This window comes from Gymnodraco acuticeps, unplaced genomic scaffold, assembly GCF_902827175.1.
Source record: "Gymnodraco acuticeps unplaced genomic scaffold, fGymAcu1.1, whole genome shotgun sequence".
NCBI classification, from domain to species: Eukaryota; Metazoa; Chordata; class Actinopteri; order Perciformes; family Bathydraconidae; genus Gymnodraco; species Gymnodraco acuticeps.
In genome coordinates, this window is record NW_022989742.1 from 643,068 (window position 1) to 704,015 (window position 60,948).

General features: G+C 41.4%; 2 protein-coding genes across 4 annotated transcripts; both read left to right on the plus strand.

The window, feature by feature from the left end:
* The first annotated feature begins 33,212 nt into the window (after positions 1–33,212).
* Positions 33,213–42,630, plus strand: lbh (LBH regulator of WNT signaling pathway). Its single transcript, XM_034222642.1, has 3 exons — positions 33,213–33,482; positions 38,037–38,139; positions 40,797–42,630. Exons 1-3 carry the CDS (start codon positions 33,454–33,456, stop codon positions 41,019–41,021), a joined length of 357 nt encoding a protein of 118 aa, XP_034078533.1. The 5' UTR covers positions 33,213–33,453; the 3' UTR covers positions 41,022–42,630.
* A 6,242-nt stretch (positions 42,631–48,872) lies between these two features.
* Positions 48,873–60,400, plus strand: lclat1 (lysocardiolipin acyltransferase 1). 3 transcript variants are annotated; one of them, XM_034223658.1, is made up of 6 exons: positions 48,873–49,229; positions 54,201–54,368; positions 54,782–54,980; positions 55,663–55,809; positions 57,112–57,228; positions 58,084–60,400. In XM_034223658.1, exons 2-6 carry the CDS (start codon positions 54,201–54,203, stop codon positions 58,608–58,610), a joined length of 1,158 nt encoding a protein of 385 aa, XP_034079549.1. In that variant the 5' UTR covers positions 48,873–49,229; the 3' UTR covers positions 58,611–60,400. The 3 variants fall into 3 exon arrangements, with proteins under 3 accessions (XP_034079549.1, XP_034080317.1, XP_034081026.1); XM_034224426.1 differs by having other exon boundaries at positions 48,882–48,941; XM_034225135.1 differs by lacking the exon at positions 48,873–49,229 and having other exon boundaries at positions 54,633–54,980.
* The last annotated feature ends 548 nt before the right edge of the window (positions 60,401–60,948 follow it).

The window sequence follows — 60,948 nt, forward strand, 5'->3', positions numbered from 1 at the left end:
AAGATATTACTGATTTTCTTTGAATGTAAGAATGTAAATACTGAGTCTGAAATAGTATAGCAATATGCTGTAAAATTATGTGAAAGCATGCATAAAACTACACATCTTCAGATGTTGTACGAAAACACAAGTGTCCTACACTAATAATACAAAGTTATTATGGCTGTGTGTACCTTGTGTGCACCTCCTAGTGGTTAAAGCACGTTATTGAATTATTGTGTTTTATTTGATTAAAAAAATATTAAGAGTACATACTTTCATAGGAGGAAAGTATAAATATAGAATATAAAAAATCAAGAAGATACTATAAGTGATCTCTACAATAAAACAGTTTAGTGCAGAATGTACAAAGATATTAATAGGAGGAGGTGCAAAACAGAAAAACGAATTAACCTTTATTTAAACATTAAATAACAGATTAAGGTCTTCTTTTAAATAAGAAAAAAACTTTGGGGGTATCTATCTACAGATAAATATTAAGCCTGACAAAGTACTTAACGTCTAATATATTGCTTTCCTGCAATGTTAACTATGTTGAAGCACTTATTTTAACTGATATTATACATATGAATTATACTCTTATGTATGTAGATAGAATAAGAAATGTGCAGAATATGACAGTTTAATGGTGGAGGTACACACATATTGATAGATGTCTTGTAATGCACTGTTGAGGAACCTGTGACCCAAGTGTTTCATTCATTGCATAACTACACCGTAGTTGTGTACAGGGCCGCCCCTCCCTACAGGCCAATCACGCAGGCTGCATGGGGCCCCGCCTTGCGCAGGGGGCCCCGCCCAGAGGGCCTCAGCTGCTGTGCGCAGTTCTCCGCTCAGTTCTCCGCGCACCCCCCGCGAGAGTCAGAGTGCGGCACACGCCGCTGTGTGGACGAGCCGTGAGAGGTGACAGGAGGAGCACGTTTGTAACCCGACACCGTTGCAATGAATCGACATCTGACCAATCACGGCTTTGATACGGCCACACAGTTTCAGTCCGGCGCAAAAAACAAAACATGAAGAAACTAGCGCATCACTCGAAGGTGGTTTATTGTATGAGTCAAATGTACAACTTACGAATGTTGTATAAGTCAAATTGCCAATTGCCATCTTAAAACATCAGCTGCAATTCACGACATGAAGAAGGCAGTCTCTGCATAGCATATAGGCTAATGGAGATGCAGTTATTTCCAGCATTCTTTATTTACCATTCATTCATTATGTTATGCCTTTTATCTGCTAATGTACAGGAGGAAGAGTGATACACTGTCTGTCTAGTTGGCTTACATAACAGTTAAAGTTTACAGCCTAAAAAACATGGAGCATTTTTTCCCCTTTTATTCATTTTTATGTCAATTTGCACATTTCATGGTGATGCTCAGCCTCTCCCCTTAACTCCTAACAGTCATCATCATGTCAACCACAACAGAGAGAAATACTGATAGAAATGTGTGTGTAGTTGTTGATACATTGCTGACAGAGGGAACTAGAATACAGATTTAAGAAATATCAGTTTTTGAGCATGTCATAAGCATGTTTTGTCTTGACTATACAACTATATTATAATAAAACAATATAGTATTTTTATTATTGAATTGATTATGATTATCATTATTAGTAGAAGTAGTTTATTTGCATTAATTATGTTTTTATCTTTTTGAGGCTAGTATTTGGCAGGAAATGCAAAATTCACCTGTAAACCCATACTGAACGACATACATGCACATTTACCATTTACCTCACTGTATAAAAAAGTAACCGTTGATAATAATAATAATAAACAGGAATTATATTTGCAAAGTAGCCTACTTTGTTTCCAAAAAAAAAAGTTCACTCCTGTCGGTTGGGGGGGGGGGGGGGGGGGGGGGGGGCCTCATCTCACAATGTCGCTTGGGGCCCCAAGTTGGCCAGGAGCGGCCCTGGTTGTGTATATGATATGTCAATAAACCTTTGAAAATCTTGAAAGGGATGTGCAAAATAGCCATAATATACAGTCTTTAATTAACTATTAGTAGAGAATAACGAGTAATGAATATACTTTATTACTCGTTTCCATTCATGTCAATTGCAGATACATGTTTAGTCTTCTCAAGCACCAACTATCAAATATATCTCCTGATTGTTGGCACTTGACAATCACCTTACCTAAATTTTACTCAGGTGTAACTAAAGTCTGATTTAAGGGTTGTTTATATTTCACATAATTAATCAGAATCTGCAAAGTAACTCAAATAAATGCAGTGGAGTAAAAATACCAGGTTAACCTCTGAATTGTAGTGGAGTAGAATTACAACAATGAGCTGTCATGTGGGTATTAATGCTGCGCATTATGGACACAAGCGATTTTCACCCATTTATTAATTATATGTTTTACATTTGATAACACCAATGTGTTTAATACTTGCAACTTCTAATTGTGGGAAAAACGAAAACGTTCAGTAGAGACGTCGCATAGAACATTTTGCGAAACACAATAGCCAGCATGTGTAGTTCTGAGGGGCGTTCGATTCCAGTTTTGGATAGTCTGGCGTGGTTTCGTTCCATTTCACACAGCTGTTTGACGCTCTGCGTAACCTTACGGGGACTGTAGTCCTAAACGATAGCTGGGGATTATGGGTAGTGTAGTGTCTTCGGCCATCCTAAACTCAGAAATGTTGACAATCGCAATGATGCTCGAAATGTCCCTTATAGGCCCCCGTCTGTTTCCGGTTATTTTTATTTTGAAATTCAGTTCCGGACGGACGCCAAAAAAGCCCGATATTATGGAATTAAACCAATAAATAAAAGCAAGGATAATTGTGTGTTATTGGTGAGTAAATAACAGTGTGTTATTTTGAAAAGAATAACGAATTAGAAGGAACAAAATATTTAAAAATACAGATTTCCGTATTCTGAGGCTCTGAGCCCCATTTATTTTCCTCACAGACGGCAACAAAAGTCCGAAATTATACGATTTAAAATAAAAGCAATAATTGTGGCTTGATATTGAGTAAGAACATGTTTTTATGAACCACACAGCTTCCGGTCTCCCACGACCCGACCGGAGAAAAAGACGTGCTGCAGGCTGTAGAAATACATTGCTTTTAAAATCGTGCTGTGCAACACGAAAAAAAGGGGCAAATTGTGTTGGTGAACACGAATCAATAGATTAAAAATTGTGTTGGTGAACACGAAATGCCGTGAGACTGGGTTGTCACATCATGGGGGGACTGTCATTCTACTTTTTCCACCATTTTTACTGATGTATTATATAAAGTCTGTTGTTACTGCTGGTTTTCTTTATTGCTTAAATGTTTAAGATAAGAAACTCGTTTTTTTTCATGCAGTGGTCAATATAAAAAAAAAGAAGTATCTGATCTTGTTCCACTTTATGTTCAGTTTGTAAGCCAGGTCAGTTTAGTTCAGTTAATTTCAATTAAGTTAAGTAAGCATAACTATTGTCTTGGCTCAGTACTTCATTTCTAATTTTATAAATGTTTTGTTTGTAAAAATGTTTGGGTAAACAAAACCCTCCTTTCAGTCTGTAGTACACCTATAATTGTGGATATTGTATCTGTTTTTATCCAACAAATGCCTCATGGTTCTGGTATGATATTTACAGAAATGTGTTCCTTTAAAAACACCTTAGTACCCAGAGAGTAACTACAATGACATGTAGTGATGGCTTCCCTCACAGGGTCACACAGAGTTCCTCAGATGTTGAGTCAATTACACTTGTGAGTGAGTCAATTAGTGTTTGTGACTCACTTTGTGGGTCCATTTTCTCTGTGAGTCACCTATACGAGCCACCGCGTTTCCCGCAACACAAAGAGACTTTCTCGTTTTTTCTTTTTCTTTTACATACCCACTGTTTGGACAGAATAGCTCCCTTAATTGACCTCGCTTTGAAGTTCCCAGTTAAAGGTTTTGTCTGTGTAGTGTCACTCAGCAGGAAACACCAACTAATGACAATCTCTCCCTCTCACTCCTGAATGGTTTTGAGTGGGCCTTTTAGGATGGTATGCTTCCAATGAAGTGCTACCTTCCTCTTTTTTTTGTCTTGCGAAATCCTCAAGCCACAGCCACAAAATAAAAACATTAATTGGGTGAGTACTCCAGCGGCTGTAAGTTAGTAAGAAGAGTGAGTAAGTAAACAGTCACTGAAGCCAAATACCAACCGAGGTGAATACATCTGTGCAGCTCGTTAACAAGAGAAAATGACTTCCAACCAAAAAGGCATTTCAAAGTTGTTTTTTTAAAGTTAACTGCACAGATCTTAAATAACAAAACAACAGTTAAACAGCTAATTATCTTGTTTATTTTCTGCAGGGAGAAAACAAGTGAATGGAAATCATTAAGATACTTTCAGATAACTAGTGAGTGACCTTGCATGGGGACACTGTTGTTCTGTATGTTGACAGGAAGCATCTCCATCGAACCATATGTTGCTAATATGTGCATAATGTTAGCTTTTGCTTGTATGAGTCAGCTTAAAACGTTATAAAGGCAAAAAAGCCATGACGATAGCCTCTCGTCAGGTTAACTAGCTAGCTAACATTCTTCAGCTTCCTTGGAATCTAGAGGGTAAATGTCAATGAAATATGCAAGTTGTACACTCAACCGACAACCACGGTTTTGTGACACAAATGGGAAAGCTGATGTTGCACTTTATGTATATTTTAGGGTACTATGATCATAGGCGGATTTTGCGGGGGGGCAGGGGGGGCATTTCCCCCCCCCTGGTGGCTGAAATATGTTACTGCATTACTAAGTCTAAAACTGTTCCAATACAAATATTTCGTATATCAATATTTTAATAGATGTAATAAAATGATTGTTACAATACAAATCTGAATAATATCATGTTTAGTTTTTGAGCAGTCGCATGTTGTGACGTTTGTGTCTACGTAACGTGTGAGGTTAAGGACACAAGTTCCCTCGCTTTTTTTGTATACAAGTGATTCAGCTATTGTATTACAAGAATGAGCAGTAATGGATATTCAGCGATTTTTAAAACGTCCAATTTCGTCTTGTAAAAGCTTCAACAACAGAAGAGCCACCGACTGAGCCTAACCTTACCAACCAGCAGCCGTCAGAATGTGAAGTGGCAGACACACAAACAAGCAGCTCTGGATTAGCTAAACCAGATAACGTTAGCCCCACAGCGGAGAGCTCTGGATTAGCAGGACCAGCTAACGTCATTAACCCCACAGCAGGGAGACCACCGGTGCCGAGGCCGTCAATGGGTCATGATGATCTTGGGGGAAAACACAGCTGTCCCAAGCAGCCTACTTTATCCGAATTCCCCTCAAAAATGATTGGGAAAACAAAACGATAATTTTCCACGTACAATTACAAGAACTATCCCTGGCTGGAATATTCAGTACGAATGGATGCAGTCTTCTGTTTTTCATGCCGCAACTTCCAGACTGACAGCGGTGTGGAGGATTCCTTTAGAAAGGGTCTGAGTGACTGGAAAAAAACTAAGCAGCAAACTGGAGAAACATGCACACTCCCAGGCTCATCTGAACTGCATGGTTAAATGGGATAACTATAAAGTGACTGCGTCTTCTGGATCTATTGCAGCTAAACTTTCCCGAAGCCACGAAGATTCTGTTGAGAAGAACAGATCTTATTTGTGCAAAATTGTTGATATTGTGAGGCTGTTGTCCAAACTCGGATTGCCTTTTCGTGGGCATCGGGAGGGAAGCGAGTCAGAGTCGCGTGGGAATTTTCTTGAGGTTTGTGGCTTCTTCTCCAAGTATGATTCTGCTTTTAAAAACATGCAGTCCAACTATTTCAATGCGACTAGCCCATATTTCCAGAACGAAGTCATTGACATATGCGCTAACTTAGTTTGTGCAGAAATTGTAGAGAAAGTGCAGGATACTGGATTTGTTTCTATAATTGCAGATGAGGCCAGGTCTTGCAAAATGGAACAATTATCAGTGTGTTTAAGATATGCAGAGCAGCTTGAAATCAAGGAGCGTTTTTTGTGTTTTATTGATTCATCCAAATGTATACAAGATGCTCCAGTTGGCACTGACTCTGCCTATCGGATCTGCCACCTCAGAGTAAAGTTTTTCTGCAATGAGGAGAATTCGGAACTGGCTGCGGTCAACGATGGGAGGAACAATATTTTCCTCACTTGCTGTTCTTCACATTGAGGACGACGTAACTGCACAGCTGTCACCTGAGGGGATAGTGGATATATATGCGGAACGTAAAAAAATGCGTCTACTTCTGCACTAAGGTAGGACACTGGTTAATAATATTGTAGCGTGTTCAAGTAACCAAGGGATATAGTAGTTATCAAATAAGTATAAGATGTGCACAGTTATGATACGTTTTACAGTTATGTAATTCAGCGACGTGCAGTCAGGGGAGGCAGGGGAGGCAGAGCCTCACCTGTCATACTCATAGACTGGCCATACTACAATGTAACGGAAAAACAACTAAAGAAAAACGAAATAGTAATAATAATAAAATGTCTCCACTGATCTGTGTTGTAAGTGTGATTTATGTTTGATTCCAATCGCTTTTTATAGTCAAAATCAGAAAATTTGCCGAGCTCCGCTACAACTACGGGTAGCGATGAGAAGTGAGGCAGGGACGAGCTCTGCCTCACGTAAGCCCACAGTAACTGGCTGGAGCGCGGGCACTAATTTAGCGCGGGCACTTATTTTGTGAGCGCGCTCAAGCCAGACTGTGGGGTGAGGTGAGGCACAGATGAGCTCTGCCTCACCTCAGAATGCGTCACCCCACAGAAACTGGCTAGAAAGCGGGCACTAAGCGCATGCCTGCACCATCTCACTGTATGTCACCAATGTAATGTTTGTAGATCCCTTTATTACATTTATCCTCGCCATCCATAGTCTCTAAATAACTTATTTCACGTATATATGATATTTAGGCTCGCCGTACAACGGCAATGAAAAAAGCACCAGGGGAGGAAGCCATAACCTCTGCCGCACTGAAGGGGGCGCAAGTGAGCCCACATGTTCTTGTTGCTACTGTTATTCTACGCAGAGACGGTAGACCAGACGCAAACAACAAACTAGACTTTTGAAACTCGAGGAAGATAAGGAGGACTTTTATAAAAAAGTAATAGAGATTGTTGTCCAGAAGGATAGCATGGACTTCATCTTCAAGTCAAGGTAAGACCACATTGGTAATGAAAATTGGATCTTACTAAGAAAGAACAATCCAATATTTAGATTGTCGGTATCCTTTTGTTGAACGGTCTGTTTAAAATGAATCGAAACATCAGACCAAAAAAGCTTTTGAAAATAACAGAATATTTCGATTAAGGTCAAAATATAATATTTGTAAATCTGACTCTGAAAGAGTCAGTGCCTCACCAGCCATGAACCTCACCGCACGTCACTGATGTAATGTAATAATAATGTAATGTTGGGGGGAGAGACCGCCCCTTCCATATGAGTGTGTGTACGGCAGGCATGAGGCGTGCATAACGGGACGAGTTGCGTTCGTATGTGGAAAAGTCATACTCAATGCAGTGAGCGCTGGCTTTATTGCTACTGTATCCGTAGCACCCCACGCAATAGTTGGGACTGTGTACTGACGTCAGTAAAAAAGGTTTGCCCCCCCCAAGCGCAAATGTCAAACTCCGCCTATGACTATGATATCAGTACAATTAGGTCTTGGTTTGGACACATTGTGAGTCGCAGTGGCAAGTTAAATGTCCCATGGTTCCCGTCCCCTTGTGTGTTATGAAGGTTTTTATGCATGTAAACGGTGTGCAGAATAAAAACCCTCAAAGTACACCCTGTAGCGAGTAAAACTCTAACACAGATATACCTCCCCAAATGCCTCGTTGAAGATACGTCATTGTCCATTGTTTACTTCCTGGATATTGGGACGTAGGAATGGCCAGTAGCCGCGCCCAGAGCTATGACGCGATACGGTCATGCGTTACTGCGGAGCCGTTACGTTAAGCCCCCGCTGATTGGTCCAAATTGACCAATCCACGGACTTCCTCACACACACACTCAGTGCAGGCAGCTCTGCTGATTTCTCCTCCCTGGCTGCAGGCTGATAACAGACAATTGGGATCGCGGCGAAATTCTCTCTGCAGACCCATTCTCACAGCGTTTGTCAACCTTTTTATTACTCAATATCAAGCCACACTTATTGTTTTTACTTCGGCTGTGACTTTGTGTGTCTCAGTATGAGTTTGGCTGTGTTTCGATGTGTATCGCTAAACAAGGAAACCACACCACCACGGAGCTCAGCGCGATTCACAACGTCCCGACCAATCAGAGCACACTGTGCTCACAGGGAGGGTGGGGGCTGGAGCTATTGGAGCTCCAACGAGCCATTAAAGGCAGAGAGTGAAATTCAGTGAATACACGTAGTTTACAGAGATGCTGTATGAGAAACCAATGTGAGTTTGGAAAATTGCACAATATAAATCTATTCTAGTAGACCTCAACAATGGAATTATGATCAGTGGAAATGGCCTTGACATGGGACCTTTGAAATGTAAGTAAGTTCAATGATCGTCATCACCTCAGAAGGCAGACGTCATGTTTACTCTCTGTCAGCAACCACTCACAGACTGAAACACTATCTGGACAGAAGCAAACTGACACAGACCAGGTACGCTGCTGAGTGTCTGCAGATTAGAAATCACATGAACATTTTTTTGTTTTGTTTTAATATTGCCTAACACACTGTTCTTACTGACAGATTAGTCGAACAACCAAATAAAAGTTGCAAACGATATTGTTTATCCATAAATCATTGAATATTGAGATGTCCTGCCGTTTTATATTGTATTACTATCTTTGAGTTTTGGACTGACATAACAAGACTTTGAGAATCTGGGATCAACATTTTTTACTGTTTTCTCATATTTTATAGACAAACAATTTGGAAAAAATTATAATTCTAGTGTGTTTCAGCCCTAACAGACATATGATTTAACCAAAATAGCACATCTCCAAAATGTTTGTAGCAATTTAGAAAAACGTACTTTATTTGATGTGAAACAAGGATGAGAAAAAAAACATGAGATGGTAATTTTAGTCAGTTTTGGGAAGGCCTAAGTCATCCATATGTTGTACTCTCACACACTTCACTCTGCCCCTGTTATGCACCTCTATCTCTGGGGTGCTGAGAGCAGAGCTTTGGTTCCATCATCACAGGCCCAGTGGCTGCAGACAGGAAGAACCGGCGCATCTGCTCAAGTAGTTTTGCCGTTGCAGCTGAATGTGGAGGATGTGAGTGTTCTCGAGTGCCCTTTTTGTTATTTAACATTCATAACAGCCTGTTTTTCATTTTAGTTCAGATGAGTTCACTGTGTGTTTTATTGACAAGATAAAATTGACAGTATGCATACACACACACATACGCTCAGGGGGGTATCATGACCACCTGTACATTAATACAAAAACAACCACGCTCCCTTCACTGGCTTCCAGTAACTGCTAGAATCCACTTCAAGACACTGGTACTTGCGTACCATGCTGCGAATGGATCTGGCCCTTCCTACATTCAGGACATGGTTAAACCGTACACCCCAGCACATGCACTACGCTCTGCATCAGCCAAACGGCTCACTGCACCCGCACTGTGAGGGGGACCCAAGTTCCCATCAGCAAAAACACGTGGGTTTGCTATCCTGGCTCCAAAATGGTGGAATGAGCTCCCCATTGACATCAGGACAGCAGAAAGCTTACACATCTTCCGGCGCAGACTGAAAACTCATCTCTTTCGACTCCACTTCGAGCGATAGAATTACTAACAAAGCACTTATATACTAATAAAGGACTGGTTTATCTAAAGCCAGTTGAGTAGCACTTGACATTTTTTGGCTCTATGAAACCTGATGTACTTATATGATTCTGTTTTCTTCAAGGTTGTATCTTCTTGGTCGAATGCACTTATTGTAAGTTGCTTTGGATAAAAGCGTCAGCTAAATGCAATGTAATGTAATGTCACCATAAAAGCCCCTTTGTGAAGCATATGATGTTGAAACTCTGTCTCTATGGTAACTTTGGAGGACACAATCTGCTTTGTGCAGGATTTGATCATATATGAACTCTTCAGCCTCAGCCTAAATTGAAAGTGGTGAAACATTACTAATATCTTAAGTTAAGTTGGTATAACTTAACACCATTTTCACAATAAAAGCTTTAAGTATATTTTTGCAGAATGACTTTAACGTAAGTACCTTTAGAGCAGCCAGCCAACACCACAATGGACACACAAACACTCAACACACACATACATTGACTTCAAAGGCAGCAGAAATTATAGCCTGCATACTAACCAGGGCCTGGCATACTCTCTTTGGCTCTCTCCTTCATCTGAAATAAATACACCCACAAATACAAAACAGGCAAATATAAAACCAATGAAACACATGATTTCCTCTCAGTCCAAAGCTATTGTTTTATCTTTCATTTCAATTTCAAAATGCAGGTGAACTCTTCTGTGATTACATACACACCTTTTGTGTTTTTATTTAAGAATTCAGGTAAGGGCAACCTCTTTTTGCACATGAACTGAGTCATAAACATTAATGTATGGGCTTGGATAAAAGTTAAGGTACCAATATGTGTCGATGACAAGATATTCCTTTAAAGTTGTTCTGACACTTCACGTGTACCTTTAGAGATTAGAAACATGCACAGTGCCAGTCATGCATGTTGCAGAACAGATAACAGTCTATGAGGGTTCAAAATGTTAACAACTACTGCTATTCCCATCACTCTGCTACAAACTGTGACTATCTCGTCTCGGTTCTTAACATTTGATGAAGTGATGGGTCTTCTCTGATAGGAGGTATGATATTTCCGAGGATCGTCACAATATATTTCTCCCTGGAGACAACGTTAAACAAAGCCATTCCAGGGATTCCTTTGCTCTGAGTACTATCTGCTGTTTGGACCACCGTCTTCGAAAGGAGGCAACCTGCAAGCTTTTAAAGACGGGCTCTAAACATCTAAGCATTTGGAGCTGCAAAAAATGTTTGACGTGTCAAGCGAAAACCCTTAACAACTGAGGACAGTATGCTTTTTAGTGCAGCAGGTTTATAAACTACATCTGCTTTCTTTGTTTAGAGAGAAATGTTCTCTCTCATCTTTCTCTTCCGCTATAAATCAGAAACCACAATGATACAGCGAGTAAAAGTCAGGGACAGCAAAGCTCTGTTGTACGTCTCACCAGCAAAAGTAAAGTCTGTGTTTATGCTTTCATACATGTGTTTGTGCTGACTCCGTGTCTGTCTGTCTGTCTTTCTGTCAGTCTGGGCTTTACATCATTTAAAATGTCTTTATTTTAGAAAGTTCTTGGCTCGCTTGTTTCAGGAAATACTCACTGAGGAGTGATCAAGGGGATATTCATGGCCTTTTTAGTATAAATGATTAAATTCATTCCCCTTGTTAACTAAATGTTTTGGGGAAATTGTGGTGGATGTCATCAATTTACCCTCCATCATTCTTCCTCTGTGACTTTGAAGAGTTTGCCCAGTGCCTGATTGGTATTGAAACTGTGGAAAGATTGTGTAAGCTGTTATTTTTGTAATCTCTTTCTTCCCCCACTCTCTCTCACACACAATGCTGTTTTCAGTATAGTTCCTCTTACAACTATTTTCAATAACCAAGTCTGTTCCAAACACACACAAAAAGCCAGCTGGATGAGGCCCACCCTGCAGCCTGATCTTGTTAGTGGTGTGCTGGAGAGCGCAGCCACACCTCAGAAGAATTGAAAGACAAGATGGGACAGAAAGAGAGCAGTGCTCCTGGTTCGACCCCTGGTCTCTCTCACGTTATCCCGAGGCGTGGACCAGGGCTCTGTGGTGGCGTCGCCTGCCTGATGCCTAGCAATGGTGCTCTGAAGATCTCCTGCCGTGTGTGTGGGCCAAACGTGCTATAATACATCCACGCAGAGTTGCTGTCTCATTAAATGATGTCTTATCAGTAGACATTATATATGCCATCATCTTGTGAGACAATGAGACGTGCTTTTTATACTACCCGTCACTTCTTGTATCTATAGGCCACTGTCCAGATTCAAAGACACCTAATCGTTCCAGTATTAAATAATTTCTCCCAGAATTACTCTTAAAGGTCACCTATTATCCAACATCTACTTTTCATGTCTTTCATACATAAATGTGTCCTCTCTTTGTAAAGAGATTCGACAAGTTTCAAGATAGAAGATTATCTCTCTTTTTGTCCTGATCCATTTATATTTAAACCTGTCTGAAAATGAGCTGATCAGATTTTGGCCACTTTGTGATGTCACAATGTTTTTTTGTGTTGTGTAACCATTAGCCAATAACCAACCAAGCGAACACCCACCGACCTTATCACCTGAATCTCCTCCTAGAGCGCGATTGTTTCTTTTCAAACCATTCATCTTGCAGAGGGGCGTGGCAAGCAGCAGCTCATTAGCATTTAAAGCTACAGACACAGAATCAGGACTTTTGAAACAGGGCTGAAACAGAGGGGTATATAGCATGCTACATGCACACTTCAGAGATATGTTTTGTATATATGAGACCTATAATATATTGTTGGAAAAGAGTATTACAGGGGACCTTTAAGATTCTTACCTTTGTAGCAAAGTCCTGTGATACAGGTGTTCACTCTCGCACACAATTAACATAACTTCACACGTATGTGGCTCTCTCAGAGGAGTATCATTGAAAACCAATAGCACTACAGGAAATGTTGGCTAAACAAAGTGTGTTATAAGATTGCTGTAATCACAGAACACAGCATTTTTTAAAGATTTATCCATCGGTTAACAAGCATAAGATGATCATTGTGGTTTAAGTCTAGCCAAACAAAGTCAAACTGAGTGCATGCACACCGGTAGTGTTGATTCCTCATTGCACATGGACGTGTTTAATACTAGGTTTAGCCAGAAAGTTGTTGTGGAAACTATTGTGAAAAAAAGAATGCGTAACATTTTTAAGAATACGCTTAAATCAGGACAAAGATCCAAGTGGCACCGAAGCATGTAAACGTTTGTGCTAGTGTCCTGGAGTTACCTTTTTCTTATGGACCCCGTTTATTATGATAGCCTTGCACTCAGTGATGTACGTATAATTACTCTACTATTGTTAGCTCGTTTACCACGTGTATCACTGCAGCTCTTCTTTGCTTTGGGAACCATTTTTATTGATGTTGCTCCAAAGTTGCAACAAACCATAATTTTACTTCGACAGGTTTTACAGCGCCGTAACAACTTCTTTATGAAGGCATTCTGAGAAAGAAGTAAAAAGTTATTCCAACACCGCAAGAGGATGCTAGTCAGGAAAGTTTAAACATAGGACCTTTTATATGTTTGAAAAAAAACAACCGATTATTTTCTTCTTGCGAGGACAGTCTCAAAGCACACGTGTAACTTCAATTTTAGAGAAATCTGATTTAGATTAGGCTGCACTAATGCATGCAGGTTACAGTGGAACGGAGCAGAGCAACATATTGGCTGGGAGGGGGGTAGAAAGTGATGGAGGTAGAGTGTGTAAATGTGTGTGTGTAAATGTGTAGAGGGGTGGGTTGGGGCTGAGCTCACAGCTGGGAGAATGGTGTGCTAACCCTGCCAAAGCCTCAGCACATGACTCCCACCACTTGTCAAAATCACCATGTGTGCAATAATGTGATTACAGTCTGGTTACTATTATGATTTAAAACAACAGCTTGTGCGGAATGGAAGAAACGCACTGCCCTGTACAATGTGTGTGTGTGTGTATGTGTGTGTGTGTGTGTGTGTGTGTGTGTGTGTGTGTGTGGTGTGTGTGTGTGTGTGTGTGTGTGTGTGTGTGTGTGTGTGTGTGTGTGTGTGTGTGTGTGTGTGTGTTTGGTTGTGTATGTGTGTGTGTTGGAGGGTAAGAGAGGACTGGAAGGGGGGGATATGGGTAACAGGAGTAGGGAGGGAGTATGTTGGATTTGCGCCCCGGCACCCTCCCTTCGCTCGCCCATCTATGCCCTGCAGGGGGACACTGGGTGGGGGTTTCAGGGTGACTGTCTGGGTCTTGTCATGGATTTAAAAGTTGGGGGAATGCTTTATGTCATTTTGTCTCCCCCTCTGTAGCCCTTTACACCATCCGCAGCCTCCCCCTCATTTCATTCCAGGTTACACAATCACTGCACTGCACACAAGGGGTTGTCATCACAGGTGCAGCCGAGATTGGCCAGGATAAAGGAACGCTTCCAGCTCAAGATGTTTTTCCCCTCTCCTTTCTTTTTTCCTCCACCAGCTCCTTCCCTCTCCTTTCTTGTTTTCCCTTTTCTTCTCATGTTCTCTCATTCTTTCTGTTTCTTATATTTGTTGCACATTCCCTTCTGTTTCCTCCATACTGGCCCATTTCCTTCTCTATTTATCTCGTTCTCTGTCAAAGCAAGCTGTTTTAAAGGAAAAAACAAGTCACTATCACCGCCATAAGTGGTTTGTCCTTTGCCTTGATTAAAACAGGATTGGTTCCCCTCAAACTTCCCCGTCAGGCCAGAAACTCAGTCTAAACTCTCGCTCATCATATACGCCTCCTGATGGTGCTTGCCCCTTGGCTCACTCCTGAGGAACAGTCAAGCTGCCAACAGGGTAAAGGTGTGAGATCACCAATTTGCCAAAATAGTGAATATGTGTCTGTTTGTAATTACGCAGGAAGGTCTTCCAGCCTCTCAGCCACAGAGTATGGTGAGCCTCCTTTTCGGTGGTACAGCCTTGGCCGCAGGGCCAGATGGAAAAGGGAGAGGGAGGGATGGAGGAAGGGAGGGAGCGAGGGAGGAATGTAAACTGTAACCAGGCAGCCCAGCATGTTAGGAGCTGGACCCCATCCACACGATGCCAGCCGGGCATGAAGGCAACTCTAACGATTCCCTCCTGGGCATCTGGAAGTGGGAGAGACAGAATGAGTGAGGCCCAGGCCCACAATGCCACCCATCTCGGAGCTCAGCTAAGGAAAACAAACGCCAGCGGTCACAGAGAGGGGATTTCCGGTTAGAGTCACCTAATACCTCCCTGGAATCTCAGAGGTTTGGAATCCAGAGTAGTGGAAGAGCCTGCACTGCCATAAGCCACACAGCAGCGATGTAATTCCACTTTTAAGTTTCACCTCTTCATATTAAACTCTGTCGGCTTAGCATCTTGTTCCATAGCCCTGTGTCTGTCGGCTTAGCTCAGATAAAGGAAATAACAGTGGATTTCTCTGACAAGAATAGAAAGATTAAGTGGGTTATCCAGTTTTACAAATCAGCAAAATTCCTAAGCATATGACTTCCTAACTTCTTATTTGAATTCATACTTTTCCCATGATTGAACCTAATTGGTAACAAGTTTGGGCATTCTTTCTGTAAACTCCAGGCCAGACAAAGGGATTTAAAGCAGGCACTTGGCACAGCCGGCCCTCCTGAGACTGGGACATGGTGTGAAGGAAGTCAGGTGCAGGATCTCCGCCCTAACCCGCAGTGACAGGATGTGTTTGATGTGTGTGAGACTTGAGGTGACCAGGTGGCGAAGTCCCCGCTCATAAGCAGAATCGTTCAGTAACCCCGGTAGCGAGGCCCCTTATCCGAGCCTTGCCCTAATTCTTTCACCAACTCCTTTTTCACAACAGATGTTGTTAGACAGACAAAACCCAGACTCCTAATAGAAATAGTTTCAAAAACTCCCTGTTGGCATTTTAGGGAGAGGACCAATTGCAAGGCATGTTTAAGGTCGTGTGTGCTATGGGTTTTGGTCCAAATGGTTTTATGGCCTCTTTTGTGTCCTGTGATGAAACATCTGTGCGCATTTGTGGACAGACTACGGTTGAGAGCTCTGGGTGCATACATGTCTCGTGTGTACTAGGTGCGGCCCAGGCTGTTTACGTCTTGGACCGAGTCTGTGATGTGCTTTCAGCAGAGTGGTACAAGTCCTGTGAGTACTTCGACCCTCTCTAGTTTCTCTAAGCACTTTAGGCAGGAGTTTCTGTGCTCCTGGGACCCTGCGATGAGACAGCTGTGCAACAGAATGTGTGCACATGGAAAAAATGATGTATGTGTGAGCAGGCCGCCTCTGTACTGCTCTCGTAGCCGATCTGACCCCTCACCCCGGCGCCGCAGGACGGTGTGAACGAGCGAGGTCGCCATGCGCTGCGGCCTGATGGGAGTTGAGGCATCTGTCTCGGCCGTGATGAATAGCAAGCACCTGCGCTACTCACGGAAACCAGTTAGATTGAGAGATGGAGAGGAGGGGAGGAAAGAGAGTAAGTGTCCAGCGCTGGAATTGGCAACAAGAGACCTCACCTGCTACAAGGCATGGAGCAATAAAAAAATACTCCCTTCCTGCCTCCCGGAGATCTCAAGCCCCCCTCCCCTCATTGCGACTACCATACACACAGATACATGCAAACCCCACACTCACACACGCTGGCTCAACCCACCTTATTTGTGCTGTTTGTTTTGCTAATGTGCAGAACCTCAGGGAGAATCAGACTTAATGCAAGGAGACCGCAAACTCCACGCTCTGTGGTCTTAATAAGGACTAACCACTCGCCAGGCTTGGCCAAAGCTGGTGTCCAAGGGGAGAGAACCAGAGAGAGAGAGAGATCCAGAATGAGTGATGATAGAGAGAGAGACTGCAGGATTGAGGAAAGAAAGAGTACGAGATGGCAGCAGAGAGAGAGAGGTCGGGGATTGTTTTACAAACAGAATTCCTTTAATTAATCACCCTGTTTGAACAGCTGGCCTACTCAAGACAGGTCGTAACGGGATCCCTACATGGAAGTGCGGATTACAGACGCGGATTCGTCAGAAAAATATTAGCTGTCAAATACTGCAGCCGAGAGACGCAGGAGAAGGCCCCTGTTTCCTGGTGGTGAGAGAGCCAGAGACAGGGGGGTGGTTGCCTAACATGGCTCCCCGAGGACTGAGGCTGCACAAGGCAACACAGGGGCCTGCATTCAGGGGTGGGGGGGGTTAGACCTCTGGCCAGGGGGCAGCCCTCAAGGCCAGCGGTGGTCCCCCAGGGCCAGGCCCCATGCAGCAGTCTGGAAAGGGGGTTCAGATTTAGGGGTCAGGCTCTGATATAGGACTGGAAACTCTGAGACCCCTGTGTTAGCATTTATGTACAGGCCGCACATAAACAACAGAGAACAGCTGTCAAGAGAGTATGCAGTGTCCTAGTGGTACATGTTTATTATCGATGTCCCTGCAGAGGGATTGACATCATGGTTAAGAATGCGGCTGTGAAATAGTTGGCTACCTTCTCTTTGTAAATAAATATGTTTTGTAGGTCAGTTTGTGGACAGGTCATTGGCATTGTGAAGCAACACTGGGAATTTAATCACAGATATTCATCACTGAAGGTTTTCAATGATATGAGTTTTCTTTGGGATCCCTACTTTGCTTTTTATACCCAAGCAGTAAAGCATTTATGAGTGCAGCAAGTCAGACTAAAATCTATTCATTCTAATTGAGTATCCTAAATCAGGCTTTTGCATAAGCTTATACGTTGATCAAATCTGACATGCAAATGTGCATTTTCTTTGCGTCTTTGAGGAAATAGTGAGAAACTACAAAATGGAAAAATACATCATGTTGCACCATCCAATTTTATTTTGACCCAACACTGATGAGTGGCAAAGCTTTTCTTTTCCTGTGAAACAATTTTGCTGTGTCACACCAATGATATGATGTGATTGTCAGCCAATTTTTAAGCAAACATCTTCCATGTCTGCTTTTTTCCCCCGCCACTTTCTAACTCTCTTGTCATTTCAGATCCTACCTCTTCTACCTCCTCATCACCTGACCCCCACCCCCCGCCTGCACACCTGTTCCCACTGCCTCATTAGCCCAGTAGCATAAATATATAGAAGACAGTTAATTCCCTGCCAGATCGTTATTCTACCTTACCTACCTGATCTACTACTGGATACGTTTTCCTCATCTCCCAGAGTAACTGTGCCTGGTTTCAACATTGGGTAAACCAATATGTTATTTTACCGGTCTCAGAGTCCTGGAAAGGTCTCAGCTTCTAATGGACCTTCAGGTAAGACTGTCTTGTCAACTGCTGTTTCCATTGTCAAGAAGGAACTAAATCTCAACTTGTAAACCATCATGGGCAAGAGGTCCTTATAGTTTGAACATGTACTTTTCCGAGTCAGCTTCACAAGAATTCAGAGGAAGATCTCAAACAACAATTGTAATTTTATGACCATTCTAAGGAACTAAATGGACAACATTTTTCTGTCTTTATGTCCCATACAACCTTAAACGACGAAGAGAGAAGGTCATTATTTGTTTAACAGTGCATTGAAATATAAAAGAGCATGGTGATGTTCTACATGAAAGCATATAATTCAAGCTGCTAGCACCAAGGAGAATCTGAAAGATCTTTTTTTTGTTCATATATTAGGCATTATGTGCTCTATAATAAAAAGGATACAGTCTCCACATCTTCTGTTTCTGTTTTCACTTTCTCTGTTCCTCTTTCTCTCCCTTTGTCTCAATATCTCATTCTGTCCAGTCAGCGCAGGAGGAGAAAGGGGAGTAATGTTGGCTCAGGTGCTTGATTGTCAGAACACTCACTTACTGTGTATTTACATGTTGGGGAGGGAGGAAACAAATGTTCACCGACCACACACACACTCACAACAGCATGCACACATAACCAAGATGTATCACTCTAATTGTGTAAACAGCAATATTACACTCAGACCTTCCACCCCGCCTCCACTCCCCTTTCTCTCATGGCCATGATGTAATTACCAAGGCACTTAATAAGTCATTGAGGGACTTGGAGTGGACAAAGTGAGATGTACCACTTAATGAATAGAATCTGTTCTGCTCTTATTTAATAAATGTCAAAGATAAGGCTGTTAGTAATGTAACATCTGACTGTAAGGCCATTCCATTCACTAAGATATACACCAAAGGAGAGACCTGTCTGGACAATGGTGTAAAATATTTTTCGAACATCTGTTAAGCTTTCCTTTGAGAGCCTCATAAAGTTTCACCGCAGAGTTTTGTGGTGGTTTTCTGGATTTTTCAATATATCCCAATAGGGAGGCAGCAGCTTGCTCAGTGAACCGTGGTCAGTTCAAAGCGCTGAGAGGAGTTTGAATAGTGTTGAGGACGATGATGTATAGCAGACTGGACCACCGGGGTCATGGCTTTGGTGTACCTCTTTTGTGTGTTCGTTTGGGTATGCGTGTGTGAAAAGATTTCCTAGATCACACTCACACGCACAAATACATACACCAAACAACAATTAATAATATTGCGTAGTGGATGAATTAACCTTTGTATCAACCTGGTCATTACTTCGATACTGTAAATATTCTTTAATGCTCCTAAAACTATTAGAAACATGTAGATAATCCTACAATAATTATAATTAGTAGACAACATAAAAGGCCACAATTTTGACCACACTATTACCAACAACTAGATTTTCCAACATAAGCACTTAACAACACAAGGGCAGAAAGAACCAAGGCCACTACAACAGTTTACTTTCAAAACTGTTTTTTATTATTTACCTGGCACTTCAGCTGGATTTTTCACTATACTACCAGATTATAAATCACACATTGTTGTCAATAAATTAGCTTTTTCTCAGAACCACAGTGGTACAGACTAATCTCCATCCTTTGAGGAGCTACTGGCGGCTACGGTTGTGTGGGATGTTTACGCTCTTCTCACTACTTTTGATTTTCTAGTTTTCCAAACTGATTGCAATGACAGATTCTAAAACGTATCTGTGTTCATTTGAAATGCCTTCTACTTTTAAATTCCACACCCCTCGTTTGTAACCCATGCTTTCTGTTAAAAATTGTAAATCGTAAGTGCCATAACCCAGCCATAACCCAGATGACATCATCAGGGTTTGTTTTCGACTTTGGAAAACCCCATTCACATACAGTTTTTGAACTCATATATTACACTGAAATTCATGTTTAAAATTGGTGGAGAGTCCCTTTCAGTAGAGTGCACTCCAACCCGACCAAAACAGAAACTTGGTGTCATGTGAAACTTTGTGTATACTCAGAGTGGCTTTGTTTTCTCCATGTATTTACACTATAGCCTACACCAACAGGGACGCATTAAGATTAAAGAAGTTAGAGCAATGTAGTGGAAAAAACAGTTACCAAACGTCAGAGCGGAACAACAACATTGGGTAAAAAATATCAGATTCAGGATGTGAGGGTCTGCCTATTAAAGTTAAACCAGAATACAAGACTGAAAATATATCACAAGTGTGTTGTGCACATATGGTGGCAATAAACAAGAAGAGGTAACAAGATGCTTTCCGGAGAGTGCTTAGTGCCTTTCCCCAAATGTTTCACCAAATGTGCCAAAGTTGGCTTTGCAGAAAGTAAACAACACATTTTAGGGCAACCTTATCATTTAATGTAACATCATACCAGAGTCCCAGGATGCTTTAATGAGACTTTTGTTGTCTCCTCCTCAGTGTGTGTGTCTTGTGTATGCGTGCTCTTGTATTACGTGACCATGCATGTTATTGATTTATTTGCATGCTAACTTGCAGCAGGACCTATTTTCCCATAGGAGACAGATCATGTATCCACATCTGTGAGCGTCCACTGTGTGCTCATCACTTGGATGTTACTGTACGCTTTTGTGTTTATGTTTGTATTACGTTAGCTGGATTAGTGCAGTTTTGTGGGTGTGTTTGCATCCATCACTCAGAGAATATGCGTGCGTTGAATGTATTTGTGCGTCTGTGAATACTCCACCCTTTTTCTTTCTTTCTTTCTCCCTCGTAAGCGGTTGTTTGTGTGTGTCTGTTCTTAATGATTACAGCCACAGGATAAACAACAACACGATAAAACAATTACAATTAAGCACATGTGTCAAGCCAGAGACTGAGAAAGTACAGAAAAAACAAAATAAGAGGTGCAAAAGACAAGAGAGTACAAGGTGTGAGAAAAAATGGAAAATGTGATGAAGATCACTTCAGTGGCTGGTCTCGAAGACTCGAGGCGCTCCCACGTCCCTCTGCTCTCTCCCTTGGACGACCCTGCTCCCCTCTGTCTGCATTGGGAGAAAGGAAACGGACGAAGGATTTACTGTTGGGTCCTGACTTGTACACATTCCTGGTGTTGTTTTTCTCCCCTCGGCCCCTCGGCCATACCAAAGGCCTCTAAAACAACAGGCTGTCAGGTTGTGACAGCTGGCTTCAAACAGCTCCTACAGCAGCCCTGCACCCAGGTTCCCAGCCTCGCCATGGAGCTGTGTGTGTGTTTGTGTGTGTCCATGTGTGTGGGTGCACGGATGGTTATGTGCGTGAGTGGGTAGATAAGTGTTTGTTTGGTCTGTACATGTGGATGTATAGCTGCTTGTGTCAGTGTCTGTGTGTATGACTTGGAGATAAGTAGGACTTCAGTCGCTAAGACTTAATGTTTAAACCCCTTCTTTGGTGTGTGTGTGTGTGTGTGTGTGTGTGTGTGTGTGTGTGTGTGTGTGTGTGTGTGTGTGTGTGTGTGTGTGTGTGTGTGTGTGTGTGTGTGTGTGTGTGTGTGTGTGTGTGTGTGTGTGTGTGTGTGTGTGTGTGTGTGTGTGTGTGTGTGTGTGTGTGTGTGTGTGTGTGATGAGCCCAGGTGGCAGTGTGGCTTTGAAGCACTGCAAGCCTCCTTATGATTCCCCTGGCCATCCAGGTGTGTGTGGGCTGGCCCGTCTGTCTCAGGCAGAGAAGGCCCTTTTTGTCTGAGCTTTGTCAACCAGGAGTACAGCATTGATCCCTTTGACTCACCCCCCCCCCCCCCACTACCCTCCACCACACCTTCAAGTGACTCCCCAGCTTCAGGTGTGGGAGCTGGGAGAAACCAAAGCACTGTGGAGGTTGGAGGAGTTGGAGGGCGGGGATAAGGGCTCCTCTAGGTGAGCAGGAGCAGCCCCCTCTTAGCACTAATGGGATAATTGTTTGCACTCCACAGGTGCTGACCGTCCAAATGAGGTCACAGCTCGAGTGTGGCTGGCAAATGGGAAACAAACACCCATGCGCGGGCACACAAAGGGACACATTGGTTATGTTTTGTTTTTCATAAGCAAAGGTTCTGGATAGTACCTGGTTTTCTTAATTCACTTGACCCTGATTTTTTTATTAATTACAGTCTGCAAAACCATGCGATGGACTTTTGATGAAGCACAGACATCTAACCTTTTTGGTTGCTAATGATAGGATCCACCACGAGAACACACACACACACACACACACACGTACACTGAAAGATAAACTCAAAGTCAGATATAAACCCCCTAGTGTCATTGTTCTGTGGCTTTGATGGTCTCATGCAGGTATTTTCCTTACGATATTTCCTGTGCTTTTGAATCATTCATTATGTCCTACCACCACTGAGTCTTTAGGAAAGCCCCTTGATATCTCTAGTGTCTCTTATCCACAGGTATTTACAGTCACATCTTGTTGTCTTGTCGCTTTAATTCCCAGTAATTTCCCAGAAACAGAGTGTTGTTATTTGGAAAAGCTGGATGTTCCCCTCTGCTTTTCATAAAGGGTTGTTTGGCTCAAATTGCAAAAAACATATTAAGGGATAATCTCCCTTACCAATGAAATGGGTTACAGGGAGCTCCGGGTATTTTTTCATTATGTCTCTGGATAAATAAAAAAAGAAATGGAAATGAGTGTCAATAAATGAAATCCAGAATACAACAATAAAGTTATTAAGCGACAAATACAAAACAGTCTTCGCCTAATCTCTGCTTACTTTCTGTTGACTGGAGCTTTCAACATAGCACAGTTTCTCAGTAGATATAAAACAATGATTCCATGTTCAAAAGAAAAGGCCGTACTTTGTGCCTTAATACGTTTATTTCAATGTATTAGTATTTAACCATACTCAAAATGTTACCTTTTTACCCTCATCTTAACTGTTATTCCACTTAAACCATGGCCTGTATATATGCTTAAACTGAGGCAGTATACTATATGCACCTTTTGCGCATGCAGGTTTGTCTCTTACTGGCCATTAAGTTGTGAGTGGTTTCCTGGCTGTTTTGCAGTACTCCAGTGTTTTTACAAAGGGAAATCATATATTAACTCGCTCTCCTGTCCATAGGAAGGTCAAAGTCCCAGGTCAGCTACTTTTTTTTGTTCTTGCTCATCGACACTTCTTGAGGGCATTTAAAGTTCAGACAGAAAAAAAGTACTCCTAAGTGTTTTCTACAGTGATTGTACATTAAAATGTGTTTAGATCACTGAAGTGCACTTTGGAAACTATAATGTGGAATTTAAAAACAATCCTCCAGGCCCGTCTCTCGTCTGAACGCTGCTTTAGGCCCGATGCCACAGTGCAGACTGAAGTCACAATGGGAGACATCACAGAGTCACGGCCTGTAAATGTTAGCTTTAGTTTCTTTTACATCAACAGTTTACCCATCTCTAATTGGAACATGGCCCCCCTCCCTCCTCTTTCTATCCAAACACATAGACATGCACGCGCACACACATTCACTCACACATCCAGATATGCTCACACAGTCAGGCGTGCACATACACATCCAGTGGAATTATGGGAACATCTGGAGGAGCTCATCCAATGCACAGACAAATGTTTCCTGGAGAGCAGCAAAAGAACCATCAGAGGGGCTTCAAACAGCCCGCCACTGCTAACACAAACACACACACACACACACCTCATGATCAGATGAGCAGAGGGAACAAAGAGCGTCTCTTTGCACTCGAAGGTATTACAGCACTTACAGTGAACTCTCGGAGCACAGAGGCTGTCTTTCTTCTCCGCCAGTGTCTCATCCACACATCCTGATATTTATGCTGCCCAGCCAGGGTCCCTGCCCCAGCAGGACACAGAGAGAGCCAAGGGGCATTGGGAGCTTCTCGTGAAACAATTTCAGCATGTCAGGGTCAGGCTGTCTGGCCTCTGACAAGCCTCCACCACCCCCAGAGTGCAGCAAGGAGGAAAGATCAATACACTGCATGTGTAAGTATGGTATAGAGGTTAAGAAGAAGCTACTGTCAATCCTTTTGAGGAATACATAGATTAGGGCAGATGAAATGGAATGCAGATAGATTTGGAATAACAGTTACTTCCCCAAATGTTTGCCTTTCATCTAGAAAGCATATTTTTGACCCTCACATTTAGAGATTTCTTTAAAGCACTGTCAATTAGTGAGAGAATTTGAAACTCTCCCTTTGTAATCTTTGGCTTGTTCTTGTTTGGAGTTATTATTAATTGACAAACTGTTTCTGCTTTCTAGAACAGTTAAGACTCTTGTTGTTTCATTGTAAACCCTTCCCACAGTACAGATATGATCTGAAATCTACAAATTAAGCCCACACAATGGTCAGGCCTACAAGTCATCACTCATTAAAAAGGGCCCATCCGCCCAAAAACACTTTACTGCTTTGACCTAGTCAAATTAACTTTTTATCCGAACATCACAGATCCCACAGTTGCCTCAAAGTGCCACAAGAAGAGACACATTGCATTCAGATTTAGACTTAAACATAAACAGGAGTTTTTCATTTGAGTGTTCAGTACCAACACTCAAATGGGAAATATGGTAGTGCTCAATGTTACATTTAGTAGAATTTAAGAAAAAAAGAACACTTAAATGTTTTCCTATTAATGAAACAAGTCACTTTTAACTCTCCACAGAAGTCTCAACTCAGCTTTTTTCTATTCTTTTTTTCTTCCTTTCCTTTTCATCTCTCTATTCGTCTTGTCAGACACGACAGAAAAACACAGTTTATCATTATCACCCCCTCTCACCTGAGACCTCACCTCTTGTCTCCCCTCTCGCTCTACTTCCTGACACCCCCTCCCTCCACCCGCTCGGCCCTTTCACCCTTCCTCTCCCCTGCCACTACCCATCCCTTCACACGTTCTCTCCTCCCCTCCCTCCCCCTCCTCACCTCCTTACCACCTAGTGAGCACATTTCCTTACTCCCTCCTTGCCAACAAAGGGGGAAAAAAAGCTTTTACTCATTAGCGGATGACCTTTGCCCCCAGGCCACATTTTAAGAGGCTCTACTTGACTCCTGACATGGCCGTCAGCAATCAAAACATGTGCGTTCAGTGCATATAGACCTGGAAAAGCGGTGTGTATTGATGCTTGGCTTGATGTGTGTGTGACAGCAGTCTGACAGGAGACAGACAGGTTCACTAACTACTGCACAACCTCTGTGGTGGTTCCTCTGTCCCGGGGCCGGACGCTGGCGATGGTTCCCCACGATGGAGATGGATCACTCCCTCTCTCGTACTCTTCATGTGGCCGTTAGACGGAGCCCCATTAGCTTTATCACCAATGTGTGTGTTTACTCATTGGGAAAGGTGAAGGGTTTAGGCATAGCGTGTCAGAGTCAGTGCGTAATGGCGTTGATTCTTTCCTAATTGCTCGCAGAAGTTGGATGTGGTAAGCTTGTTTAAGATCTGATGTGTTTGTGTTTCTAATTTCACTGACAGGATGCAAACACACATATGCTGTTTATCACACTCTTGGCCTATCTCCCTCTCCCACATTCTCACACACAATATGCTTGATGTACAAATGTTAAATGCAACTTTTTTCATCTTTAAACTCACTGGATTTTGGGGGGAAAATGACAAAAACAGCGAAAGAGTGAGTGAAAATGTGAGCTAACCTGAGGCTGTCTCCTGCCCCGGTCAGCCTTTTAATGAGGAAGCTGACAGCATATTCCCCGAGGCTAGGTGCTGCTACTGTAGTAATAGCCCTTCATTGCTGACAGATTCATGCACACTCCACGTTTGATGTGGCTCTCTCCTTCTGCTTCAACCTCGGCTCGTCTGCTTTTGGAAAGTATTTCTTCCAGGGAAAACAGAGCTTTTCAAAGGACAGCAAGAAACCAAGCAATTAAGGTCCTCTTTAACCTGTTTTACTGTGTGGTAATGTGACATAGCTCTGGGTGCCTCTGACACTAATATAGACATGTCTGCTCCTAATGTGGCAGCAGAGGGCTGGTATTGTTGCAGTTGAATGTTGCAAACAACAATGATTATGATATTTTGTCATCAATTGCGACATTTTAAACCACTTTAAAGCAAATCCTTAATTTGTTTAACAGGAAACAACAGAAGAAGAAAATAACAAACCAGTCAGCCTTAGGGATCGTAGAAAAATGATTAGGAGAGGAGAGGGGTCAAGGCAGGGAGAGGGGTTATGTTTTTTTCTTTGCTTTTGGCTGAAGGGAAGGTAGTCCTTTCAGAGCGCAAGTGGAGGTGATTTAAATGTATTTAAATGTACTTCCCAGGTTGTACGATTTTCAGTTTTACATTTTTTAATCAAATAGAAACACCACAAAGATGGCTCTCGTTTTGTTTTTTAAAGCTGTGCTCTTATTAAGTCTGTCTGGGAAAACACTTCCACATGAGACAGGAGTCAGACATTTAATAAATGAATTAAGGGACATGTATATCGGGCGATAGCATATTTTCATCTTAATTATATATTTATTTTTCATGACATCTCTCAATGTATAATTGCAATACTTTACATTCTGTCATGTTTTAATTCATATACGATTTTGAGATTTTTCTCTCCAAACCAATCATTTTTGTACAGTCCCCAACTGGTTTTAAAGTTGGACGTTGCGAGTCGGGGTTGGAGGTCAGGGTCGATGGTTGGGCCTGGAGGGACCCGCGCTGGGCAGATAAGGAGGAGGTTGTTGGTGGACCCTCGTCTGGGGCCTGTCTTCACCAGTCAACACTTGTATTTGGACAGGGGTTTATTTTCAGCCCCTGCGTCAACGTTTAGCACGAAAGCCTGCAATATCCCAGCCCCGAGCAGCATCGGTGACATGTGGCCACCAGATTCCTTCAGAGCTTTTTTCTCCTCCTCCCTTACACTCCCCCCCCACCCTCCGCCCCCTCCACTGCTCCTGCTGTTCCTCAGAAAACATTGTGTGCATGGCAGGAGCAAACATGCTCGGCCATCCTTCCTGTGAACCTGTAGAATGGCAGGACCCCCCTCTTTGCGAGGCCCACAAGACATCCCAACCTCCTCTCAGAACTGGTGAGACAACAAACCTTGAAGTTGGCTTTCTGTGACCTTTTAAAGGTATTTTAATGGCCCTATCTCCCCATTATTGAAATATTTGGTGGGGAAGGGTAATTGTATCTCTGTGAAGTGGAAAACAGCAAATCCTGCTTGAAAAGGCTACCCTCTAGTGTTTAAAGCCATTATGGTTCACATCAAGGCTTTTAAAAGTCTCCTTTCGCGTAGAGTGGGATTAATCATAGCGCAATTAGTGCCGTGTTTTCACACCACGGTTCACAACATAATAAACTGTTGAAAACCACAAATGATTAATACAAGCACAAGCAGTAATAATAGGCCTAAAGGTACAAATGATCCGTACAGTAGGCCCATTCCCTTGATGCAGATGCAGAGAAATATGGGGCTAGGGTTTCACAACTCTTGTTTTTTTATCCCTAGTTAGGTCAACATTGCCTGAGCATTGCTTCACTTTTAGCCAACTCCAAGATGTAAAAGTGTTTGCAAGATGATTGCTTTCAAAACATTGCTATTTACTCCAAACCAAAATAGACCGCTTACAGGGACTGAGGAGCTCTATTTCCACTGCTGAGGGGGGTCTGTGGGATGTAGTCCATGATAAGGGGAGGGAGTTTGATTCAATGATGAGTGTGTAATGTAAAAGATGACAAACCTTAATAAACTCTTCCCTTATGCAAGTAACGCAGTTTTTTAATATTTTTAACTGTGGGTTTTTCTCTGGAAGTTTTTCCTTGTACGATGTGAGGGTCTAAGGATAGAGGGTGTCGTTTTTCTCATACTGATATTCTGAACAATCTGTGTTGTTGTATTTGCTGTAAAGTGTCTCTACTGTAGGCTATTTGTATTATATGTACAGCACTTTGGCTAGACCAAAAATCGTTTATAAATGTGCTATATAAATAAAACTTGATTTGATTTAAAGTCTCAAAAGCTCTATAAGACCATGTTTCTGTTGAACTTAGTTGTGAATTAAATCAAGGAAAGACGTGTGCAATTATTTACCTTTCTACGGCCCTAAAGAAAGGGTGTTGTGACACCCTGATTGGTCGAGGGGAAAAGCACCAAGCTGCTCTCAATTCTTAATCGGGAGCCAACCGGTGATCTTTATGACCCTCCAATCAATTCATGGGGATTGACATTCAGCTAAAATACTTTGGGGGAAAGGAAATAACATCAAGCCCAAAAAATGAGGAATGCAGCAAAGGAGCCAGATTTATAAAAGTATAAACCATAATCAAGGCTGAAAGAAGAGGGTATGAAATGAAAGTATTGCAATTGAATCACCACAATAACTTAACTTCCCTAGTGGCCAATAAAAGAGTCATTGTTTTATGTGCACAATGTGAATGCCCTTAAAATGCACTATAGATGTGGTCTTCGCAGAAAGTGTTATTGAAGTGTGCACTCTCACTGCGGTGTGTTTGATTTGGTCAGTCTCCCACGGATGCTGGACGGTTTTGTCACACCATCAAGCCTCCACTCTCAAACCAGGTGATGACAGCATTATTGTAGTTAGGTCCCCAAAGGGTTATGGTCAGTGTGTTAAAATATTATATAGGCCCTGACGGTCGAGAAGTGAGAAACATCTCTTTTCACCTGCTCTGCTCGCCTCAGTCTCTGGAGCCAGCAGACAGACTCCCATGGTTGTGTGAGGTCTTTGTCGAGCTCTTCATTTGTCTCCCTCACCCCTGATAGCAGAATACAGTAAATATTTGAGAGAGTTATTGCCGGGATCGGATTAATTACATGCAGTCTTGAGTTTCTGCAATACATCCTTTATTCCCGGAGAAGTCACACAACATTAACAAGCTGTCAAGCTGTGAACTGACATGGTTTGTCTCAGTGACTCGGTATTGGTTTGCCTTGACATTCTGTGTGTCTGAACGAGAGTGTGTCTCCCTGCCTCTGTTAAGACTACACACACTTATAATGTGCAGATTTTCATGTCCAGGAAGTTGAGTGTAAGTCAGAAAGAGAATAAGAGAAGGAGACAGTGACAGTGAAACAGCACCAGAGTAAGAAAGGGGGGGAGTAATGGAGCTTGACTAAACCAAGCGCTTGTACATAAATTGACATGTGCAATTAGGGAGATGTACACAGTCCCCCTGGTCTGTTTAAGATCTGGAATAGTTTCCTAACAGCTTCAAGATGCCCTGTTTTGGATTTGGTTTCAAATCTAAGTCGGGTTTGACCTTGTTGAATAATGGTGCTGGTGAAATTCACTGTGTTCTTTTTGGCCTGAGTCCAACTCTACACTATACCTGACGGCAAACACAGAAAGAGGTTTGGCTTCGCTGGAATCTGATGAATGGTGGATAAAATTGTGACCTGAACTTGAATTCCCAACATTAGATTTTGCAAGGTGGTCATAAACACTTTTAGTTTCCTGTTTATATGGTGTATAAAGATAGGGGGGGTATTAAACTGGAGGAGCTGAAAATGTAGTTAGCTTACATGGCCTGGATACTCTCCGAATGCAATGCTTTCAGCAGCTGTCTCAAATTTCCTTCAGCTTTGTTGCCTTCTTCTTTTACTAGTACACAAGTACTTGCACAAAAACGTCAACCTTTATCAGCTGCGATTAGCACTAAAAGTAGCAGATTGAAGCTCCAGAGTGCATCTCATGGGTTAAAGACAGCTGCCAACATCTGTAGCTGTGGTTAGCTTTTAATTGTGAGGCCCAGCAAGTGAGCGAGCAGCATGGTGGAGAGGGGGCTGGCAGGACCGCATTTTTCAGTCGAGTGTTCACAGAGCAGCTTTCCGGCCAGCCATGTGGACTCAATGATGGCGTCCAGGGGTGCGCTGTACTCCTATGAAATATTAAATCTGATCAGCCCCCAAGTGTGGACAGACCACCTGCAAGCAAGCGTGGCGTGCGGCGAGCCCCGAGATCAAATGTCCCCCAGCAACACGCACATGCACAAACATACACATGTATGCATGGGGGGAAAATACACCAATGTCCCCACACAGGATAAACCTGCAGGCCTGCACATGCTTACACTAATGGACATAAACACATACAACAAAAAAACCCTGAGAACATGGGAACACTCAAACAAATGTGGGAGGATAGATCCGTACAATAACACATTTCCTGCCAGTGATAAAGAGAATACTTTTTATTGGAATTTTCCAAGCAGTATCCTTTTCTCATGGAAAGGTCAATTTCACATACTCAGCTCCAATGAATACTTCTTATTCTCTCTCTTGAAACAATTAGCATATGCAGTGAACAGTGATGAAGAACAAGAACAAGAAAACATCTATGGAAGAAACTAAGGACTTGGCACTTTCAGAGACCAAAATGTAACTTAAGCCTACTTCGAAAAGCAGCCAAGAGGACAACGGGTGCTTGTCGACTGCCGTCCCCTTCAGGGCCTCGTTCATTTACACGTCGTGCAGTCGGTCCTCAGCCTCCCCTCTGCTCCCCCGCGGCATCTCTGCCTGCCCAGATGTGCAGCTGTTTATTTGGAGCAGCGATAAAAGCAGCTGGCCTGTCCTCCACATCCTCCAAATGAACAGAGGGGGTCGCCATTCTGCAGACAGACAACTGGCCGGCTCAGGTAATCCGATTTCACTCACTCAACACCAGGTGAAGAGTTTATTTTCTTAAACCTTCACTGCTCAACCATTGAAAGCATCCAGGGAAGAATAACACTGCTTAAATTAATATATAGTGTGACTATAGTGGTGTTTTTCAGGGACTTGTTTTGTCTTTTTCTTTTGTTTTTCACCTCAGGTTTATAAAATGTCCTTATTAGTTAAACATAATATATTTGTGATCTTAGATGAGCATCAGGACTAAAAGAGAATATTTACACACACTTTTTTTGTTGTTGGCCGTATCACAGGAAGAAGAAATGTAAAAAATGTAATTACTTAATAAAACAGATTTCTTTTTTTTTTTTTCAAATGATCCTATTAATCTACACTAAAAGATACACATACTATAACTAAATTAACTAAACATAATAATTCTATAATAAGTCATCAATAAGAATGGTCTTTTACAGTTTTCTTCAATGCAACACATCTTTAAACTATTTGTAATTAAGACTTCATCCTAAAATGTATTAGATCATATTTTTAAAACTCAATTCTAGTTTGTTTGCCAATTCATGCATCACAATTATTAATGGTATTAAGAATACTGAAAGATTTAAGGTTGAATAAATCACTGCCATGCACAATAATTGATCAATAAATATCAACCCCTTCATAACAGCAGCTCATGCAGTAACCCCTAACCATTCCATGGACACTAGTGACATCCAGTGGTCATGTTGCGTGTAATAACATTTCAAAATACATGTCTTTTGTTATTCCATTTCTTGTTAGGGGGTGCTAAACTCTGACACAGCTGCAGACAAGAGATCTATATAAGACATTGTAAAATTGTATTAAAAAAAAAGATGTGTAAAAATAATAGGTTTATAAATAGCTTAGGTTGTTTATGACTCTCCATACCGTATGTTACAGCAGAAGTTCACGCTGAGTGGACAGATTTGACCAAAACAGCAGACGCTCATCAGAAAGTGATGATGTCAGTGAATGAGTCACATCCATAAATAACATCAGCACTCCAACTGAATATCACCAGGCATGATATGCTGCATTTACATCATTACCAAACATTGTTCATTTTAGCCAAAGTGTATCCATAATTCTGACTTCTGAGCACTATGGAGTTATACAAATCAATTAATTTTGTTACATCCAACCATATTTCAGATATGCCACCAGGCAACCTCTTCTTGGCCTCTTGTATCTAAACCCCACATGTGTTTCTCCCTAGGAGGGATACTTTAATAGAAGAGAGCCATGCTAAGAGTGTAATGTGTGTCACAATGTCTTCTCTGGAAAATAAAGCTTGTTATTTATGCTTTTGTGAATACATACAAACATGTTCTCACTGTATGTTTGTTTTACTACAACCTCTTTAGTTTACATTTTGCTCAGGGTTGCTTTTTCTTGAGTCAAATGCTGATGGGAAATAGTTCAAGTTTCATTATTGCTATTAGTAAAGACTTCCTTTATTGGAAGTGAGCTCAATTGACAGGAATTAGCTGAGTAGAGAGGAAGCCTTGAGTACGGAAACTGGGCATAATTGTAAAACCAACATTTTGCTAAAGAGAAGTCAATGTTAAATGATGTTGGTTTAAACATAATTTTAACATTAACACATTTTTAAATGACTTGTAAATAGTTGGAGTTTGTATAAGATTTAAAATAGACTCTGTGCTCAGCTTTTTGGAAAATGAGATTCAAGAATTGTTTGTTTCCACACTGTTTACTTCCCTGCCGGGCATGTGTGCCATCTGCCGTCACCCAGGAGACTTTAATAAAGGGCATTTGAAAAGTGCCAGATTTGCTGAAGCTGTGAGCTGAATTATGGTGTTGTGTTTATGTCACCAAAAGGATAATGGATCCAATGAAAGATTTAGAATAGTATAGTGCAGTATAGTATTAATAACATACTGTGCACTGCATTTCCTAATTACTTAACCACTGTTTGTTTATTTATAGAAATAAGAAATCAAACACTTACCATTGGGTGGTCACAAGGTGGCGGTAGAGGCCCACTTGCATTTACTCTGTATCCCTAAAACTGCAGAACCTCATGTGCACCTGCGTTCTCTGAGCCAAATGTACATGCAGTACAATGCGTGCAGGGTAAACAACAACTGGGCTTTTTACAAGGTGTGCATTTCAACGTTGTGCTAAAGGTCCTGGCTATAGTGTAAACAAGGTGAGGTGTTGGCAAATAAGGCTTATTATACTTTAAGGACATCATTTTTAAAATTCACAAAACAGCCTGCGTGTGTAGACTACTCTGCAAGCTTTGTTTATAGTGTAAATTAAAAGGCAAAACGCGGCAGGAAGAGAACCATCCATTGCTGCTGCAGACATTGAATTGCCCTTGGAATATATTTGTGAATGAACCCAGGCAGTGGAGCTCTATCCCTCCTCATTTGGATAAATGTCACGCGTTACCTAACAAGCGAATCAGTGTGTTTTTTTGTCATTCAAGAGAGGGTTAGACTGTCATTTTGTTGCCTTGGAGACTACAAATCAATAGCATCATGCAGTATCTTCTTGCCCATTCCCAATGAGAAGGTTCAGTCGCTGCTGCCGTCATCAGGGCTCGAGGGGCGGAGGGGTTCGAGTCACCTGTGCTCTGATTGGCTCCTTCTGGTTATGCGCTGCCATTGAGGTTTTTTGGCCCGTGCAGAGAGGAGGTGTGTCTCCGGCTGAACAAGCAGACGCCTCTCGCATAAATACTCAACACAGCTGAGGTGATGATCAGACGCACCAAATTATAGAGCTGTGTTTTGTTCTCAGACTTTTTTCCCGCAGAGTTACTTTCGGTTTACGTGAACGTGCTGTGCTGCCGTGGAGAGAGGAAAGAAAGAGAAAAAGTAGTCCCCGGCTGTCATTAGATTCCCCAATCAGCAGAATTGGCATCAGGTGTGAATTAATGTCTGTTATTTCCCCGCATATATATTGGTGAGTACTCGCATATTTTCCAGTTACACCTGTCCACATGTTAGCAGCTGAGGTGTGCTTGCCTTGTGCCTGATAGACATTACTAAATCATGTATCAAACACTGCTTTTGTTGGCTTTGCTCCTGACCGGTAAGAACAATGAAGTAGTTGTGGTTTGTTTTGCTTGGTGATTTCCCTCAGAATATGACACCTTTGTTATATCCACTCTTGTTTCCTTTTAATTTTCTGTCGGGTGTTGCCCCTGGAGTTGGAAATGTCATGTCACACGGCTTGGATATTTTAAATGTTATTCTAGGTCTCCATTTATTTTAAGGAAATGATTGTCAGATTCCAGCTTCATAAGTTGCCTGCATTTGATATGACCATTCTCAAAGGTCACAGTGGTCACACAGTGTTTTCTGTCAGCAATTGTTGGGGATAAAATGCACTTAAATAGGCCTACTTGTATTCCTTTTTATTTTTCAATGTTGAAAGTTAAAACGCATAGGCTTACTTTGCTGTATTCTCAGATAAAGTAAGACCCTGCATTCATTATTTGGTCTTTAATACTGCAGGTGCAATTTAAGAAGAGATGCACTATGCTCCTATCTATTATCAGTGACACTTTTTACATTTCCTTGTGCCATTCAGTACTCTCACTTGTTGATGTACTTCTTGAAACAGAGTGGGTTATAAGCCTTGTTCTCATACCTGCTGATTGTTTTCCTGTCTGTAGAGAGGATATGCAAGATGCTTTGAAACATTGTTTTCGAGCACTGTTCAAACCTCAGCAGGCTTCTGGCTGTCTCTACCAGGAAGTTCAGGCTCGACCTCTTTACTGTAACCGCACGTTGCTCTCTTGTGTGTGCCTACTAACACTAGATCAATGTTCTCTTGTCTGTGATGTTACTTTTATGAAAAACATTTTATAAAAAAAGGCTTTTACTTTTATTTTTCAGAGTCTAAAAATCTTTGCGCGTTATTAGATTTGGATGCTGCGAGTTAACCTACACTGTGGTTTTCCATTTGTCTAAACAGGAAGACATTTTTCTCACAACAATAGCTGGAGCTCATCTCACGCATGGCATCATATGAAAACTAAGTGCAAGCTGCTAGACATATAAGGTCATTCTCACACCCATCATTTAGATTACCACAAGGCACTGGAGCACTAGCTGATCCATGATTTCATTTCAGCGGTAGACTCAACCCATAGGTATCTGGATACAACCCATTCATTCCATCACACTCCTGGGGGTCTTACTGCGTCCCCGCACAACCCACATACCTGCGCAGCTGTGTGACTCCGGCATGGCACGTCAGTAACTTTGCCCTGTCTCCACACAGGCTGAGATTTATGATAGCTGTAGTAGGAACTGTGGGGTGGCAGAGGGGAAACAATGTTGATAACGCATCATGCATATTCTCCCTCTTGTGGAGTGAGATTGTTGCGGAGACTACTTGGCTCTTGTCATCGCCACTACTTTCCAGACAGGAACAAGCATGGCCTTGGGCTTTTTATAGCCTTGAGACTGGTGGATGAACCCGGGGCCATGCTTGGGTAATGACTGAGTCTTTGAGCATCTTACAGAATGTTTTTTTTTTTAGCGGTCCTAGATAAAGGTGTAAAGCCAGTGTGGTAGATGGCAGTACTGACTTTAACCACTAGTTCTGTTAAAATGTGACTGCTAGTGTATGAATGGCTGTAACATGAAGCGAGTGCTACTGTTCACTATAATGAGGTGAGGTAGTTGTTTTAAAAGTAGAAATGGCTGCTAAACACTGGGTCAGTGCTTTTGTCTGCCAAGGGTTGTGATCCACAGGGTAAAAAAGATCAGATCATCACTTTTATTAGGCATTTAATGTATTCTGTGGCAGTAGGCAGTGACACTTAAGAAAACCCTGTAAAGGATGTCACTGGTCATCTTTCTTGGAAATGTAACTTTGAGATATTAAACGAGAGAACTCTAGAACCACATTATATGCAATGTTTTGTTCGATCAATTCGATATTACATTTATTTCTTAGGAAGACTGAGAAAATGGCAAAATATTTACATTTGGCTGATAAATAAACCGAATTTGTTTGCTGTATTTATAATTGACAAACAGTTTTAGCTTTGAACTTCAGTAATCCTTCCGATACGGGCTTTGGACACTCAGTCTGTACATGACTAAACTTCTTACATGCTGTCTATCTGTGCCGTGGCATTAGGATGAGCATTATTGTATGTGGGTCAGGAGTTACAGAGGGTTACTGTCGTCATCATCAGCCACTGTCGTCATTGATCAATAAAGGCCATTAGAAACGTGCTGATGTATTCTATTGAGCTTACTTTGAACTAGCTGTGGTCCATGCTGATCTTGCATCAAACATATACAGGTTACTTGTAAAACACTTAACGTCTCCTTAAGGAATCAAGTATTCATCTCTGTGTGAGGGACGCACTCATCAGCCCTGCGTGACACACAGCAGTAATAGATGTGACTGTGGTCCATGTATGTTTGTTTCCTCCTAGGTTAACTTGTTACTTGTGCACCCCCACTTCCTCCTCATTGTGCCCCTTTATGTTTTATTAGGCCGAGGTTCTGTTATTCTTAGCCGAGCAGGATGTTTATACGATCCCCGAACAGAAATATGACTGGCAAGGCCTGAGTGTTTATCTTTCTTTCCCTTCCCTCCTGCTCCTCTTCTCCTCAGGTCTTCACTGTCACTGTTCCTCCCTCCGTCCCCACCTCCGCCCTCTCCCTCAAAGATGAAATAAGTTTAAGAGCAGCCCCGGCTGACATTATTATTTCCAAGTTTAACCTTGCATTCCTTCAAGCCCCCTCCTTTTTCATATTTGGACATCTGTCTAGTCTTTTGGTCAAGTAAGCCATGTCCTCTAACTGGTGCAGTAAAGGTTACTTTATGTAGATTCAACCAGAAGCCTTTAAATGCTGTGTCAGTGTTTCCTCATGAGGGAGATGAGGGGTGTGTAAATGTAGGGATGGAAAAACTGATTGATAGATGCCATTGCTTTAGGGCTTAATGATCTCTGGCCATGAGTGACTCATGTCACATGACACTCTGCTCCTCAGGATGAATGTGTGTTAAATGTTCTTTGGTATTGACTTCTCTTTGATGACTGCAGGTTTTCCACAACATCGTCAATGTGTCATTCATTCATTCTATAGGCTATATCAGAAAGCCATGAATGGAGCCCTAACTTTGACTAAATTACACTTCCAAGAATTTGATGTAAAATGCAAAAAGGGAGAAGATTTGGTCAGCAAACTGTTGAGTCCAAAACAAGATCCATCTATTATTAAATAATGTGCTTCCATAAACTTTATGTCATACCAAAGAGGATTATCGAATTTCCTCAGTTACCTTAGTCTTACTTTTCAATCAAATGAAACCCTAATTCATAAAGAGATTATTTGTCCACCACAGTTCTGTGTGACAGTTTGTGTACGATGAACCTCTTTTAAATTTAAGATAATTCATGTTCTAGTAAACATGGATATTTATAGATTTCTGCAAGAAGAGTATTCTGAGCGTGAGTTTTGTATGAGTCATACGCTGTTTTGATATGAATAAAACCGGTGAATGGTACAATACATTTCTCTGAACACATGTTAACATAATTGGTCCTTATTTTAAAACCATATTTTTAATCATCACTACGTTATAATTTTCACCGTGCTGTGGTTCAAAAATAAATATTTATGATTCAAACTAGGTCAAGCAAAGCCCACACAACTCTTCCCTAAAAAAACCCAATTCCATTAAACCAGATAATGTTAGTCTTTTGTCGTGTTCTGTTTGTCTTGTTCCATATAGCCAGTGACCACACACCACAGGCCTGTGGCCACTGACCACAAGGTAGCAGGCTTTAGATAGAGAGCGTGAGAAGGCCGCTCAGCATCTTGTCTCAAGACACATCTGTCAGTCCAGGCTCTGTTTCAAGACATTATTTTGTTGAATATTTTTTCTACAACAACTCTGGATAATGAATGCACTGAACATGAATAAACAACCCTTTTGTGATTTTATTCCAAAATGGAAAGTTTGTCGAATTGAGTGCATCAAGTTCCACCCCAACCAAATACCACAACACGCCCCCAGCACACTCTCACAATGACTGTTTTCTGGTTGCCACTGCAAGAGCACATCAGCCTGCATTTGGAAACGGACACCTTATGCAAGCCATATTGTGTTCTGTGCGGCTTTGCAGTGCACAAACTGGATGTTTGGTTTGCTGTGGTCAACATGAGCAGAGGAACAAAACCATGACTTGGGCATATGCAACATTTGATGGGTTATTGGTTCTTTAATCTTTGTTCCATTCAATTATTGACTTTTAGTAATTCTTCTTCAGTGTAACCTGTCCCTCTTTAGTATGACTCGAAATAGGGAGAAAATCTATAAGGGAAATTATTAAAAAATCACTTTTAATCAACACAAATGTTTTAGTGTTAAAAGGCTGCACGTACATGCCCTCTTGGGATGGCATGCTTTCTCTTTTCATTTGGATCTTGAGGCCTATTGCACAGCATCTAATCAAACTTATTTTTTCTTTTTACCCCGCAGCCCAGTGTTTGTTCCCGGCCGAGATATGACTGAGGTGATGATCAACAGCACCCCCATGGAGGACATGAGGCTCAGCCCCAGCAAGGACAGACTCTCCTTTCAGGTAGGACATGTGCACACTGAAATGCCACTTACATGATCCCATACCCAGAAAAACTAAATAATGAATAGAAGGCTAAGGAAACATTTCAATAAACCCTTATTGTTCATCTATTACGTTGGAGACATTGGAGGTTTGTCCCAACATTAACATACGAGAAGTGTGAGCAATAGTGTGATTTACTGCAGCCTGTCACAGGAATGAACCCTGCAGATTGAGAGAGATGAGAGAAAGCGGCCATCAGGTGGTCTTGACAAGGTGTCGCCAGCGGCTTTGTTTTACTGTCAGCTCAACAGGGCCATCTTGGAAACTAAACTACTTAAACACACAGCTGCTTGCTTATTTTTGAGTCTTAGTTGTCCCCAGTGTTTAGTAGGATTTTTAAAGAGACCTATTTTGTATCAGCATCTTTTAAAAATAATGGTTTGATAATTAAAGACCACTTATTATTTTTGAAAGGAAGGTTAATGAAGCATCGAGGCTGTATAGGTTCAGAGGTGCCAATGGTGTTTTAACCGCATGGGTAACAAAATATTCTTCAAAAAAGCTGAGGCTTCTCATTTAACAGGCCTGAAAGGTAATTGTCTATTTTTAAGATAAATAATCTCATAGAAATGGATGTCAATTGTTATCTGAAAGGTTTGCATTCATAAACCTAATACAGTGGCCTTGTAATGCCCTTCAGTACTGTATGTAGATGTCAACTTTGAAAGGAAATAGACTGACCCGGAGGAAGAGCCTGGCTTCCTCTCCAGTTCACACCCCAGCTGTGTGAATGAGGAGCGGATGAGGGGGAGAAATGAGAGAAAAGGAGGCTGCTGCTTCTTCACTCTTTCCATCCCTATTTTGTATTTACTCACCTCGGCCATTTGCCCAAGGTCCCAGTCACTCCTTAGAGAAGCAGTGATGTTGCCTCCAGTCACTTCCTCAATAACGGGTCCCGGGGGCTTTGACACAATTTGTGTGACAACTAAATTCCAGCTGCATCTAGGAAAAGGTTTTGAAATGAATGTTGATCTACTAGTGAAGAAGGATGAGGAAATGGTTATTGATTTACTGAATCATCATCTCAAAAGGCAATGTCAGGATTCAGATATAAGGTTGACCCCAACCTTACTCCCACAGAAGATCCTGAAATAGCCTGTATTGTGCCTTGCCGATGTCGCTGCTTCCTGCCACTAGAAGTGAAACAAGTTATGACATGTGTTAGCTATCCAAAGGCAAGGTCATTCTACTAATTCCCCTTGGTGCTGACGCACAGTGAGGATTGGTGATGCAGGTGAGAATATACAGATACACACAGGCATTACACTTAAACAGACATGCACACACACACGCTTATAATCACACCTCTTAGTGTGGTTCTATAAGCAGCTACTTTTGGAAAATGTAAAAGCTACTGAAAAACATACATGCTTCTATAACCTAACACACTCTAACATTCACAAGGGATATTTATAGCATTTTTGTCTTTTTCCTCTCTACTCATCCATCTCCTATGGAATTCATGAAGACTTGGACACAGCTGGATCCCCTCTATCTCTTCCCCTCTCGTCACAGTCTCTCTCCTGCTTCTTCTAATGCTTTCTTTCCACTCGGCTCTCTGCCCAGACCGCGACATTGCTGAACCCCCCCCCCCTTCCTCCCCCTCCAATGTCTTGGAGTGAAATATGCAGGTCTAAAAATATTCATCCATTTTATCCAAACAACAGCAAAAAATGCTGTTCTTGGACAAGGAGTGGCAAGCCTTTCCCCTGGGCCAGCTCTCCGGTTCCTGAGAACAGAAAGTCTGAGTTTGATATCCAATCTTGCCAGTACAGGGAATGTATGTAATCGCTCTTGTCCAAATGTCTCTCATGCCCTTCAGTTTGGATCCAAACATTTGAGAGAGATGTTTATAAGCAGACGTATCATACTGGATTTGCAGAGAACGCGGCCGATTTTGATGTTCTTTCCTAAACCTTTTTTCCATCTCTACATTAATATTAAATATTCAGCACTTACGGCTGACTTTTATTTTAGTTGTACACAAATCCCGTCCCAGTAAACCTTCAACCTTTTTCTTGCTTTTACTGTTGATTTGAAATGACCTGGTTTTGTTCTTGTAATCTTCTGAGCATTTGGTGATGTGGTACTGGATTTGAAGTTGGTAAGCAGCTACGAGCTGCTTGGCACAGTGCCTTTCAAAGCACTAGATTTAACATGATGCAGCATTTCCTGTAAGTCTTGCTAGACATGCCTCATTTACCCGTACACAGTCACCAGTGTAAGTTCTTTTGCAATTTGTTATTGGGTGAGCACCTATGTGGAAAGCTAGCTTGGCTTTTAGAAGAATGTGGGCTGGGCAAGAGCAGGTATGCCACTGGGATCTTAAGCAACCACTTCCCTTCACAGATGTTTAGTCTTCGCATCACTTCCTTCACAGTTGTTTAGCCTCGTAGTCGTGCCTGCAACACTTCTACAAGGTTCAAGATTAAGTTCTGGTATACTTGGCACTGATCAGAAATATGCTCACAAATCATTTCTTGCCTTACAAAAGGGGACAGCGTACTCTCCTGGATTGAAACGACATCCTCTGCCATTCAAAATACAGACTGTATTAACGCCTGAGATTATTGAAAGTAATAATTAGTATTTTCCCTCTTTTCTTTGCTCTCCAGATCTTCCCGGACCCCTCAGACTTTGAGCGCTGCTGTAAACTCAAAGATCGTCTGCCATCCATCGTGGTTGAGCCGACAGAGGGAGAAGTCGAGAGTGGGGAGCTTCGCTGGCCTCCAGAGGAGTTTCTGGTCAGTGAAGAAGAGGAGGAGGAGGAGGAAGAAGAGGAGGAGCAGAATAATGGCAACATCCAAAATGGGCAGCCAACACAGAATTCTCAGCAGTAGAGGCTGTGTTGCAGCACCCATACTGCCCCATTTCCTCTTTCTTTCTGATAGACTGTCTTTTCCTGGTTACACTGCACCTCAGCACTCCCAACAAGCTGGCAGACACGGATTCAGTGTTGCGATGCCATCTCGTTGCCCTTGACACCAAAGCCATCAATCCCAAAAGAGAAGCAATACACCCAGGCGACACACTCTCACACAATAACTTGTCCTCCTGGACTTCAAACCCACAAAACCGGACTTGAAAAGGACTGACATGCACAACCAAACCATGCCCACCACCATGTGTGTGTCTCAGCCCAGAACAGATGTCATGTTGGACAGCGGCAGCTCGGTGCTCCATGGACAGCTCTTACACTGCAGGGGGCTGCAACTGCTCTGTGCTTTACTCCAAAATGGCTGGCGTCATGACCCCAGAGATTTCATACTGGCATACAGATTTATTGTGGTTCCCGTGGAGATTATCGTCTACAGTAACAATGTCCATACCTGTGCTGTCAGTTTCTGGATGTTAGTTATTGTGATTGCCACTGCTGCCCATAGATTTGTTTCTGAGAAGTGTATGTTTTGTGATTTGTCTGTTTTTTGAGAAGTGGGCGTTTTGTGTAAAATGTTACCGGAATCCAACCTCCCCAGCAAAAGAGAAAGTCAGGCATTCACAGTGAAAAGGCTATATGAAATCATTTTTAGAGAAGTGGAAGAAAATAAAACCAGCATGACCTGCTATGCGACGCATTCATTGTACAAAAGCTTGTTGTGCAGTAAGGGCACAGTCATCACATTGGCCCCTTTGAGCTGTATGACAAAGCAAAAATATTACAGTAAGAACAACATCTGAGGCTAGCAGGTGTACTGTTCAAAAGGGTAAAGCTGAGCCAGGAGAGCGCATTATTTTTGAGAAAACAATTGATGAAGCAATGTACAGACCAGATGAAGGATGTGTAAATACTTGTACTGAGCCCAACCTGAGGCCTTGTAGTGCGCTGATCTTGGTTTTACTATGGGTTTGGCTTACTTTTTAGAAAGGCACAGACTGAGAATCACTTTGAGCTGTACACACCTGAACGGAAAGTCTCTGCTAATCTTCCTTTTCCTTTTTGACATCATGAAGTTCAGGTCATGGAGACTTCATAGGACATAGTTCACAAATAAGTAAGGTTATAGCTGACAGCATTAAACTCATTAGTTCACAATAATTAATCCTGATGTTTGCCATAAGCTGTTGATGGGAAATTGTATATGTTCTCTGGTAGTAATGTGTTTTTTTCTTTGTCAATTTCAGAAGTTGGTTTTCTTTTGTTCACTCTTTAAATCACCACTCATTGTTTGTCAAAGAAGTCTTCTAAATTGTAGAAAATATGTCACTTGTGTACACAATATGAAATGCTGTTGTAGAAGCATGATTGAGATATGTCTGTTTTGTAAATTCTCATTGAGTGGCATTAGGGCTGTGTACAGAACATCTCTTTCTCCTGTCACCTACAGTTCCCACATTGTTTTTGTAAAGCTCAGGGAGATTAGCCGCCATCTTTCTCTTGTTTTTTGTATTTAGACCACTTTTCTCTGTGATTACAGAGGCTGTAAATAAACATTTGAATTTGCTATCCAACTGTGTGACTGCTGTGAAAATAATTGACTGAAGAGTAACTGCGTCTTTTATGGTACAAGACGTGGTAAATAAGTAGTTTACATGGGTAATCCTTTAGCGATTTATAGTGTTTCCAAGACTGCTTTCATTTTCCTTTATGTGAAACCCCCTTCTATTTTCCCCACTCATTTCACCTGCAGTGGTTACAGAAGAGCAGTGTTACTTCCTGCTCGGCATCTTTCGCATACATAATCTCTCTTTCTCTGAACTAGCACAGATGCATGTATCAAATGCCTATATGTAGAAGCGAGAACAGGAACCATGTTATTTCCTGTCTTCAACTTGTTCACACGCAATCTGACTCTGTTAAAACAAAAGCTAATTCCTGAGCACTAAAATGCTTTAATTTCGAAGTTCTTGAAATGTCACTTTTGTAAAAACGATTTTTTTTTAAATGTGATGCATTATGGAAAACTTTTGTTTGACCTACACATGTTTAGGGGCTTTTTACCATTGAAGGAATATCCAGGATAGTACAGCCTATTAAAGTCTGGAAGAAACTCCTCACGCTCGACCCATAAACACTCGCCACAATGATACAAGACTAATAAAATGTGGTTCAGTAGAAAAGCTCTAATGGTGAACTGGGACATTTACAGGAATAAACAACTTTTTGATCACTGACACAATGTGAACTTCTCAGGTGATTTGCTATGCACGGTATTATCATTTAGCCAATAGGTCGAGTTTGATTACCTTGTACCGGGAATAGTCCTTCAGAGTTTCTGCGCTAGGCCAAAAGCCTGACAGATTGTGCTATGGTGGTACTCTTACATCCTGGAAGGGGAACAATGAACTGACATTTTATCCTGCTTCCGTCTTCCTGGAAAAATGGAGCATAAAGAGTTATTAATACCCCTACCCAGCTGATAGTGTGTGTTGGGCTGATGGGAGCCTTCTGAATAGGTCAGAACAGGAATGTCCTTTGTCCCTTTAAAAAACTGCTCCTTGATCTCCCTGGAAAATGTAATGAGATCATGGAAAGAAGAAATAAAAAGTAAGACGACCGCAGTGTTTGGAGGGACCGCATGAACTTGGATCCAGCTACGCAGTTGTGTGACATCAGCAAAACACCTCTGAACTTTGTGTCGTCTTTCAAATAACACTGGAAGGAATAGTGAGAAAGCAATATACTTCAGTTTTAATTTTAAAAAAGGCCTAAGGGTGTATGAAAGGATGCCCTGAAGCATCTTCCTGCAGGATTTTTGATATAATGAGCAGCTCTTCTCCTTCAGCCACTTATCAGGTTTTTACACAATAAGGAACCTTTGCAATTAAAGACTGTTTAAAAGCAACCGGTAATTGAAATTAGCTTTGCATCTCCAAACCTGATTAAAGCACTAAAGGATATGTAACATCATCAGTTACAATCCTCAAACATATCTTACTTTAAACGCCCTTAAAAACACATTTTCAATCAATCAACACAATATGTTTTGCCGAAGTTAGAAAGGTTGAGTTATTTCGCTAACTTTCATTTTGTTCTGTGCTTTTCTCATCAGTTTGAAGTGAGCAAGGCTAATTTGGCAAAAGGTAATGTAGAATAATGTCATGTGCCAATCAGGATTTAGCAACATTTGAATCAGAATGGCAATTGTGTGAGTGTTTGCTTATGTTGCCAATGTACAAAAACTGCTAAACCAAGCTGAGCTTAGCAGCTACTGGCTTCAGTTTCATATTTACTCTACCAGCATGAGAGTGGAATCTATCTTCTTATCTGACTCTCAACAATAAAGCCAATGAGAATGTTTCTCAAAATGCTCGTCTATTTATTTATTTAATGTTTATTTGAATAGGGACAGATGTAACATAAACCAATGCAACACAGCAAAACGGTTATAGCCTGAGCTTATTTGCAATGCCTCTCCTTAGATAGGTCTTTAAAACACATAAAACTCAACAACAGATACACAATAGACATCCGGTTAGACTTGATTAATAACTATTAATGTTGTTGTTGTTGTTGTTGTTGTTGTTGTTGTAACTTGTATTGTTGCTTATCCAGTCTATTTTATGTTTTGAAAATTGTTTGTGTTTTTATTGCAGATTTTAATCACTATTTTTTTGTGTGAAATTAATTTCTTCACACTTTCCCTGTGTTTATCAACCTCTCTGTTGGTGGTCAAAGGTGACAGCACTCATTTCGTAATTGGTAAGATGAGTGAGAGTCACAGAGTATTCGGTGAAACGGAGTGTGTCTCACACACTATTGTTGGCGTGAGACACAGTATCTTTAAATGTGTATGTGTGAGAGCGTGTGTGCCTGCTATGTATTAAAACTGTTGTCAAAGCCCTCTGAGTGTAGACACTGATAGCTCTTCTAGCTCATTCTTGGAATTCTTTCCAATGGAAACAATCCCATCGCTGATCCCAGTGTGTCAGCGGAGTCTGACCTGCCAACCCCTGAATTCTCCCCGACTCCCAACTATAGTCCACATTAACGCTGCTTCACTGTCACTCCTCTACATAAACTCACACCACGTACCCATAAGCCATAACATAACCCCTTCCTCTTCAATCTGTCATGTGGAGAAAAATAATACTTATCCTATTCACTTTTTTCCACTCCCTCTCCTCATTTTACATCCTTTACCCTCATGTACTTGTTTTCTTGTTCTTTCTATTTTTCGCCCTCCCAGACTTTCATCCCGTTCTGTTGTTTCAGCAAGTTTCCCATACTTACATGACAGTAGAAATGTACTCTGCATTCCCACAGTGCAGGTTATGTAATGTAAGTTAACATTTCATTGTAAACAGTACCCCTTCTCCTATAACCTTGCTATTTTAGTGCTGCAACCTTATTGCATAAGCCACCAAGGTTGTGTGTGCATGCATAACTGTGTCTATGAGATTTTGCAAAGCTTGCAAAGGGGCACATGTGCTCAGAGGTTTTATGTATAACCGTGTCTGTTATTATGAGTGCCATGTGCGTAAGGGAAAGATTATTTTCCCATGGTTCCTCAAGTGTGAGAAGAAAGTAGAGCTCTCAGGACAAGAAGCAAAAACTCTGCGGGTTATTTATAACCTGTCTGGAGACGGCCCACCATGCGTAGACACATATCTGGCACTGTCAACAAGGGAAGAGCTAGAATAAGATACGCTGAGAGGCATACAACAAGAAGGGGGGATTAAAAGGTGAAGGGGTCAGGAAAGGAAAACGAAGGATGATGAGGATGTGGAGCATTAAGAACACCTGCACTGAGACCACAGGTACACTTTAACCTAGTACATTCATTTACACAAATACTTTACTTCAGTACCATTTATTGGATAACTTTAGCTTAAGCTATCCAAAGTATATAAGTTATTAGCCACACATTTAACAACTGCAACAATAAAGTGATAAACACATTAAAGCATCACTCAATACTATCTTATAATATAATAAACATTATTTTGAAATAGGATATTCTGCATAATGAGTACTTTTAATGTCTACTCTAAGTATATATCTATGCTCATACTTTTGTACTTTTACTTAAGCAGGATTTTAATTGCAGTTATTTTGCTTGTAACAGAGTATTTTTATGGAATACTTCCACCACTGACTGTGACATAGATAAATCACATGGTAGAGACTGATTGTCTCTCTTTACTGCCAACTTAGATAATACTTGATGAGATAAGGCAGAATGCAACCATAGCACTTGGATGCTCACAATACTATAAAAAACAAATGCACAAGTTTTCTAGAAATCAGGGAGTTAACTAATTGTGTTGCATTCTGTCCTTCAACCTTTGGAAACCCCACAGCGCCATGTGATACATCACTCGAGCACAGAGGACCACGAAGTAGGGACTGATATTCAAAACAAATCCTCCACAAAATCCTAATTAATCAGAAATAAGCACAGTCAATACTCAACAGAGCAGCCTTTGAAGAAATAATGAACTGCTTGGACGGATGACTCTTAGCACACATGGACCCATTCTCTGTTTTACAGGATGATGTAAAGTACATGTTCAACTCATCGACAAGATTTTAGAGCTTTGATCAATACAAGTCTGCTGGCATCTGCTCCATACTGTAGGTCTGTGTGTTAATGTGCTAAACCACAGTCTGCTGCTCTTCCATAGGCTGTTGTTGATATAAATAGACAGCTCATGGCCCTTCCACTCTAATCCTCACTGCCTAGGGACCAGAGTGGAAAAAGGGAGGAAAGAGAGACGGGGTATAAGATCAGGATATAGACGGAGATAAACATGCAGAGATTAGGTTGCAGAGCTTGGGTTACAGTGATGTTACAGGTGTGAGGCGGAGACATGCTGTCAATGGGAAGTGAAGTGAAAGAGAAGAAGACTTAAGTTAAATCATCCATGTCTGCTCTTTGAACTAGCACAAAAGCACAAGAGGTCATTAGAGGCAGGAATGTTTTTTTTCTCCAAAAAAGCCTCGTTAAAGTGCTATCAATAGAAAATAAACCAAAACACAATGCCTGAAAAAAGTCACTTTTTCTCTCCCACATGAATTTATGTAAGTATAATGGCATGTCTAACATACATTAATGTAGATGGTTTCTAAGTTTATCTGTTGCATTTAACTTGGCTTACCTCCCATGTCGTTTTTATCGGCAAACAAAGCTTAAGTGTACGTGTTTTTAATGGATCAAAATGACTGTGATTCTTACCAGAGGGTTTAGATATTTGGAATTCTCAAAGGGAATATGATTAAGAGTAACTGATCAAATTGCTTTTACTAAATTATCTTGGACAACAGCCTTTAATCATGTGGACGTGCTGTTCTTTTGAAGGTGAGTTGGCACTAAACTGAAAAAAGAGCTTGTTTCAAAGCAACGTTTTTTCCGTTCCCTCTGAAGTGATGCGTTGACCCTTGAGAAGTTTATACTGAGAAAGCTATACAGTTCACTCAGTCTCTCAGATAGAGTGCATGCCATAGGGAGCAGGTCATGGAAAAGTCTTGAGTTTGACTAAGTGCACTCTCTCTTTTGCCCTGTCTGTCAGTTCGTCACCACACACACATGAGAGAACATGCATGCTCGGATACGACACATTGACCAATCTGTGCACACACATCACTGAATGCTGAGGTAATCTGTAACAGTAGAACACCTCATAACTGTGGGTAAAAGAAATAAATGACACATGCGAGGATTTATACTACTTTAAAAGGCAATGTTGGGAGGCTCAGTGATGAAGAACATCACCAATACGATGCTTGAGATTTAAATTAGTTCTGAAATATTATTCAAATAGGGATCTAGAACAATGCAACATGAGCCAAATCTCTTAAACGCTGAATAGAGGATTAGTTGGCACAAAAGTAGAAACAGGAATTAACTTTACAGGGGCCGATCATTTCAGTTATACATCACTTAAAAGACATTAATGTCACTGCAAAGGTTAAACTTGCAAAAATGAATAAGGCTATTAAGTAGAGTCTGTTGAAACAATGTGAAGTCTATACTGGGTGTTTACCTTTAAAAGTTGTAATGAAGTGTAGTGTAGCCTTGTCATGTTTATTGTTAGCCTGTATAATTGATTACAAATATAATTTGATTATTAAATTGGATAAAGGAGTTTTTATCTTCACCTGGTTGTACATGTTAATTTAAAAGTACTGCATTTTGAGACATTTGATGCTCCCAATTATTCTGCCTCTACTTCATTTAGATGGAAATATTGTACTTTTTACTCCAATAAATGTATTTAATAGTGGGGTTTTTTTGTATGTGAGGCAACATTTCAGATAACTTTATCAAACAATATTAAGAAGCTAGCTTCCCCTCTGCTGGACTCACCATTAAAATACTGCTCAGATATTAATACCATAAGAAGCACATACGTATAATAATGTGTTTTTTAATAACACAACACATACAGGAGCCACAGTGCTGCACAATGAGCAACTTTGACGCTTGAAAATAGGCTACTTTAACGTTGGTAAGGTTTTAAATTCCTACACCTGGCACTTGCATTAGGAGTGCATGCATGGAGCCTTTAGTTTTCATCCTATAGTATCTACCTCTCTCCCTTTGCACCTCCTGCAAATACTTTATTATTGCAGGTAGTTTCCTGCTGCCTAAAATATAACATAAACGTCAACCATTGCCACTATCAACATGTGAAATCTACTTCACCTCAATGTTGTTCTTGAAGCTGTGCCTGCGGTTTACTCTCACCTCCTGGAATAATGTAGCAGGCAAAAACAGCGACCCCTGTTGATGGCTGTGCGGAATGACAGGTGAGAGGTAACAAGTTGAGAGGTCGTGTTAGCATATTGGTAAGGCGGCTACACTTTTGCTGCAGTCATAGTAAGTAAGGCACTCAAACAAAGCAAAAATAGTCGTGGGCTAATAACTACAAAAATAAAACAATTTGCTGGGAAACGGTCCGTGGAACAGTTTCAATAACCGTTAGCTTTGAGTGGTAGCTTAGTAACGCAGTTGTTGAACAGCTTAGCTAGTGTGCTAACGTTAGCAGGCTGCTAGCTGGCTTGCCAAGTTGCTATGTCGCAACCAAGTGCTTGGACTTATCGGAGCTAACAAAACAACCTCACCTAAACCGCAAAGATATTTGACCCCTGAGGAGAAACAAGAAAGGTGGGTATGTTGTCATGCGACAATATGCAGATATGTTTAACCGTAGTTAGCCCGCCCTGTTCAAATAAGCAGGATAACGTCGGCTAATAGGCTAGCTTCTGTTTAATGTGAGATGTTGCATGATTAACTGGCATTCATGTTGTTTGTGTCAGCCTTGTTTCGAGAGGAACATAAGTCCGAAGATAACCTGCAATGACAGCAGGTAGCTTTCTCACAGTTTCCAAAGTATACGCTAACGTTTTAACCAGTGGTGGGGAAAGTATTCAGATTCTTTACTTGAGTAAAAGTACTGTAAGCAGTGGATTTTACGGTATATGTTGCCACCTCGGACGCTCCAAACACACTGTAAAAATACTCAATTCAAGTAAAAGTATTGCATCGATAATGGCACTTAAGTAAAAGTATTTAAGTACGATTAGGAAAATATACAGTATTAAGGATGGTGGCTTTAGTTCAAGAGAGATGTCTAGCAACCTGAGGGTCAGTGCTTCGATTACCCAAAAAGCTCTCGTAAACTTATTTCTTGTCATACCAAAACTGCACATGTTTATTTTATTATATTTTGACAGGTATATCCATATTTCATCTATATTCTATTGAGATATTGCTGTATTTTTAATGGTATTATAGTTTCCTACTGTTTCTGATTCTGATAAAAGTACACATTTCAGAGAAAAACAAAAAATATATTTAAATATTTGAAAAGTATGGAGTAAAGCAAAAGCAGCCAGTCTTTACCTTTTTAAGAAGACATAATCAAATTGCATTTGCAGCATCAATCTATTGTGAAAACATCTCACCATTATTTCTTATGGTGTGTCTCTTATTTGCAAGCAAGGCTAGAGTTGAGTAATTATTTACAAAGCGAAATGCTAACCGAAGGGATGATTATTAACAGACAACATTGCAAACCATGTATAGGGTCTGTTAGTGTAACTACTTTTCGTAAATGTTAAACGTTGACCGGCCAGTGTTGTCTGTCCGGTCAAAGTCCTTGCTTTTTCTTTAATCCCAAACTGGGATTATGGAAAATGTGTGCAAATTAGATAATATTCGCCTTGTCTGTCGTGATTTGAGTACATTGGTTCGGGCCTGGGTAGACCATGTTTCTCAATGCTGGTTGATTTAATGTCAGAAAATACCCAGCGTTATTGAATACATATTTATTGGGAGAGATTGGGAAATTCACAAGGAAGCCACTGACATGCACTTTGCTCCCAAACTCATAACTAATCCACAGGCTTTTTGTACAGCTGATAACAGACCCAACCAGTTCAGACAAATGTAATTCAAGACCATTTAAACACGTTTCTTAATTAATAAAAATCGCAGAATCTAGATTACATTTGTTTCCCCGCCTGTTGCCTTCCTGCGGGGCTGCATTGAAGTGGTGAAATATGGGTGGTGGGACACTTAAAGACATAACCATGTAAACAATTAACTCATCCTGTCAAGTCCTCTATAATTTATCTATTTATCAATTACGGCTTCCCTTTTTATCGATACAATGAAAGAGTTTGGCTGCTCTTGATAAAATTGATGGATGTAGATTGAGTGAGGTTAATAGGCCATGTTTGGTATTGATCAATTGTTTTATTCAGGGGTGTCAAACTCAATTTCATCACGGGCCACATTAGCATTATGGTTGCACTCACAGGGCTGGTTGTAACTTTAAGACTATATACAAATATATATATATATAAAATAATGTATTATATTACATTATTGCCTCTGAATTGGATTATTATCGGATAGGGTAATAACTAACTACGTTTCAAAGCTGAAGTCTAGGGCAAATAATTGCAAGTCTCTTCAGTGCGCATGTCACAAAACGAGATGCATTGTGGGACATGCAACATGCCTCTGTAAAGCGGCATGTAACCGTATAATAAACATATTATATTCTTTGCAAGCTCTTGCGGGCCACATTAAATGAAGTCGCGGGCCGGATTTGGCCCCCGGGCCTTGAGTTTGACACCCCTGGTTTTATTGATGCAACTAATGTTTTTTTCCCCCCATTAAGTCTGTATGTCAAGAACATACCCAAACGTTATGTTGGACTTTCTGATACATTTTAAGGTGTTTCTAAACTGTACAAGTTTCAATGTCAATAAATGTAATCTATGTTGAAGATTAGAAACAGTGTTTTTGGGTTTCACTTCATGTGAGAGATGTTTTTTTCTCTAAGTGCCTTCTAGTTTGTAAAGTAGACCTGCCCTTAAATCTATTTGCAATTTAATTTTACAGCATTATCTATTGCGGTCTTCCCGGCTCTTTCTTTTCCTCTCTGTCTCTTAACACACACACACACACACACACACACACACACACACACACACACACACACACACACACACACACACACACACACACACCACACTTAAGCTCATTGTTTAGCCCAGACATGCTTGACCTCTTCACTCAGCTTTTCTCTGTCGGGATGTCTGGTCCTGGCTTAAAGTAAGGAATGCAAAAATGATTGCCAGAGAATTTAGACTTGGACTATGTGAAGGAGTATGCTTTGCATTGCGTGTGGTGCTGTGTTTGGGGAAGTGCTTTCAGAATCACTGTTATCTTGATTAAATACAATGTTAAACCAACCCAAATGGATGGTACTAAATCATTCCAAAAGTAGTCCTTGCTTTGTATGAAAACAAAAGTGTTTCCATGGATGCGTGATATAAATAATGAAATGTCCCAGGTGTCCGCTCCCAGTAGAAGAAAAACATGTTTATTCAACACTTATATACCCATAATTCCATTCAATTCTCACATCATTTCCCAGTGTGTCATGCCTTCTACTGTGGGATCTTTTGCTTGTTCCGGTTGCCACCCAAGGGTGTTCTTGATGTGTGTGCGTTGGGACACAGCATAATTGTGCTGAGCAAGCATGTTTTCTCACCTTGTGCCTCAGATTTTCCGTTGTTAAAACAGGTAACCGTTAAACCCTTATTGCCAGCATAATGAATGACTTGCATCTTTGAAATGCACCTTCAGCCACTTCTGTTTGAGACTTGCTGCATCATGGTGCCGCAGAGGGTGTCAACGAGGGCGAGATGATGGGAGTATTGGGGCAGGTAGTCTGAATAAAGGCTGTTGCAATCATAGCAGTAATTAAGGTGTTATGTGTGAACCACAGTTCAAAGAGAAGAAAACACCCGCTGGATGAAATTGCTCCCTGTGGCATCAGCTAAGACTCGCTGCGTCAGCAAGGTCAGGGGCCAATCAAATGAGGACTCCCTGTATTTCCCCTTTGAACCTTTATCTCAGGGGACGTGATTATAATTGCAGTGTTCTGATGAAGATGATGTAAACTTGTTGGTTTAGGTTATCCTATGTCCTGCTTATTTATAAAGTTGCACATTCAGATAAAACATTGAAAAGACAGCGTTAAATCAAGTGTATCTACATAGCCTTTTATCAAAGGTATCCCAGCATGTAGCAGCACATTAAAACACTTCTGGACTAGTTTTTTATCGAGAGATTGCCTATCCTTAACTTGCCTCGTATTTGACAGTTTTTGTTTGAATAAATGGAAATAAATTGGTCTGTTTGTGTTTTTTTAGTTGACTTTGCTTGATGGTTGTTTGGATATTTGTTAAAGGCCCTGCACATCAAAATAGGTCATTTTGAATTGTCCTACTTAATTTTGGTGGAGCCAAACTAGGAACAAAAGATAATCCACGACCTTGTTGTATAGGTGCACCAACATGAACAGGAGAGAGTGGGAGATTCAGGTCGAGCACACAGTTCGGAGAGGAGGTCTAATCAGGCTAACCAAGTGAAAACACCTGTGTGTTTCTTACGTAAGGACAATAGTGTAACGTGACCGACCGTTGAGGCTGAAGTGGTCACCACTGATGTCATTGAAATGACAGGCGATCCTCATGGCATGTCCAGATGAGCCCCTTTAAACTCATCTGATATGTCATGGACAATTGAAGGTCCTGTTACTTGGTTTTGAATTTCCGAAGGATTACGGGCTCAGTTCACTTTCCTCAGGGATCTAATGACTCTATTCCTGCCATGTTGCAGCTACCGCTCGGAACATGCTCAACCATACTTTTTCAATCTACTACTTAAATGGTTTGCATTTACGTTCATCTTGAGCCTTATCTTATGAAGTTTGTAGGTCAGTGTGTTTAATGCCGTGGACTGCCTTCACATGTGTGAATGATCATTAGTTTACAGGTTTATAATGAATCTTAATTATACTTATTAAACCAAGGATGTAATTACATTATCACATCTTTAACAACGCAAGCTTATCAGTTCAATGTACCTTCATATTGTGTTTATCGTTTATGTAACTTTATCCATTAGTTCCACTCCTAATATCAGAGGCGATTGCAGTCAAAGGTAGCTGTCATAGCTTCAGGTGCACTTTTTTGGATTACATTATTTTGGGAAATGATGAAGGTGTAGCAAAATCGCTTTTTAATTTACATTACAACTAGTTATAACGGCAACATGTTATCTTAAATATCAGTTGGGATTGAATAATTTGGATCAAATACTCTGCCCCAGTATATTTAATTGAATATATTTGTGTATGGTGGTTACACAAGTTATTGATGGCTTTAACAATATTTCAACCACTGTTTATGCTCGACAGACTGAATCATTTTGAAGCCACAGCCACACTTAGTGACCATGCGTCCACAATGTGTTACCCACAGTCAGAAAAGGTTCCCCTATTTACATTCCACACTTGGAATGTCTGCCCTGGTTTTTCCACTGAAAATATGTCAGCAGAACAGCAGTCCTTGCAATTGATGCGACTCTCGATAATCCCATTTGTTTCATGTTACAGTTGCTCCACCCAAGCCACTTTCCATAGTGGACATCCAAGTCAGGAAAACATCTCATAAAGTCATCATCTTTGTTTTTCAATACATAAACAACAGCTCACGTTTGATCTGCTTTAATTTGTTTTGAATGATTCATCTTGTCTCCCTCATCTCTCTGCAGATGGCTGTGTCAGTGCGGGGCCTGTACTTTGTGATCACCCTGTTTTTGGGGAGCATCTTTGGAAGTGTCTTCATGCTGGCTCCAGTTCTGCCCCTCATGCTGCTCTCTCCTGCCTGGTACCGCTGGATCACGGATCGCCTCGTCGCTACCTGGCTGACGCTGCCTGTGGTGTGTTCACCAGCTTAGCTTCTACTTAGCATGCCAATGCTCATGCCAGATGGTCTTAAGTGGCCCGTGTCTAACATGGTCACCATCATCTACGTCATATCTGCCTTATTTATGCCTGCCCTATTTATCAGAAGTAAAGTTCATGTATTTAGGTTTCCTTTTAGGACAATTAAGCAAATCTTGTTTACAGCGACCCCATGCAACATTATTTATTCATTTTCTTCTCATACTTGTCCCTCCTAAATGTATCTTTCCTCTTCCCAGTCCCTCCTCTCTCCTTTTACATCTTTTTCCAATGATCATTCTTGTGATCATCTACCTCTCCATATGTTTCCTCCCTATCCCTTTTCATTTCTTCCCTCTTGTTCTTCCTCCTTATCCCTCCTCCATCCCGGCATCTCTCCCCTCTGTAGTCGTTGCTGGAGCTGGTGTTTGGGGTGAAGGTGGTGATTACGGGAGATGGCTTCATTCCGAGTGAGCGAAGTGTGATCATCATGAACCACCGCACCCGCCTGGACTGGATGTTCCTCTGGTGTTGTCTGCTCAGGTACAGCTACCTTCGTCTGGAGAAGATCTGCCTCAAGGCGGCCCTGAAGGCTGTGCCTGGCTTTGGTGGGTATACGTTGTGTGCTTTTCTCTTTACTGAACACAGACTTAAACTCCTATTCATACCATTATATAATATATGGTTTGCAAAGCTCTTCTGCATAAATGTCATTACATCATTGCAAAGCAGTTTACTTTTAATAGCAAGTTGAATCTAAATCTAAATGAGGAACAATATATTGCAAATGTAGGGCAGTAGAAGGGTATGAAAAAAAGGAAATTGAATCAATACCTCTTTTTTTATTATATCATAACTTAGTACTTTATTTTATTTTTTTAATGCATGTCACATATTTAACATATGTAACACTAAGCTGTCTGTGGCTCTTTTTCCTGCTGTAACTACGCAAATGTCCCCTCCGTGGGACTAATAAAGGGATTCTGATTCCATAACAGTTTCTTCTGTTTTAGACTCTTATTAGTTTAAGCAAAAAGCTTATTAACGGGCGCCTGAGAATAGTTAATATAACCAAATTAAAAAAACTTTTTTCTTCTGAGTAGATGCTGGTATGACAAACAAGATACATATACATATACATATCAAGAGGGAGTATGTTAGAGATCATAAATACTATATAAAAGATGACCCAATGTCAAACGCTTTTCCTGGGAAACAAAGACTATGCCTGCCTTGAAAGTCCAGATCAGTTAAGCAATTACACCTGTAAAGACTGTTTGTATTTTCCAGGCTGGGCCATGCAGGTAGCATGCTTCGTCTTTATTCAGCGTCGGTGGGAGAATGACAAGAAGCACATGGGGAACATGCTAGACTACTTCTGTGACATCAAAGAGCCCCTGCAGCTGCTCCTGTTCCCCGAGGGCACAGACCTCACTGGTGAGAGATAAACAAGCATCACTCCATTCATTCGTGGGACAACTTAGCCATATTTACAATAGCCTTTCTCACAATATGTACCCTCAACCAGTTTACAGCTCGCAGTGTGACCCTACACCGACACTATTATGCAAATACAATTTCCAAGTGATAAGTCGCGGCAAAATCCCCGAGACACACACCCCACGCAGACATTTCTGCAGGAATGCTCTGATGTTTCAATCCAAGCAACAGCGACACCAGTGACTAAAGCCCTTTCAAACCAGAACTAATCCAATCAAAGTCCCGAGTAGCTTTACTGAGGGAAGCTTAACTTCTCTCTACGCATCATGATGTCATGAGGGGTCCAATTAAGTTACATCATAATTGGCAAGAAGATTTAGGCCTTTAAATATCGTTTTGGTGTTGCATTTGCACCTTTGCACACACGTCTGCATCGAAGCCTCTTACACCTCGTGGTTGGGGCGGTGAATACAGCATGTTCTGACGACCAATGCAAAAGTTGTCCTGTTCTTTAGAGACCTGCACATACTGGATCCGGTCCAGAGTGCACTTAAGCCCCTCTAAATATTACCATGACCCCTTTTGAACCTTTTAAAGCTAGTGTGAATTGAGTTAAAGATTGTAAATGACTAGTCCTTGGAAAACCTCATAGAGTTCTGTCTATAGACCCTTTGTCCTACAGGAAGCAGCTACTGTACTTGTTACATCATTTGACTAATGAGTCGTGATATAGTTGATGTGTTCCTGCAACAAGTTCCTGAGGAATGTTTGGTTAATAAACAATCATCTTTCCTGTGTTTATGTCCCCCTCGGTTTTTAAAAATGTGTCAGCGTTTGCCACTGGTAGGTGTATTTCATGGATTGTTTCATAGCGTAATCAACCTTAAGATTGTCTGACTGCCACATAGTTTTGATAGCATACTGTTTTTGCTTTTGTGTCACATGTCAACAAAGTTCCATTTTGATCACAGTTCATGTACATTTAGTGATATTTGCTTTATAACAAATTAAAATAAAGGGAAAGTTAAAGTAAATCCAAATAGACGCATAATACTGCTGGCTTGTTAAGAGTCCATCAATTAACCTTGGATAACCTTCATTGGATGTTACTAATATGTATGCAATAATAGTACTGCTATCAGCAAATAGAATAACTTGATCAGCTTAATAAACATAAACTTTTCTTTAAGTTGTGCCTTTTGATAAGTAAACAATAATACCAAATGTCTCTCTCGTTAACCAACATAATATGGTTTTTGAAATGTCCAGAGGTCTAATGTGTATCTGTCTGTCTTGCAGAAAATACAAGAGCAAAGAGTGATGCGTTTGCTGTCCAGCACAAGCTCCCGAAATTTGAGTATGTGTTGCATCCTCGCAGCACTGGATTCACCTTCATTGTGGACAGACTACGAAAAGGTAAGATAGGATTTCTTGTTAATCGGCGGTCAAATGGCAACATCTTGGAAATACAGTATCAGCAAAACCAGGGGAAATGACATCCAGTTAATCCACTGATGCCATTTGTATGAGTGGGATCCTTCCTGTTATTCTACAGCGTCTCAGACTGAAGCTTCATCCTACTGTCAGCCATTACAACACCCCAAAGATTCTCATGTTTCCCTATGAGCTAGTTTCTGGCACTGCTCCAGGGTTTAAATACCACCTCTGGCGCTGCCGTCTCATCCCCAGCTGCCCTGGGTGCTGAGCACGGCACTAACTCTCCAAGCAGGTGTTGTGAATCAATGTGATGTCATTAGACTTAGCTAATTCTGCTCTCCCTCTCTCTGCACCCCACGCTAACATGTCTTTGTCCCAAGTCCACCGTGCCCCTCTCAGCTCTATTTTTACCTCATGAGAGATGAGCTGTACAGGAGCCGGCGCTGGCAGGTGTCGTCCTGTCCGCTGAGATTTCATTCAGCTCTATATTGGTATAGTAAGGGCACTGCGGATCAATGACAGTGGTATAAAGCTCATGGTCGTTTTGAAGGCAGAGATGGGATGAAGCTCTAAGCCTCTGGATAATTAGAGCTACATGCGTAATGAAGCTCAGAGCTGGGATTTTGACAAGTGCATAAAAGGATTCCAATAACAAGTGTGGAAGTGGAAAATGGATACATTTAAGTCTCCTTGCAGTGTCCCGTTATAAACTGCGTACCATACAATTAGTTTGGAGTGTTGACAATAGAGCGTTATACATAACTTTCAGTCTAGTTCAATGCCTTGTTCTCTTTGTTGTGCCCTTTGATCATTTTAAACCGTCCCTTTTCCTAGGGGGCAACCTGGATGCCGTCCATGATATTACAGTGGCGTACCCCAAGAACATCCCTCAGACAGAACGCCACCTCATCCTGGGCCTTTTCCCCCGCGAGATCCACTTCCACGTCCGCCGCTACCCAGTGGCCTCCCTGCCCACCGCCTCGTCCGACCTGGAGTCTTGGTGTCGGGATCGCTGGGCCGAGAAGGAGATCCGCCTGCGAGACTTCTACTCCGCCCAGCCCCGGGGCTTCGATAGGGAAGGCGTCGCCCGTGTCCCACCCTGTAAGTCTGAGCTGCGGGTGTCTCTGATCAAAGCCGCCTCACTGCTGTACTGGACCAGCTTCATCGCTTTCTGCTTCACTGGCCTGTGGCTCTGGGCCCCATTCAGGCTCTACTTCCTGGTTATAGTGGGAGTATTCATGGCCCAGCAGAAGCTGATTGGCGGCGTGGAGCTGCTGGAGTTAGCCTGCCATCAATACTGGAAGTCCACGGCTGCCAACAAGGGGGAGAAGAGTAAGGTGCTGGATGCGAAGATGCAGTGAGGATGGAAGACGGTGTTGACTGGACGATGAGATGTTTCCACCCCGCTCTGAGGGCAAGAGGATCCTTTTTTAGGGACCCAATGCTCCATGCCTTAGAAGGGAAGTCATGAGTTCAGTTCCTGCCGTTTGCATGGCTTCAGTCGAGAGAGCGTACCTTTCTGCTGTAGAAGAAAGGGGAATGTTATTTAAATGTATCTGTGTATGTGGATTTGAGGAATTCATCACACCTATTGCACCACTTGCCCTTTCTATGTCCCTCCCTGTTACTTGGCTTGCTGTTTGTGCATTTTATCAGTTGACCTTGTTGGATGTTTATTTTAGTCGTTTGTTCAGAAACTCAGTATGGTCATGTGTCATGAAACAATGCTGTCAGTATTTGTCATACTATTGCCATGTCTTTGGAACTTGTTTTAATGTATTTTTTTGTTGCCCTTTGGTTTTATATCCGTGTCATAAATGATGGAGCAGAGCCATAGTACAGACCTCCTGTACATATGATGACTTGACTCCAACCAATATTTAAATCAGCACTGTCGGCTGGATTAGACTGATGGGACTAGTTCAATTAATTAGTTTTGATTAGACGTCTCGAACAGGGAAAGATAAGGAGTTAATTCCCAGAGAATTACTTGGGAATATACAGGTATATATGTGTACCATTGTTTACCTTTATTGGGTATAATTACCCTTTTATACAAACTGGGGAAAGAATTTCAGTTAGTCCTCAGAGATGACTTGTGTGATGATGCTTATAATTACTGTACAGGTTTTGAAACATAAACGATGTTATTCTGTGTGTTTGCTCAAGTAGCTTTTGCACATAAAAGCCAAATGTGGGAGAAGCAGATGTGATTTTTATCAAGAAACCAAACAGAAAGTCTTGTTAGGAGAGGGAAACCTCATCCACAGCTGGAAAGGTTACCCAGAGCAACGCAGAGGTGACACTTGTGATCATCTACTCGATAAGATCAGAGATTTGAGATCTTATATCTGTAGAAGAAGATGAGCTTTGTGCCCTTTCTGGGAATGAAGGGATGCCTTTTAGAGGCAGGATGTGGGTGGGGGGGCCGGGGTGGAAGAATGTCCTGTTGGGACAACATTACCCCTCGATGTACCGGGGTGGCATAGAAGACCAGACTTGGAGTGGAAAACTGGCCACAAACTCAACCTAATCCAAAAAAGCCCTGTAATGCCCACCTCTGCCCGTGGCCCTCTCCGGAGGACTGGCATTGATGCGCTTGCTAAACTCAATTAGCAAATGACAGCTGAGAAAGCTGCTCCGATTGTGCCAAAAAAGGACTGAAATTATAACAAGATTGAAGCGGAGCTTGAACCACACTTTTAGCCACTGACTCTCCTTGCCACTCAAAACCATTTCAATTCTATGAGTCTGGAAACTTTTGTCTTAGACTATCTAGCACTTTCTGTAACTGTGCCGTGTGTGTGATCGAGATGACCACTTCAACCCTGATTTTGTTTTGTTTATATAAATCTGAAGCTCCTGTAGTTTAAGTGTAAAGAGGCTGTTTCCAGTCACTGTGATCCAGCTGTGTTAACAATTTTACCATCAGCATGTAGTAGTTTACCAAACATGGTACTACATCCGTTTCCTGAGCTCTGAACCAGCCAGATTCTCCATGTATAACTCTTTCACTTGTGCTGTTTTTCTGTAGCTCATTTTACAATCACTCGCTGATGCTGGACCTCTTCAGTCACTGTCCTCAGGTAAACAAGAGTCCGTCTCTTACAGGAGGAAATGTATATCTAAATAAATATACTGTATAAATTCATTCACGTTTCCAGTCTTTTTCTTACGCTTGTCAACGTAGAAAATGTTGATTATACTGACTTTAATACTGCTTTTACACTGATTTGATCTTTTGATTAATGCCGTAATTGCCCATCATTTGATTGACAGTAACGTCACTTTAAAAGGTGGCTGACATCATAGCTATTACATTACGTAGAAATTACGACAATGGGTTTTTCTCATTTACTCATCACTTGTCTCATGCAGAACACCTCCATTACTCTCAGATGTGTAGCCGCTGCAGAGCATCTTATTGTCTGGGCAGTCCTTTAATCTAGAATGTACTATAACAATCACTACACTGCAGTGAATGAGTCAACAAGACCTTGAATGCTCATGTTACACAACGCTGGGGCCACAGTCCACACACACACATTCACAGTCTGCAATAGACAACCAAAAAGGTCAGGAGCTCTGAAGGTGAAATGCATGTCGCCATAGCAACCAGTGTTGACTCCCCTGTCTCCTAGCAACGGGATGTGGAGTGATGTCAATGGAAAGTATGCTATTTTCTCCTGCTGACAGAAT

Coding starts and splice junctions, on each gene's coding strand:
- lclat1 (XM_034223658.1), top strand. CDS start 54,201: ATGGCTGTGTCAGTGCGGGGCCTGTACTTTGTGATCACCCTGTTTTTG. Junction 54,981..55,662: donor GAAGGCTGTGCCTGGCTTTG/GTGGGTATACGT, acceptor TGTATTTTCCAG/GCTGGGCCATGCAGGTAGCA. Junction 57,229..58,083: donor TGTGGACAGACTACGAAAAG/GTAAGATAGGAT, acceptor CCCTTTTCCTAG/GGGGCAACCTGGATGCCGTC.
- lbh (XM_034222642.1), top strand. CDS start 33,454: ATGTCTGTTATTTCCCCGCATATATATTG. Junction 33,483..38,036: donor ATTTCCCCGCATATATATTG/GTGAGTACTCGC, acceptor TTTACCCCGCAG/CCCAGTGTTTGTTCCCGGCC. Junction 38,140..40,796: donor AGGACAGACTCTCCTTTCAG/GTAGGACATGTG, acceptor TTTGCTCTCCAG/ATCTTCCCGGACCCCTCAGA.